The following is a 72,089-nucleotide window of genomic DNA, read 5'->3' on the forward strand; positions in this document are numbered from 1 at the left end:
ATAAAGATAGATGCAGTCAGAAGTAAAACAAATAAGACAGTAGGCTTAAAACCAACATTCTATTTTTAAATTTTAATGTAAATGGTCCATAAATATATAGTGCTAAATATTTGCAGTTTATAAGTAATATACTTTAATTTTAAAGGCAAATACTCAAAAAAAATAAAGGCAAATACTCCTTAAATGTAAAAAGATGGAAAGTATATCGTATGGAAATACTAATCTACTATTCACAATAGAGCAGAAATGTCTATATGAATTAGTTTTCAGTATAAAGGATATTAACAGGGACAAAGAGAGACATTTCATAGTGATAAAGGGGGTAACTCACAAATAAGATATTAAAAACTAAAAAAAGAATGTACTTATTAATAGAGTTGAAAAATGACACAGGATAAGTTGATAGAACTGAAAGGAGAAATGGACAATCCACATTTATATTTAGAGATGTCAATATTACCTTCATGTTAATTGATGGAATAAATGGACAGAAATGCAATTAAGATATAGATGAATTGCATAACACTATTAAACAACATGACCTATTTCATATTTATGGAGCTCCCCACCAATAATATCAAAATCAACATTCTTTCTAAGTGTATATGGAACATTGACCAAGATAGACCAGCTACCCCCAAGACCTAGACTCAATTGCTGTATATAATAGGATTGAAACTAGAGAGCAAATATTCTCTGACTACAATTAAATTTAATTAGAAATTAAGAAAATAAAATATTTGGAATATTCCCAAACATTTGGAAATTATGCAGCATGATTATAAATAACCATGGGTCAATGGAAATATCAAAAGGAAATTAAGAAATATTTTGAAATGAATAATGAAAACAACATACCAACGTTTGTGGGATACAGCTAAAGCAGGGCTTAAAGTATAGCTTTAAATGTTTATATTAGAAAAGAAGTGTTTAAAATCAATGATCTGGTTAATTTCTAACTTAAACTAGAGAATGGATAGTAAATTCAACACAAAGTAAGTAGATGGAAAGAGGCAAAGAAAAATTAGAATAGAACTTAATAAAAGAAAATAAATTATAAAAAAGCACTGATGGAAGCAAAAGCTAATTGTTTGAAAATAGTAAAAATAAAATGTGTGAATCTCTTTCTAGACTGGTCAACAATAAATAGATATAAATAGATTAGATAGATATATGATAAATAAACAGATAGGTAGATAGATTATAGATAGATACATGGTGAGAAAGCACTCAACTTTACCAAGTACCATTATCCAGAATAAAAGAGAGGAAAATGTCTATAAATCCTCCACTCACTAAAAGAATAATGACACCATTATGAACAAATGTAGGACAATATTCTTAATGACTTACATGGAATAAATAAATTATTTGCAGAAACACAATTTATCAAAGTTTGCTTTATATGAAAAAGAAAATATGAGTATCCTTAGGTATTAAAGACATTTAATGTTATTAAAAAGTTTCACACATAGAAAACCCTAGACGCAAATGATCTCACTGGTAAATTCTAGTAGATATTTAAAATTGCCATAATACTAATATTATATAAACTTTTCCAAGAAACAATAGAAGAGTGAGTATTTTATTACAATTGAGAAGATGAAATTATCCTGACACAAAAATCAGACAAATAAGGGAATGAAAATGAACAAATATCCTTCATGAAGATAAGTGCAAATTTTCTTCCTAAATTATTAGCTAATCTAATGCAAATAAAATATTTTTATAAAGATAATATATTACAGACTGTAAGTTTGGCTAAATGTCAAAAGAACAATGCAGTTACCATATTAATAATATAAAGGGGTGAAATGGTATTTTTTTTACTCAAATAATGTTCAAAAAGCATTTAGTAAAACTCCACATCTAATCATAATAAAAACTTCAGCACACAGAACACAAGAGGTTTTCTCAGTTTGCTGATAAGATGAGAAAGTACATCTATGAAAAACCTAGGCAGGATTTCAAACTTAATGGTAAAGATTGAGTGCTTTTCCTCTAAGATCAGGAACAAGACTGTTGGCTCTCACAATTTCTATTCACCATTTTACTGAAGGTCATCTTAACAGCAATAAAGCAAAATAAACAAACAGCATATTGATGTGGAAAAAATTATATTGGTTTAAGAAATGATATATTCATATACATAGAACATCTTAAAAAGTCTACAATAGTTTACAAGAGCTTTAAGTACATTTACCAGGACACAATATAACAAGGCCAGTATCAATTGTTCTTTATATATACTAGGAAAAAATTTAAACAACAGAAAATAGTCATGTACAATTGCATTAAAATTAAAAGAAAATACAAGAATATGTTTTTAAAACATGTTGACTTGTACGACAAAACCATACAACATCGATGAGACAAATTGTTAAACAAACAAAAAATGGTAATTTGAACCATTATCATCAATCAGAAGACTCAATACTGAAAAAAAGACTCAATATTGATAAAATACACTTTTTCCTAATTGATCTGTTGATTTCATGCAATCATCATTAAAACTCATGTAGACTATAGAAATTTACAAGCAGATTCTGAAAGTTGTATAAAAATTAAAAAAAACTGGAATAGAAAATACTTTCTTGAAAATAAAGATTAGTACATGAATCATGTGATTATAAGATTGATTCTAGGGATGCCTGGTTGGCTCAGTGGTTGAGCATCTGCCTTTTGGCTTGGGGTCCTGGGATCGAATCCCACATTGGGCTCCCTGTAGAGGCCCTGCTTCTCCCTCTGCCTGTGGGAGAGGGAGTCCCTCTGTGTCTTTCTGTGTCTCTCATGAATAAATAAATAAAATCTATTTTTTAAAAAGATTTACTCTAAATTACAGGAATCAAAAAGTATGTAACTGCAGTTAGGATAGGCACATGTATAAATGGGACAGAAAGGAGAGGTCAAAAATAGATTTATACATATATTGTCAATTGCTTTTTAGCAACAATATCAAGGTATTTCAATGAAGAAATTATAATATTTTCAACAAGCTGTCAAGGAGCAACTAAATATCTATAAGGGAGAAAAAAAGCCAACTTTTATCCTTTCCTCATATATATACAAATATCGATTCAAAATGAATCATAGAACTAAAAGTAAAATGTAAAGCTATAGTATTTATTACAGAAAACAGGATATAAATATTTACATCCTAAATACGACAATATTTCTTAGATGGGAAATAATGAGCATAACATTTTTAAAAAGAGAAATTAAACTTCATCAAAATTTAAAATTCTTGCTCCTAAAAAGTCACCATTAAATGATTAAAAAACCATGTGAGGGACACCAGGGTGGCTCCTTTGGTTACTCATCTGACTCTTGGTTTGGCTTAGGTCATGATCTCAAGGGTTGTGGGATAGAGCCCTTCATCGGGCTGTACACTCAGTCGAGAGTCTGCTTGAAGATTCTCTCCTCTGTCCCTCACAACTTTCTCTCTCACTCTCTCTAAAATAAATAAATAAATCTTAAAGAAAGAAAAGCCATGTGAAAAATTTCAACATCATTAGATATTAGCAAATGAAAATCTACATAACAAAATACCCACTGGAATGGCTAAAATAGATACGCTTGATAATACAATTTGTCTAGGATGTAAAGGAATAGAATTTTCATTCATTGCACAATGCCTCTAAGCTCTTGAGCTAAGAAGGAGGATGAGACAGGTGGGCTGAAGATGGAACATGCGTGTCCAGTGAAGTTAGGACTCCAACTTCAGCAGGCACATCAGGGAGGCAGTATGGATGGTACGAAAAAGGTGTGGACTACAGGCATGGTTTGACTAAAAATGAAGGAGAAAATCCAAATGCTTTTATATCTATTAAACAAATACATTTAAAATATGTTTGTTATTAATAACGTTCCCACAAAGTAACTCCAGGCCAAGATTATTTTATTCTAAATATCATGAATTATAACGCAAATTGATACAATTACTTTTTGAACATTATTTGACTAAGACATATTATTTATCTCCATTATGTTATTACTATGATAAATCATATTTTTAAACATTAAAGCAACCTTATAATCTGGAATATATTATCTTTTAAAATACTTTTTGCATTCAATTAATAATTAAGAAGGCATTTTGCACTTATCTTCATGAGGGATATATGTCTATAGATTTAATTCTCTTATTTGTCCGATTTTATGTCAAGATGATTTTGTTCTCTCAAAAAGTGTTAGGAAATATTCATTTCTCCACTATTTTCTGAAAGATTGTATGCAATAATTGGTATTATTATTTTAAATGTCTGCTGGAAATTACCAGTGAGATCATTTTGGTCTGGAGTTTTATTTGTGTGACACCATATGACTAGCAGAGTGCTGAGTACATAGTAAAAGGCTGCTGACACAATATGACATTTAATGTTTAACACCTTCTCACAGCCACATGTAAGTCTTGGCATGTATTATTTTTCTTATTTTTTAAGTTCTGAAAAATTTTTATTTAAATTCATTTCAGTTAACACATAGTGTACTGTTAGTTTCAGGAGTAGAATTTAGTGATTCATCAGTTGCATATAACAGCCAGTGCTCATTATATCAAGTGTCCTCCTTAATGCTCATCACCCAGCTAACCCCATGCCCCAGCCTACCTCCCTTCCAGCAATGCTCAGTTTGTTCTCTATGGTTAAGAGTCTCTTATGGTTTGCCTCCCTCTCCATTTTTATCTTATTTTATTTTTCCTTTCTTTTCGCTATGTTCATCTGTTTTGTTTCTTAAATTCCACATTTAAGTGAAATGGTATGTGTATTTGTTTTTGTATAACTAGCTTATTTCACTTAGCATAATGCCCTCTAGTTCTATCCATGTCCTTGCAAAGGGTAGAATTTCATTCTTTTTGATGGCTGAGTGGATTCCATTGTACATATATACCACTTTTTCTTTATCTATTCATCTTCCAATGGATATTTGGGCTCTTTCCATAGTTTGGCTATTGTGGACATTGCTGCTATAAACACTGGGGGGGGTGTGCCACTTTGAATCGGTATTTTTACATCCTTTGGATAAAGGCCTAGTCTTGCAATTGCTGGGTCATAGGGTAGTTCTATTTTTAATTTTTTGAGGAATCTTCATACTGTTTTCCTGAGTGGCTGCACCAGTTTGCATTCCTACCAACAGTGTAAGGGGATTCCTCTTTCTCCATATCCTCACCAACATCTGTTGTTTCCTAACTTGTTAATTTTAGCCACTCTGATCAGTGTGAAGTGGTATCTTATTGTGGTTTTGATTTGTATTTCCTGATGATGAATGATGTTGAGCATTTTTTCATGTCTCTCTTAGTCATTTGTATGTCTTTGGAGAAATGTCTGTTAATGTCTTCTGTCCATTTCTTGATTGTATTTTTTTTTTATTTTGGGGTATTGAATTTGCTTCACAGAATAATTTGAAAAATATTCTTACCTCTCCTTTTTCTGGAAGAGTTTCTGAAGGCTTGATATCATTTTTTTCCTTAAATGTTTGTGGAATTTACCAGTGACACTATTTGGAACTGCAATTTTCTTTGTTGGAGCTTATTTTTTCCACTAATTTAATCTCTCATTTTGTGATAGGTCTTTCCAGACTTGTTATTTCTTTTTGAATACACTTCGGTGCTTTGTGACTTTCTGGGAATTTATATATTTCAACTAAATTGTCTAGTAAATTGGCATACAGTTGTTAATAATATTTCCTTACAATTCTTACTGTTTTTATAAGGTCAGTAGTAATGTTCTCACTTTTATGTCTAATTTTAGTAATTTGAATATTTTATCATTTTTGCTCAGTCAGTTTTGCTAAAAGTGTATCTTTTTTTTTTTCCAAAGGAACAATTTTTGGTTGTGTTGATTTTCTCTACTTGGAGAGTTGAATGCATTATATTTAATGTAAATATTGTCAAGGTAGGCCTTACCTCTGCTTTTTACAATTTGTTTTCATTGTGTCTTACATCATTTTTATTTCTCATTTTCTCCATTATTGCCTTATTTGGTGTTCAATAGATATTGTTTTGGTATATCACTTGAATTCCCTGGACAGTCCTTTAGTTATGTTTACAATTTATTTTCTTAGTAGCTGCCCAGGGGATTATAATTATCATCTAAGTTCATATCAACCTTATTTGAACTTATAGTAACTTAATCTCAATAGTATGCAATACTATTACCATATCAATAGTATTGTGTGTGTATTTTTAAACCTCTCTGCATTTATTACCACAAATTGCCTTCTTATGCATTGTGTGCCCATTTACATACATTTATAAATATTTTTTATGTTTTTTTAAAGCAGGAAAAAATACAAACAAAAACCATATTTATACTTTTTTTGTATATTTATCTTCACTTTGTTATTTACTTTAACTGGTGTTTTGTTTGTTTTGTTTTATGAGTTTGAATTACCATCTTCTCATTTCAGCCTGAAGGACTCCCTACAGGACTTCTTATAGGTCAAATCAGCTAGCAACAAACTCTCAAATTTGTTTATCCACAGTTTTAATTACTTCTTTGTTTTTGAAGTATTATTTTGTTATATATACAATTCTTGTCATTTTTTTCTTTCTTCTTTTATTTTTTATTTTTTAATAAATTTATTTTTTATTGGTGTTCGATTTGTCAACATATAGAATAACACCTAGTGCTCATTCCGTCAAGTGCCCCCCTCAGTGCCCGTCACCCAGTCACCCCCACCCCCTACCCACCTCCCCTTCCACCACCCCTAGTTCGTTTCCCCGAGTTAGGAGTCTTTCATGCTCTGTTTCCCTTTCTGATATTTCCCACACATTTCTTCTCCCTTCCTTTATATTCCCTTTCACTATTATTTATATTCCCCAAATGAATGAGAACATATAATGTTGGTCCTTCTCCGATTGACTTATTTCACTCAGCATAATACCTTCCAGTTCCATCCACGTTGAAGCAAATGGTGGGTATTTGTCGTTTCTAATGGCTGAGTAATATTCCATTGTATACATAAACCACATCTTCTTTATCCATTCATCTTTCGATGGACACCGAGGCTCCTTCCACAGTTTGGCTATTGTAGATATTGCTGCTATAAACATTGGGGTGCAGGTGTCCCAGCGTTTCACTGCATCTGTATCTCTAGAGTAAATCCCCTGAAGTGCAATTGCTGGGTCATAGGGCAGATCTATTTTTAATTCTTTGAGGAACCTCCACACAGTTTTCCAGAGTGGCTGCACCAGTTCACATTCCCACCAACAGTGCAAGAGGGTTCCTCTTTTTCCACATCCTGTCCAACACTTGTGGTTTCCTGCCTTGTTAATTTTCCCCATTCTCACTGGTGTGAGGTGGTATCTCATTGTGGTTTTGATTTGTATTTCCCTGATGGCAAGTGATGCAGAGCATTTTCTCAGGTGCTTGTTGGCCATGTCTATGTCTTCCTCTGTGAGATTTCTGTTCATGTCTTTTGCCCATTTCATGATTGGATTGTTTTTTTTACTTTAAATAGACCACCTACCATATTCTGTCTTCAGTGGTTTCTGGTGAGAAATTAGCTATTTATTTTATTGATGATCCCCTATAGAAGATGAGTTGTTCCTCCCTTGCTTGCTTTCAAGATTCTTTCTCTGTTTTTGATGTTTGACAGATTATAATTTGTCTAAGTATAGATCTTATGTATTTTAAGAGGGGGCCAAACTATTATAGTATTTAAAATTTTGAATACATTCTATGTTGTTGGCATTAAATTTGGGTTTTTTTTAAATTTGAAAGGACAAATCAAAAACCAGAAATTATGTGTAGTAAACATGGGAATAAGATTTTTCCAGTAATTACAGATTAGAAGGCAGAAATCAATTTAGAGAAACACATACAAACCTCATGTTTACAATGACTGTGCCACAGATTTAAACTTCATATTGCATTAGTAACTGTTCACATTTAGATCTTCACTTTGATATTAGATAGCTATTTCTTTAAAAACAATCTTAGCAACCTGTGCAAATAAATTAGTCTTCCATGTGCCTTAGCACACTTAAAATTTCTTCATTGTGTATATACAAAACATGTATCATTTGGTAGGAAAAAATACATACTTCTATAACAAAATTCTAATGTACTTTCAAGTATGAACAATATACACATAAACATGGTATACAGTATTTTAAAAATATAAAATATAATATAAATTGTTTGTAATCTTTAAACTCATCTTTTGCACTTGTATGTTACAAGGCAAATTTCCATTTCTGTATCAATTTTCTTTTCAAGAGTCCAGGGATTTTGAAAAAAGCTGTTTTCCAGATAAACAATCTGAGATCTAAGTTTGAACTTTTAGGAGAGTTTTGTTTTGCTTTGTTTTGTTTTGTTTATAAAGATATATTTAGTTTAGAGAGCAGGGGAGAGGCAGAGGGTGCAGGAGTCTGGAGCAGAGCTGGACTCAGGGCTGATCTCTCAGGTCTGACATGAGGATCTGAGTGGAAACCAAGAGTCAGATGCTTGACTGACTGTCCCCAGCTGCCCCAGGTGAGCCTTTAAGTGCACTGCCATTAACTCCCTGTTGTGGCTGGAACTATCAGTAGTGCTTCCCATACAATGACTAAGAGGTTTTGGAAGAACAGAGAAGGTGTATCCCTAAACTTTGCCCCAGTATAATTTTCCTTTTGGTTCACTTCAGTTAAAAATGCTGATTTCTTCAAATGCATATTTGCAGTGTTTCACTGTTTTTAAAAGGGCTGTGTTCTTGTTTTGTTTTGTTTCTCTGATTCAGATTATATTGGATGAAAGAGAATACTGCCAAAAGTTATTTTCACTTCTTCTTGCAAAGGTAATCATTGTTAGTGGTAAATTATATTTGCTTTTCTGAATATCTTTGGTTGTTCACACGAAAGTATACTATGAACAAGCTGGCCGAGGGGAGTGGCAATTTTCTATGATTTTCCCATCTTTGATTTTAAAACCTCTTTTCTGAACAAGGGTTGGCCAGGGACCATGGCCAGCAGCAGCCCAGGGAAAGGGCTTGCTTCTTTAGTTTGGGTTGTGTCTGAAGGACCCATGGCCAAATTGGTGGCCTGGTCCAGGACTTGCTGCCTCCACTCATGACCGTTGTGGGTCTTTGCCAGCCCTTGAGGCTCTGAGATAAGCTGCTGGGCAGCTGCCCTGCCAGGGTGGCCTACACCTTCTTTTGCTCCTTCTTTGTGGCTCCCTTTCTGAGGGATGCCTCCTGCTGTAGCTAGACAACAGTTGGACAGAGGTGATGAGGCACAAGACTGAGAGGTCATACAGGGACTATATCCCCCAAGGAAGTGAGGGACAAAAAGGGTTGGGGGCAGTTCCCCAGGGGTCTGGGATCCAGGGCAAAGGTGGCGGGACTGCAGTCACTATCCAGAATGTCCTGAAGTAACCATGATCAGAAAAGCCCAGGGATGCAAGATGGCCCACCCAGGACAAGTGACTCCCACTGTGGAACGGAGACGATGGTTATAGGTCTAAGATGAATGTGGCTCAGCAGGAAGAGAAGGATGAAGTGCAGCCAGAGATCACAGGGCAGAGGCAGTGGCTGCTGTTAATATAGCACGAATGGAGCAAGGACCATTGTTTAAATGGTGGTCCTGCAGCAACTAAGTGTAGATCTTTTATTTATTTTTTTAATAAATTAATTTTTATTGGTGTTCAATTTACCAACATACAGAATAACGCCCAGTGCTCATCCCCTCAAGTGCCCCCCTCAGTGCCCATCAACCATTCACCCCCACCCTCCATCCTCCTCCCCTTCCACCACCCCTAGTTCATTTCCCAGAGTTAGGAGTCTTTATGTTCTGTCTCCCTTCCTGATATTTCCCACACATTTCTTCTCCCTTCCTTTATATTCCCTTTCACTATTATTTATATTCCCCAAATGAATGAGAACATACACTGTTTGTCTCTCTGATTGACTTACTTCACTCAGCATAATACCCTCCAGTTCCATCCACATTGAAGCAAATGGTGGGTATTTGTCGTTTCTAATGGCTGAGTAATATTCCGTTGTATACATAAACCAAATCTTCTTTATCCATCATCTTTCGATGGACACCGAGGCTCCTTCCACAGTTTGGCTATTGTGGACATTGCTGCTAGAAACATCGGGGTGCAGGTGTCCCGGCGTTTCATTGTATCTGAATCTTTGGGGTAAATCCCCAACAGTGCAATTGCTGGGTCATAGGGCAGGTCTATTTTTAACTCTTTGAGGAACCTCCACACAGTTTTACAGAGTGGCTGCACCAGTTCACCTTCCCACCAACAGTGTAAGAGGGTTCCCTTTTCTCTGCATCCTCTCCAACATTTGTGGTTTCCTGCCTTGTTAACTTTCCCCATTCTCACTGGTGTGCGGTGGTATCTCATTGTGGTTGTGATTTGTATTTACCTGATGGTAAGTGATGCAGAGCATTTTCTCATGTGTATGTTGGCCATGTCTATGTCTTCCTCTGTGAGATTTCTCTTCATGTCTTTTGCCCATTTCATGATTGGATTGTTTGTTTCTTGGGTGTTGAGTTTAATAAGTTCTTTATAGATTTTGGAAACTAGCCCTTTATCTGATATGTCATTTGCAAATATCTTCTCCCATTCTGTAGGTTGTCTCTTAGTTTTGTTGACTGTATCCTTTGCTGTGCAAAAGCTTCTTATCTTGATGAAGTCCCAATAGTTCATTTTTGCTTTTGTTTCTTTTGCCTTTGTGGATGTGTCTTGCAAGAAGTTACTGTGGCCAAGTTCAAAAAGGGTGTTGCCTGTGTTCTCCTCTAGGATTTTGATGGACTCTTGTCTCACATTTAGATCTCTCATCCATTTTGAGTTTATCTTTGTGTATGGTGAAAGAGAGTGGTCCAGTTTCATTCTCCTGCATGTGGATGTCCAATTTTCCCAACACCATTTATGGAAGAGACTGTCTTTCTTCCAATGGATAGACTTTCCTCCTTTATCAAATATTAGTTGACCATACATTTCAGGGTCCACTTCTGGGTTCTCTATTCTGTTCCATTGATCTATGTGTCTATTTTTGTGCCAGTACCACACAGTCTTGATGACCACAGCTTTGTAGTACAACCTGAAATCTGGCATTGTGATGCCCCCAGCTATGGTTTTCTTTTTTAAAATTCCCCTGGCTATTCGGGGTCTTTTCTGATTCCACACAAATCTTATAATAATTTGTTCCAACTCTCTGAAGAAAGTCCATGGTATTTTGATAGGGATTGCATTAAACGTGTAAATTGCCCTGGGTAACATTGACATTTTCACAATATTAATTCTGCCAATCCATGAGCATGGAATATTTTTCCATCTCTTTGTGTCTTTCTCAATTTCTTTCAGAAGAGTTCTATAGTTTTTAGGGTATAGATCCTTTACCTCTTTGGTTAGGTTTATTCCTAGGTATCTTATGCTTTTGGGTGCAATTGTAAATGGGATTGACTCCTTAATTTCTCTTTCTTCAGTCTCATTGTTAGAGTATAGAAATGAAAACTAGGCATTTTTAATACTGTAATGTAACAACTCAGAAAATTATATTTTTTCTTCTCCCCAGGGTTTGCCTTTGTGGCTGTTTGAGGTTGTGATTTGTTTTGTTTGTTAAGTAACTTTTCTGAATTTCTTCTATGAAGTCTGTATTTTTGTTGTCCATTGAAATCTTTATCAGCTTTATAGTCAGCTAATGATTGGACAGAAATTTCGGTAAGCTTCTGGAAGCAAAATCTTTCTCATATTTCCTGAAGGGGCCATTCATATAAGTTCCGTCACTCCTTCAATACTCAGCTGGGAAGTTTACAGCTCTGCCTTAGTGTTCACTTCCTGCCTATGCAGAGCCTCAAGGTCAACCAGAAGTGGGGGTTGAGAGTCTTCTCTGGTCTTTTCTGAGCATGTACACAGCACTGAGCATGCATATTATCCTCTAAAGTCTCAAAATATGTTCAAAGTTTAAAACCCTTTATGTACATTTTATTCCCCAACATTTCCTCCCAAGCTTTTTGGTTAGTCTCTTGTTTGTCTCAACTATTTATCATTTCTGGCATCAGTGGGTAAAATATATGCCTGCAAATTATTCAACAAATATCCCCATGTAGTGGCCTGGGCAAAACAATACAAATCTTTTGAGATGGTGTCCTAGTGATTTACCATACAGATCAAATAATAGCAATTGTTGCTTTCTCTAGTACTGAGAATGTGTGTTATTTTTAATGTTACTTCTGAGCTAGAGAGTGTAACAACAGACTAGAGTCAGCTAAAGTTCTCCAAAGCTCTCTCTTCTTACTGATTTTCAGGCATTTTTCTCAGAAATGGTTTCCTGCAAGCTTTTGAATTGCTACAAGTTTTGGGTTAACTTCCAGAAAAGTTTATTCTATTTACTTTGTTTTTCCATTCTTTTAAGGCTGGGCAGTGTTTCAGCCTTCCTTCGTCTTCCATTTTATTTGACATCTCCTTATAACATTCTTAAAAATATAATGTTATGGAAATGGAGAACTGACTGCCAGGTGCTAAATTGGGACACAGGGAAGGATGCATGTGTTTGATTATTAAAGGACAACATCAGGGATCCTTGCAAATTTGAACTGTTTTGTATTGATTGTGAGTGGTGTTTATAAGAACAAAACTGCATGAATCTAAACAGGGATGTATGCAAATAAGTAAGAAGAGAAAATCTGAACAAGGTTAGTAAATTGTACTTATGTTAATATACTGGTTGTGGTGTTGTAGTATAGTTTTGCAAGATGTTAACATTGAGGGGAACTGATAAAAGTGTAATTGGTGTCTCTATATTTTATTTCTTACAACTGTGAATATATGATTATCTAAAAAAAATTAAAGTTAGCTAAATAAACTAAGACAATCAAATTATAAGACAGATAAGACAAAAATTTCTAAGGAAATTCGATTCTGTCTGTTTTGTGAATGATTAAGGAAGTACACTGTTCAGATTTATGGTGTCCAATACCTAGACTTTTGCAAAGCTTGTACCATAAGTGGGAAACTAAAAATATACCAATAATTAAATATTGGTATATGTTTATTCATTCACCTCACACAAAACTTTTTTTTTCACATGTAAATTTAATATAAAAATACGTAGAAAGGGACCCCCGGGTGGCTCAGTGGTTTAGCGTCTGCCTTCGGCCAAGGACGTGATCCTGGAGACCCGGGATTGAGTCCCACATTGGGCTCCCTGCATGGAGCCTGCTTCTCCCTCTTTCTGTGTCTCTGCATCTCTCTCTCTCTCTGTGTCTCTCATGAATAAATCAATAAAATCTTTTTAAAAATATGTAGGAAGAAAAGCAAAAAATAAAGGAGAAAAAGATAAAAATTGCTGATAGAAAAATTTTGTGATGCACATATAGTGTTCTAAATTGGTCAACATGAAGAGTAATTTAGTGGTTTACTTTAGTGATGCATTTTAAGTTCCTTAAAGTATCACTTCTTATTGGTCATTTCCAATTCAAATGTGATCTTTAATATTAGGAGTTGTTCTTATGTCTCAAGTGAAGAATCTTAAATACCTTGTTGACAAACAGTGTTCTTAGTCCTATAGTTTTTCTTATACTTCTACTACAGTTCTACTGGATATTTTACTGGATAATTTCCACTGGTCATTACAATTTTTGTTTGTTTGTTTGTTTGTTTGTTTGTTTGTTTTATAAATTAATTTTTATTGGTGTTCAATTTACCAACATACAGAAAAACACCCAGTGCTCATCCCGTCAAGTGTCCGCCTCAGTGCCCGTCACCCATTCCCCCCCATCCCCCGCCCTCCTCCCCTTCCACCACCCCTAGTTTGTTTCCCAGAGTTAGGAGTCTTTATGTTCTGTCTCCCTTCCTGATATTTCCCACACATTACTTTTCCCTTCCTGGTCATTACAATTTTTTAAAAAATATTTGAAAGTATTATTTTTTAGTTTGAAAGTCTCCTATCCCTTACTGTGTGTAAACAATTCTTGCTGTAATTAAATGAAGAGGAAAAAGTCACTCACTGCTGGTTTGGTGGCATTCAGTACCTTTTCATGCAGAGTAAATGAGACTAGTGGGCTTTTTACTGAACATTATTTCTGAGACTCTTCAGAAAGAGGGAAGACTGTCTGAATCCTACACATATGGGCTCTTATAACTTTTCAGACAGGCAGGAATGATAATTATTTTCCCACTGGTTGACTAAGTTGAATAGATCCAGATTATTAAAATTAGTAACTTTTTACAGTTGTCCCAGTTTCCACTGTGTGCTTAAAGCACAGATAATTCTTTCTTAGGTTTTTCCTATTATGCCTTATGTTAAGCCAAGCGCCTGGAAACTTGATAAGATTATTTGCAAGACGATAACAAGACGAAAACTGATAGCGGATTATAAAAACAATAAGATCTCATGGGAATTCTGTTGATATCTATCTCCCTATCTATCTTGCATGCACACATGTTCTCTGTGTATGTCTCTGTGGGGTATGTGTCTGCTAGTGTAGTACTATATGTTTAGAAATACAAGGGAATAGTAATAGAGAAACATGAAAAAAACCCTAATTCACTGTATGACCTAATTTTAATGGATAACTGTAGAATCATATATATCCTCCTAGTCCAAAAATATATATTCTATGTTATGATACCTTCTGTTATAATAGAACCAATGAACAGTTGAGGAATCCCTTATTGTCTTAGATACATTTTAGAAACACAATGAAGTGAAATATTCAAACAACATATTTTTGTAGGGAAAGTACAATTTATCAATGAACTGTTGCTTTAGCTATATTGATATTCATGTTTATTTAATCACTTTTTAACTAGTTTTCCAAGATTACTATATCTGCTGGCTGTTCCAAAGTTGTTTCTAAATATGAAAAAATTGTTTTTCTTGGTAAATTAAAAATAAAAAATAAGAAAATTCAATCAAAACTGTGTGAAATACATTGCTCAAAAGGTTACAGGTTAGAAACTAATAGGCTTAAGAAGGATTAGATACATTTATCAATCATATTTTTGATGGTTAGGATATGAAAATATCTGGTGTTTATTTTTGGTCTTTGAATGTAATGTCACAACGAGAAACCTTTCTGATCTAAAAATACATATTTATTTTCCATGTTAAGGGATAAAAATTAGGAGTAAAGAAATTTATGTTGGTAAATAATGAATCTTTTGTGGTAGGTTGAGCTTCTATTCATGAACATTTGTTCCATTTTTGTCCTTGCTTTGTTTCTCTGCCCTATTGAGTTTGGTCATAGCCGTATGACATTTGCTGCATGTGAACAAAAACTTTAGATGCAATGATGTGGCCTGTGGCTTTTTTACTGTCATTCATTACAATATTTGACCTTTAATCATTAAAAGATTATTCCCCAGATAATGGATACATTTCTTCAGTGTAGATTTCTGAATGGGAAGACATGTGGAGACACTTTCATACAAATCTAGCTGAATCCAGCATAGACATGCTTAATAGAGTCTAGTAGGGTCAACACATGCCAACAAAATCCAAGAGGTCAATAGAGTTACAGAATACATTAAAGTCTAAAATAACATAAGTAAATATATATATATATATACACATATATTATGTTATGATATTTACATATATAAATATATGTATTTTGTTTGTTTTATGTCTTTGAGAATATTGTTGTTTGTTAAACCACACAACTTAAAATAATAGTAGTAATCTATAAAATTGTACCCATATGATCCTGTAACACTATTTAAAATAAATTAAATAGGGATCCCTGGGTGGCGCAGCGGTTTGGCGCCTGCCTTTGGCCCAGGGCGCGATCCTGGAGACCCGGGATCGAATCCCACGTCGGGCTCCCGGTGCATGGAGCCTGCTTCTCCCTCTGCCTGTGTCTCTGCCTCTCTCTCTCTCTCTGTGACTATCATAAATAAATAAAAATTAAAAAAAAAACTAAATAATTAAAAAAATAAATTAAATAGCTATAGCTGGACTGGGGTTAGTAGGATTAATTCAGTCAGATTGACTCACTGTTTGGTATAATCAATTGCTTCATTACTGATTGTTAAAATGTAATAAAACCTATAATTAACATCCTTATAAACAATCTCATCAGATTACACTTAGAGAACTACTAGAACATTAATAAGAGTGAAATAATCCAGTAATGATAGCACTTTGGGCCTTACTTTTAATCAATAAACTTGATTGTAAATACAACTGATAGAAATAATAAGAAAAACAAAATCCATGAGTAAATTCCTTTATTTGTTCTTAATTGTGAGTTGTAAATTTAGGATACGTGTCATCAATACATAAGACATACACTTTTTTAGGAGTTAGAGAACAAATTAACTTAATTTTTAAAAAAGGATTTGATACTTATATTCTGAGAAAGATAATGATTATCATTGGATTTTTAGATACAATTTTTCAAGATTGATACCTTAAATATTCACAATTTATAAAATTGTTTGTTATTACAAATGACACGCAGCTTGTCTGAAAAGGGCATTCTTATTTTAAAAATATAGAACAATTATTAAAATTCCTTTCTCTTTTCTTATGTCTTAATGTCTAGAAACCATTATACATAATTAGCATTAAGAATTATAAACATTAGAGGAAACAAACAAGGAACTACAATGACAATAAAAAGATCAGTGTTTAGAAATGTTGTTAAAGAGTAGCTCAGTGGAAACTTGGCATCTTATTATGCCCAGAATCACAATTTTAATATCTATGAATGTGTAACATTCAGAACTTCTATAGTTAGAGATGAATGTACTCTCAGCAAGCAGTGGAAGGTCTATCAGGTTGCCTAAAATTCACCAGTGTCATGTAACAATAACCTTTATTTTGTTACTCCCTTTTTCAGTCTATCTCATGTTGCTTCCATTGTTGGTTTTGCATTTATTTATTTTTTTAAGAAACTGAATTCAACAGAGATTACATCCAATACCAACTGTTACAGATAATTCTGTTTAAATGCACAGCCATATAGGCTGAGAGATCTCCAACTCTTATTGATGCTGGCCCACATTCTGATATACTTTTTTTTTAAGATTTTATTTATTTATTCATGACAGAGAGAAAGAGAAACAGAGACACAGGCAGAGGGAGAAGCAGGCTTCATGCAAGGAGCCCAACGTGGGACTCGATCCCCGGGTCTCCAGGGTCAAGCCCTGGGCCGAAGGTGGCCCTAAATCACTAAGCCACCCGGGCTCCCTATACTTTTATTACAATTGAATATTTAGAGTGTTACTTACACTGAAGGAAACTGCTCTTATATCTAAGTTGAATAAATAAAAAAATAAAATCATAAAATCAAATGAACACTAAATCAAAAATTTACCCTATATTTCAGGTAATTTTCAGGTGGCTTTCAGGTGGCTCGTACCAACATTAATTTTAAAAATAATTAAGTTAGAACACCTGGGTGCCTCAGTTGATGGGGCATCTGACTCTTGACTTTGGCTCAGGTCATGATCTCATGGTGGTGGGATGGAGCCCCAAATTCTGCTCTGTGCTCAAGGAGGAGTCTGCTTGATATTCTCTCTCTCTCTTCCCCTCCCCCTGCATGTGCATGCTCCCTCTTTCTCTCTGTTGCTCAAATAAATAAATAAATAAAATCTTTAAAAAATATTATAAAATTTAAAATAAATAAGGTGTGCCTCCTGGATATTAGCAATTGTCTTAGGTGAAAGGTATACTATGTTTCACAAGACATAAGTTTATGCTTTCATGGAAGATCCTTCATTTTCTAGTTGAAGAGATAGACACAAAAAGCAAACTAATTAGTTAATTTTTGGTGGTTATAAGATATGTTAAGCAAAACATAGTGACTTAGGAAGTGAGAATGCTATGTGAAGACCAAAGTATTTTCAAATCTGGTTGCAAGTTCATCATGAAGGGAGTTTTAATGTTATCATTCCACCCTAAAAACAAGTAAAAAACTGAAAACATGCAACTCATTTTAGAATCTCTCAAAGAACTGAGATCACAAGGCAAATCACTGGCCCAAAATTGGAGAAACAACCAGTCAGCTATATACAGCACAACTTTTCTGAGCAGAGACCTATGAGCCAAAAATCAGTACAGGATAGGAAAATTTAAACTGTAATTGGCAAACTTCCAAAGGTTCAGTGTGAACAATTCTGAGAATGAAAAATTCTAGGAGTACATACCAGCCTTAGGGAACACACACCTTTGTATTACCTCCAGGAACTCTATTAGGTTCTTACAATTAAGATCAGAGAAAAACCTCCTTATGATTCTGGCAAGAGGAGGGAAAAAACAACCATTTGAAATATACCAAAACATTCTGTTCTTCTTAACACAGACTGCTTTCAAGAAAAACTATTTTGCTAGAGCAAAATATTTTGCTAGAGTTTGGAGTTTACCAAAGCCAAACTAACCTGGAGAGAAAGAAATATCTAACTCTAGCTCCTTCTAGCTCTCCAAATGGGGAAATGGACATACTCAACTCAAGCTAGTCTTCTAGCTAATCCTTCGTCCCACCTAAAGAGGTCGGAGGATAAAAGCACTTTTGAAGTTCACAAGTCAAGGGTACAGGGTCCCTAAAAGACTAAGATCTAATCATAGAACTATAGGATGCTTTCTGTATTCCCATTTAACATATTACTAAAGTCTCACAGTTCCTTTTACCCAGTACATAATGTCCAGTTTTCAATAATAATAAAAAAATACTAAAAGTCATAAAACACAGGTTCAAGAGACAGATCAAATATTAGAATCAGTGTTTAATATAGCAGGAATTTGGAGATTACCAGAGAAACAATTTCAAATAACTATGATTAATATACTAAAATCTCTAATAGAAAAATTAAACAATACAAGAGTAGTTGGATAATATAAACAGTGAGAATGAAGACACTAAGAAATAGTTTAAAAATCCTAACACTGTAACAGAAACGGAGATGCCTTTGATAAACTTTTAATAGACTTGACACAGCTAAAGAAAGAATCCCTGAGTTTGAGGATATGTCAACATAGTCTTCTTAATCAAAAAGCCGAGAAAACCAATGAAAAAAATGGAACAGAATATCCAAGAACAGTGGGAAAACTATGAAGATTAAATGTATGGGTATTAGGAATACCAGAAGGAGAATAGAAAAAAGAACAAAAGAAATATTTGAAGTAATAATGACTGAGCATTCCCCCAAATGAATGTCAGAAACCAAATCAGATCCAGAAATCTCAGAGAAAGTCAAATAGGATAACTGGGGGGGTTGGGGGTGGAGGGGAAGGTCTTGAAAGAATTTGGAGATGTGAGCAGGGGAGAGCCGTTACCTATGGAGGAGAAAAGATAAGAATTGCATACCATTTCTCCCCTGGAATCATACAAGCAAGAAGAGGGCAAAGTGAATATTTAAGACATATTGAGAAAAAAAAATATTGAGAAGACAAAAGCATCAAGTCACAATTATGTATCCTGCAAAATTACCTTTCAAATGTGAAGGAGTAATAATGACTTTGTCAGATAAATAAATATTGTGGGAATTCATTGTAGTAGCCCTGTCTCTCAAGAAATGTTAAAAGAAAATTCCTCAGAAAGAAAGAAAATGATATGGGTCGGAACATGAACATAAAGGAAGAGCAATAGAGAAAGAAAAAGTGAAAGTAAAATAAAAATCTTCCATTTTTCTAATGATTAATCTAGTATATAACATTTTTCAAAATAATAACAATGAATTTAATAATAATAACATATAATTGAAATGAATGGCAACAGTAGCAAAAAGTTTTAGAGGGAGAATTAGGCATACTTTTTATATAAGGTACTTACACAACCTATGAAGTAGTATATTTGAATGTAGAAATGGAATAGTTGTATATGAAAAATTTTAAAAAGAAGTTTAATTGATATGCTGGTAAAGGAGAGAAAAAGGAATAATAAAATGTGTAATTAAAACCACAAAAGGCAGAAAAAGGAACAAAGAAAAAGATCAATAAATAGAAAAAAGTAACACACATAGTAGACATTAATCCAACTATATCACCAAATACTCTTATTTTTTAATTTAAATTTCATTGTAGTTAGCATATAGTATATATTAGTTTCAGGTGTACAATATAGTGATTCAACAATTTCATATATCACCAGTGCTCTGCAAGACAAGTGCATTCCTTAATCCTCATCACCTATTTCACTCATCCCCCAACTCACTTTCCCTCTGGTTACCATCAATTTGTTCTCTATATTTAATAGTCTGTTTCTCGAACTCTCTCTCTCTCTCTGTCTCTCTGTCTCTCTGTGTTTTCCCTTTGTTTTTATTCCTTTATTAAATTCCACATGAAAGAAATCATATGGTATTTATGTTTCTCTGACCTATTCCACTTAAAGTACTCTGTAGCTCCTTTGATGTTGTTGCAAATGGCAATATTTCATTCCTTTTTATGCTGAATAATATTCTAATATATTCTAAGAATATATCTAATATATTCTAATAATCTCATCTTTATCCATTCATCCATTGATGAACACTGAACTGCTTCCATGATTTGGCTACTGTCCATAACGCTGCTATAAACATAGAGAAGCATGTATCCCTTCGAATACTGTTTTCATATATTGGGGGTGAAAACCCAGTAGTGTGATTGTAGGATCTTATGGTGCTTCTATTTTTAATTTTTGAGGAATAGCCATACTTTTTTTTTCCAGAATGGCTGCTCCAGTTTTCATTCCCACCAACAGTGGCAGAGGGTTCCTTTTCTCCACATCCTTGCCAATACTTGTTTCTTGTGTTTTTTTATTTTAGCCATTCACACAAGTGTGAAGTGATATCCCATTGTAGTTTTGATTTGAATTTCCCTGATGATGAATGATGTTGACCATCTTTTCATGTGCTTTTTGGACATCTGGATGTCTCCTTTGGAGAAATGTCTGTTAATGTTTTCTGCCCGTCTTTTAAGATTTGTCTTTTGGGTGTTGAGTTGTATGAGTCCTTTTAAAATTTTGGATACTAACCCTTTATCAGATATGTCATTTGCAAATATCTTCTCCCACTCAGTAGGTTGTCTTTTAGTTTTGTTGATTGTTTCCTTCACTGTACAGAAGCTTTTTTATTTTGATTAAGTTCCAATAGTTTATTTTTGCTTTTATTTCACTTGCCTCAGGAGACATCTACTAAAATGTTGCTATGGCCAATGTCAGAGACATTTCTGCTTATGCTCTCTTCTAGGATTTATGGTTTCAAATCTCACATTTAGGTCCTTGATCCATTGAGTGTTTTTTTTTTTTTTGTATAAGGTATAATATAGTGGTCCAGTTTCATTCTTTTGCATGTAGCTGACAAGTTTTCCCTACACCATTTGTTAAAAATACTACCTTTTGCCCACTAGATATTCTTTCCTGCTTTGTTGAAAATAAATTGACCATATAATTTTGGGTTTCATTCTAGGTTTTCTCTTCTGTTCCATTGATCTATATATCTATTTTTGTGCTGGTACCACACTGTTTTGATTACTACAACATTGTAATACAACTTGATGTCTGGCATCCAACAATTACTAAGCATAAGCATTAAAAAGCCAGAAATTTTCAGAGTAGATAAAAAGCTAAGTCTCAACTGCATGTCTACAAGAAATCCACTTTATTTTTTAAAAAATATTTTATTTATTTATTTGACAGCCAAAAAGAGAGCATAAGTAGGGGGAGTGACAGGCAGAGGGAGAAACAGGTTCCCCACTGAGCAGGTATCCTGATGCGGAGCTCAGTTCCAGGACCCTGGGACCAACCCAAGGTGAAGGAAGACACTTAACTGAGTGAGCCACACAGGCACCCCAATAAATCCACTTTAAATATAGACACATGTACATTAAATATATGATGAAATATATGCTAAGTACACTAATTATAAGAAAGCCAGAGTAGCTATATTAATTTCAGACAGAGCAGACTTCAGAGAAAGAGAATTAAAAGGAATAAAGATGGACGTTACATGATGATAAAGGGGTCAATTAAACAAGAAGACATAATGATCTTTAATGTGTATGTACCTAACAGCACAACATCAAAATACATGAGGTGAAAACTGCTAGAATTGGAAGGAGAAATAGATGAAATCACTATTATAATTGGAAATTCAATACCCCTTATCAGTAATAAACAAATCCATCAGGCAGCAAATCAGTAAGGACAGAGTTAAACTGAACAGCATAATTAGATATAATTGACATATATAGAATAATATATGACAGTAGGATGTGCATACTTTGTAAGCTTACATGGAGCATTTACCATGATATACCTACCACATTCTGGATCATAAAACACACCAAACCATTTTTTTTTTATTTTTTAAATTTATGATAGGCACACAGTGAGAGAGAGAGAGAGAGGCAGAGACATAGGCAGAGGGAGAAGCAGGCCCCATGCACCGGGACCCCAACGTGGGATTCGATCCCGGGTCTCTAGGATCGCGCCCTGGGCCAAAGGCAGGCGCTAAACCGCTGCGCCACCCAGGGATCCCCCACCAAACCAAATTTAAAGAAATAGAAGTCATACAATATATGCTTTTAAACAAGAATGAAATTAAACCAGAACTGAAAAACAGAAAGATGACCGGAAATTCTCAAACAGCATACTTCTAAATAAAACATGGGTCAAAAACTAAATATCAAGTGAAATTTTAAAAAATATTTTAACCTAATAAAAATGAAAGCATAATGTCTCAAAATTTGCGGAATGTAGTGAAAACGGTGCTTGCGGGGAAGTTTATACAATTGACTGCATGTTACAAAACAAGAAACAGCTAAAATCAGTAATATAACTTTCCAGTTTAGGAAATTAAACAAGAACAAATTAATTCCAAAGTAAGCAGAAGAAAAGATTTCAGCAGAATTCGGTGAAATTGGAAATAGGAAATCATTAGGGAAAAAACAAAGAAACACAGAGCTGACTATAAAAAAAAGAATAACATTTACAAAACTTTAGCCAAGGTAACTAAGAAAGGATGGAGAATACTCTAATTACTAATCTCATAAATGAAAGGGGCAGCATCAACAAAAAATTGTGTAACCATTTAAAAGACAATATATACTACTACCTAACAATGCTATGGTCACACATTTAATAATCTTAATAACCTTAATAGGCCAATTCCTTTACAGACAGAATCTACCAAACCTTACACAAGAACTACAAAATCTGAAAATCCCTCTGTCTATTAAAAACTTGAATCAGTAAGTGACAACCTTTCAAAACAAAAAATACCAGGGCCAAATGATTTCACTGTTGAATTCTACCTAAAATTCAAGGTAGAAATTCTATCAATTTTCTATTATCTCTTCCAGATTATAGAATAAGAGGGATTACTTCCTAACCCATTTTTGAAACACACATTACCTTAATAACACCACCAAAGAAAACATTATAAGAACAGAACACTAAAGAGCAATTACTCTGATGAACATAGATGCAAAAATCCTCAATAAAATATCAAATTAAATCCAACAATGTACAAAAGAATTATAAATCAGGACCAAGAGGAATTCATTCCAGGCAAGGGAGATTGGTTCAATATTCAAAATCAATTAATGTAAAGCATCATATCAATAGGCATATGATTGCATCAATGCATATAAAAAATCATTTGGCAAAATCCAATGCCAATTCATGTAAAAAATAACCCTCAATAAATAAATAAAGGAAGGCTTTCTCAACAAAACAAAGAACATCTACAAAAAGTCATCAGTTAGCATCATACTTAAAAGTGAGAAACAGAAGCTTTCTTATTAAGGTCATGAACAAGGCAAAGATGTCCCCATTCATCACCCGATCCCGGTGGCAGGAGCGTCCTTGCTATCCTGTGTCCTCCCGGCCTCTACCTGTCCGGGGGGGAGCGCCGGATGTTGGGCTGTGTCCCTGGGCGCCCTGGGCTCGGGGGCCTGAACCACTGGAATAGCGCTCTCAAGGCCCCACTGGGCGCACGCTGCAGCCCTTTAGGGAGCTCCGCCATGGGGTGTGGTGCGCTCTCCCAGGGGTGCAGGTGCTCTGTTAGTGTCCCTGGGACCCTGAGGGCATCCCTGCCCCTCCTGGGATCCTGCTCCAACTCCCTACAAGCGCCTTTCTGTCTGGAAGATTGGTGAAGCTCCTGCTTCTCTGGGCGGGGCTTTCCTATCCTGGGGGCACTCGAGGCGGGGCCTTAACCCAGCTCCTCCTGGGGCCCTTCCCCCTTGGATGCCTTTTGTTTCTTTATTTTTTTCCTTACCTTGATAGAAGTGGGAACTCTTCTCACTGTAGCATTCCAGCTGTTCTCTCTTTAAATCTCAAGCCGAATTCGTAGGTTTTCAGAATGATTTATCTAGGAAAAAAAAAAGGAAGGTTATCTAGGTAATTTGGTGGGGATAGGTGACTTGGGGACCCTACTCTTCCACCATCTTGCCCCCTCCCCCAAGAAATGACATTAAATGGTAATTTAAATACACAGAAACCAATAAAGAGAATCAGAAATGCTAAATAAAAAGTTAAATAAAACAAATCTTAAAAAATATATAGCAAATCTTATGAATGTATACCTACTCTTTTTTTTTCTTTTATCAGCCTTACAATAAAAGACATTCTTCAAAAGTGGTAATTTTCACAATGTAAATTAGGTCTATACATATGGAGATATAATTTGTATATAAATAATAGCACAACTAGGGGAAAACGGAATGAATCTAACAGTGACATTTGTATATCTTACTAAAATTATTATAAATTGAAAGGTCCCAAGAATTTAAGATACATATGGCATACCCTAAAACAACCACTAAGAAAATGACTCAAAAATATAGTGAAAATTTATTACAGGACTCAAAATCTCAAAATAGAAAATACCTAATTCATGAGAAGAAATAAGAGAGGAATAAAGGAACAGAAAAGATTTGAGACATACTGAAAACAAAAGTAAAATGGTAGACACAAATTCAACTATAACAGGAATTAGACTAAATATGTATGGATTGAGTAATCCAAACAAAAGATGTAGATTGTCAAACTAGACTTAACTATTAAAAAAGACAGACTCTACTATATGATATCTAGAGGAGAAACACTTTAGACATCAATGACTTAAAATAGTCAAAGATAAAAAAATAGGTTGAAAAAAAGATGGAAAATGATGTATTCTGCAGACAGAAACATAAGAAAGCTTCAGTGGCTATACTAATATAAGATAAAATAGATTTGAGAACCAAAAATGCTATTAGAAATAAACTATTTTATACTGATAAAAGTGTCAACACATTAGGAAGTTATGATATATATATGTATACACACACACACACACACATACACTCTGAACAGCAGGTAGAATTTCAGGAAGAAATAGTAAATTCAACAATAGTCAGAGACACAATACTCCACTTCCAATAATGGATAAACACCTAGGCAGAAGGTCAGGAAGGCTATAGAAGACTTGAACAATGAAATAACCCAAGTAGTTTTAATACATATATTTTGAATACTCCATCTGACAACAGCAGAACAGACATTTTCCCAAGGGCAAATAGAACATTATCTTGGATAACTAAACCATGAAACAAGCTTCAATAAATTTTAAAATGCAAAATATGTTCTCCATTCTCAGTGGAGTTAAATTGAAAATTAATATTTAAAAGAAATTTGGGAAATTGACAGAAACTTGGAAACTAAGCAACACTTGAGTCAATTAAAAAAAAAAAAACAAAGAAGAATCAGAAAGGAAATTATATGGTACCGAATAAAAAATTACAACATACCAAAACTTATAGAATGCAGCTAACACAGTGTTCAGAGGTACATTTTGAGCTATAAATGCCTATATTATAAAAAGAAGAAAGATCTCAAATTAACAACCTAATCTTCCACCTTAAACACATGGAAGGATAAGTAAATTACGCTCAAAACAAACAGAAGGTAGAAAATAATAAGGATTAGAGTAAAAATTAAAGAAATAGATACAAGAAAAATAATAGTACAAACCAACAATACCAAATGTTTGCTCTTAGAAAAGATAAAATATATAAACAAACCTGTCGTTTGACTAAGAAACAAAGATAAAGACCCATGACTAAAATCAGAAATGAAAGAGGGGGGTATGACTACTGACTTTCCCAAAATAAAACATTATTATGAATGAATAATACAAATAACTGTATGTAACCAAATTAAATAAACTAGATGAAATGGAAACATTCCTAGAATGATGTAAATCATGTAACTGACCCCAAATCTAGAAAATCTGCATAAAATTGTAACTAACACGATTTAATTAGTAAAAAGCAAAACAAAACAAAAACTATCCACAAAGAAAAGCCCAGATCTAAATGGATTCATTGGTGAATTCTACCAAATATTGGAGAGTTCTTAAACACTTAAATTACATTACTTGTAATAGCCTAACTTTTAAACTGCAATGATATATGACTTCACACATGTCAGAAGGGTAAAACCAACAATATAAGAAACAACAGGTGTTGGCAAAGATGAGGAGAAAGTGGAACCCTCTTGTACTATTCGAGGGAATGTAAACTGGTGCAGCCACTCCGGAAAAAAAAAAAAAAAACAGTATGCAGATTCCTCAAAAAGTTAAAAATAGAACTCCTCTATGATCCAGTGATCACACTACAAGGTATTTACTGAGAGTACAAAAGTACTACTTCAAAGGGATCCATGCACCCCTATGTTTATAGCAGTATTATTTACAATAGCCAAATTAGGGAAACAGCCCAAGTGTCCATTGACTGATGAAGAGATAAAGAGATGGCATATAAATCATAAAATAGAATGAACTTTTGCATTTTCAATTATGTGGATGGAGCTAGAAAGTATGATGCTAAGGGAAAGAAGTCAGTCAGAGAAAGACAAATATCATATGATTTCACTCATATGTGGAATTTAAGAAACCAAACACATGAGCAAGGGGAAAAAGAGAGAGAGATATCAAGAAATAGACACTTAACTATGGATAACAAATTGATGGTTACTAGAGGGGTAGTGAGTGGTTGGCTGAGTGAAATAGGTGATGGGGATTAAGGGGTGCACTTCCTGTGATGAGCATTGGGTGTTGTATGGAAGAGTTGAATTACTATATTGTACACCTGATACTAATATTACACTGTAGGTTAACTAAATGGAATTTAAATGAAAACTTTAAAAACTATTATGCTTAGATTTTCTAAAAAAGAATAATTAATACCAAAACTTTGAAACCTCTTTAAAAATTTAAAAGTAAAAGTACTGTGTGAAAGCAACAAGATTCAAAGACTATATATGATCATTTCATTTACATGGCATTATGAAAAAGGCAAAACAAAGGGACAGAGAACAAACATACCAGTGATTGCCAGGGGTTAACTGTGTGAGGAGGGGTTTTCCAATAAATATGTAGCATGAGGGAAGATTACTTGGGGTAATAGAATTCTGTGATATCTTGATTATAGTGTAGTTGTAGGATTTTATATATTTGCTACACTGCAAAAAATCTATACTCAGAAAGAAGTAAATTTTAGTGTTTGTAAATTTTTAAAAAATTAGAAAACGTCAACTAAAATAAAATAAAAAATAAAAAGTTGAAGGTTTCAACAATTTCAAATAAATAGACTATAAAACAAAAGTTAGCCTATTACAAGTAATGTAATTTAAGTGTTTAAGAACACTGCAATATATCTGCATATATATTTTTGTTCAGAAAACAGCAGTGGTATAGTATTAGAAGCCAATATAACTAAAAATACTAATTAAAGATTATGAATATGTCCAATATAATTCTTCTGATTATTCAATTTTTATATTGAGATAATTAATGTAGTCTATAAAATATTTTGCTTTTATGTACACACATAGTTTCTATTTTATTAAATTTTTTTATGAAAATATTTTGATTAGATTGTATTCTGGGTTCAAAATAAAACAAGCTATAATCTAGGTTCAACATTTTTAAAAATGTCATTAATCACCAAATCAGTATTTCAAAAAAATTTATAAACTTAATTTTTCATGAACATTTTCTCATGTGCATGTTGGCCATGTCCAGGTCTTCCTCTGTGAGGTTTCTCTTAATGTCTTTTGCCCATTTCATGATTGAATTGTTTGTTTCTTTGCTGTTGAGTTTAATAAGTTCTTTATAGATTTTGGAAACTATCCCTTTATCTGATACGTCATTTGCAAATATTCTCCCATTCTATAGGTTGTCTTTAGTTTTGTTGACTGTAGCCTTTGCTATGCAAAAGCTTCTTATCTTGATAAAGTCCCAATAGTTCATTTATGCTTTTGTTTCTTTTGCCTTTGTGGATGTATCTTGCAAGAAGTTACCATGGCCAAGTTCAAGAAGGGTGTTGCCTGTGTTCTCCTCTAGGATTTTGATGGACTCTTGTCTCACATTTAGATCTCTCATCCATTTTGAGTTTATCTTTGTGTATGGTGAAAGAGAGTGGTCCAGTTTCAATCTTCTGCATGTGGATGTCCAATTTTCCCAGCACCATTTATTGAAGAGACTGTCTTTCTTCCAGTGGATAGTCTTTCCTCCTTTATCGAATATTAGTTGATTATATTAGATCAGGGTCCACTTCTGGGTTCTGTATTCTGTTCCACTGATCTATGTGTCTGTTTTTGTGCCAGTACCACACTGTCTTGATGACCACAGCTTTGTAGTACAACCTGAAATCTGGCATTGTGATGCCCCCAGCTATGGTTTTCGTTTTTAAAATTCCCCTGGCTATTCGGGGTCTTTTTCTGATTCCACACAAATCTTAAAATAATTTGTTCTAACTCTCTGAAGAAAGTCCATGGTATTTTGATAGGGATTGCATTAAATGTGTAAATTGCCCTGGGTAACATTGACATTTTCACAATATTAATTCTGCCAGTCCATGAGCATGGAATATTTTTCCAACTATTTGTGTCTTCCTCAATTTCTTTCAGAAGTGTTCTATACTTTTTAGGGTATAGATCCTTTACCTCTTTGGTTAGGTTTATTCCTAGGTATCTTATGCTTTTGGGTGCAATTGTAAATGGGATTGACTCCTTAATTTCTCTTTCTTCAGTCTCATTGTTAGTGTATAGAAATGCCATTGATTTCTGGGCATTGATTTTGTATCCTGCCAGACTGCCAAATTGCTGTATGAGTTCAAGCAATCTTGGGGTGGAGGCTTTTGGGTTTTCTATGTAGATTATCATGTCATTGGCGAAGAGGGAGAGTTTGACTTCTTCTTTGCCAATTTGAATGCCTTTAATGTCTTTTTTGTTGTCTGATTGCTGAGGCGAGGACTTCCAGTACTATGTTGAATAGCAGTGGTGAGAGTGGACATCCCTGTCTTGTTCCTGATCTTAGGGGAAAGTCTCCCAGTGCTTCCCCATTGAGAATGATATTTGCTGTGGGCTTTTCGTAGATGGCTTTTAAGATGTCAAGGAAAGTTCCCTCTATCCCAACACTCTGAAGTGTTTTGATCAGGAATGGATGCTTTATTTTGTCAAAAGCTTTCTCTGCATCTAATGAGAGTATCATATGGTTCTTGGTTTTTCTCTTGCTGATATGATGAATCACATTGATTGTTTTACGAGTGTTGAACCAGCCTTGTGTCCCCAGGATAAATCCTACTTGGGTCATGGTGAATAATTTTCTTAATGTGTTGTTGGATCCTATTGGCTAGTATCTTGTTGAGAATTTTTGCATCCATGTTCATAAGGGATATTGGTCTGTAATTCTCCTTTTTGGTGGGGTCTTTGTCTGCTTTTTTAAAAATATTTTTTTAAATTTTGTTATTTATTTATGATAGTCACACAGAGAGAGATAGTCAGAGACATAGGCAGAGGGAGAAGCAGGCTCCATGCACCGGGATCCCGACGGGGGATTCGATCCCGGGTCTCCAGGGTCATGCCCTGGGCCAAAGGCAGGCGCCAAACCGCTGTGCCACCCAGGGATCCCTCTGCTTTTGGAGTTAAGGTGTGGCTGGCCTCATAGAACGAGTTTGGAATACTCCATCTCTTTCTATCTTTCCAAACATCTTTAGTAGAATAAGTATGGTTTCTTCTTTAAACTTTTGATAGAATTCCCCTGGGAAGCCATCTGGCCCTGGACTCTTGTGTCTTGGGAGGTTTTTGATGACTGCTTCAATTTCCTCCCTGGTTATTGGCCTGTTTAGGTTTTCTATTTCTTCCTGCTCCAGTTTTGGTAGTTTGTGGCTTTCCAGGAATGCGTCCATTTCTTCTAGATTGTCTAATTTATTGGCAATCCTTGGTGTTGGTAGTGATCTCTCCTTTCTCATTCATGATTTTATTAATTTGAGTGTTCTCTCTCTTCTTTTTAATAAGGTTGGCTAATGGTTTATCTATCTTATTAATTCTTTCAAAGAACCAACTCCTGGTTCTGTTGATCTGTTCCACAGTTCTTTTGGTCTCGATTTCATTGAGTTCTGCTCGAATTTTAATTAACTCTCTTCTTCTGCTGGGCGTGGGGTCGATTTGCTGTTTTTTCTCCAGCTCCTTTATGTGTAAGATGAGCTTTTGTATTTGAGTTCTTTCCAGTTTTTGAATGGATGCTTGTATTGCAATCTGTTTCCCCCTTAGGACTGCTTTTGCTGCATCCCAAAGATTTTGAACGGTTGTATCTTCATTCTCATTAGCCCATGAATCTTTTTAATTCTTCCTTAATTTCTTGGGTGACCCTTTCATCTTTTAGTAGGATGGTCCTTAAACTCCACGTGTTTGAAGTCCTTCCAAACATCTTGTTTTGATTTTGTTCTAATTTCAAGGCATTAAGGTCTGAGAATACACAGGGGACAATCCCAATCTTTTGGTATTGGTTCCTACCTGATTTGTGACCCAGTATGTGGTCTATTCTGGAGAAAGTTCCATGTGCACTTGAGAAGAATATGTATTCAGTTGAGTTTGGATGTAAAGTTCTGTAGATATCTGTGAAATCCATCTGGTCCAGTGTATCATTTAAAGCTCTCGTTTCTTTGAAGATGTTATGTTTAGAAGACCTATCGAGTGTAGAAAGTGCTAGATTGAAGTCACCAAGTATAAGTGTGTTATAATATAAGTATGCCTTAACTTTGGTTATTAATTGATTGATATATTTGGCAGCTCCCACATTCGGGGAATATATATTGATGATTGTTAAGCCCTCTTGTTGTATAGATCCTTTAAGTATGATATAGTGTCCCTCTTCATCTCTCACTACAGTCTTTGGGGTAAATGTTAGTTTATTTGATATAAGAATGGCTACCCCTCTTTTCTTTTGAGGATCATTTGAAAGGTAAATGGTTCTCCAACCCTTTATTTTCAGGCTGTAGGTGTCCTTCTGTCTAAAATGAGTCTCTTGTAGACAGCAAATAGATGGGTCCTACTTTTTTATCCAGTCTGAAACCCTGCGCCTTTTAATGGGGTCATTAAGCCTGTTCACTTTCAGAGTTACTATTGAAAGATATGAGTTTAGTGTCATCATGATATCTATTCAGTCCCTGTTTTTGTGGATTGTTCCATTGGATTTCTTCTTAAAGGCAAATTTTGAGAGTTCCCCCCCTTACACTTTCTTGCAGGGCTGGTTTGGAGAGCACATAATTCTTTCAGTTCCTGCCCGGCTTGGAAGCTCTTTATCTCTCCTTCCATTCTGAATGTGAGCCTTGCTGGATAAAGTATTATTGGTTGCATGTTCTTCTCATTTAGGACCCTGAATATATCCTGCTAGCCCTTTCTGGCCTGCCAGGTCTCTGTGGAGAGGTCTGCTGTTTACCTAATACTCCTCCCCATAAAATTCAGGGATTTCTTGTCTCTTGCTGCTTTAAGGTTCTTCTCTTTATCTTTGGCATTTGCAAGCTTAACTATTAAATGTCAAGGTGTTGAACGGTTTTTATTGATTTTACGGCGGGCGGGGGGGGGGGGAATCTCTCTATTTCCTGGATCTGAATGCCTGTTTCCCTTCCCAGATTAGGAAAGCTTTCAGCTATGATTTGTTCAAGTAGATATTCTGGCCCTCTGTCCCTTTTGGCACCCTCAGGAACCCCAATTAAACGTAGATTTTTCTTCCTCAGGCTGTCACTTATTTCCCTTAATCTATGCTCATGATCTTTTAATTGTTTTTCTTTTTTCCTCAGTTTCCCTCTTTGCCATCAACTTGTCTTCTATGTCACTCACTCGTTCTTCCACCTCATTAACCCTCGTCGTTAGGACTTCTAGTTTGGATTGCATCTCATTCAATTGTTTTTTAATTTCTGCCTTATTAGATCTAAATTCTGCAGTCATGAAGTCTCTGGAGTCCTTTATGCTTTTTTCTAGAGCCACCAGTAGCTGTTTCATAGTGCTTCTGAATTGGCTTTCTGACATTGAATGGTAATCCAGATTTTGTAACTCTGTGGGAGAGAGGACTGTTTCGGATTCTTTCTTTTGAGGTGAGGTTTTCCTTCTAGTCATTTTGCTCAGTGAAGAGTGGCCAAAAACAAGTTGTATTGGGAAAAGGAGAAAAAGAGAGGAGAGAAAGAAGGAAGGAAAAGAGAAAAAGAAAAAAGGAAGATAAAAGGACAAAAAGAGAAGAAAAAGAGAAAGAAAAAGAAAGAAAGGGAAAAAAGGGTGGGGGAAGCAAACAGAAATCAAAAAGCAAAAAACAAAAACAAAAAACAAAAAACAAAACAAAACAAAACAAAACACGGGGATGTATCTTCTGTTTCTGTATACTTTAAGTCCCTTGACTTCCCCTGGAACTTGTCTGTCTACCTGGTCTTCTGGGGGAGGGGCCTGCTGTGCTGATTTTCAGGTGTTAGCACTTGGGGTAGCTGCTCTGCCCCCTGCCTGGTGCAGGGCTCAGTGGGGGTTGTTTACCCCGTGAGGCCCCAGGAGGAACAACCGCAGTGGCGGGGCCAGCTCTGGAAACCTGGAGTCAGCTCCCGCAGTAACTCCGGGGCTCTCAGTCTGCAGGGGCCTGGATGCTCCGGGGGCTGGGCCACTGATCTGCTGAGCTCGGGGCAGGAGCGTCCTCGCTGTCCTGGGCCCTCGTGGCCTCTGCCTGTCCCTGAGGGAGGTCGGATCATGGCCTGTGTCCCCGCGCCCTGTGCTCCGGAGCCTGCGCTGTTGGATTCGCGCTCCCGGCCCCGCAGCCCACTCCACGGAGCCACCGCCCGAGCCTCTCCGAGCTGTTCCCGGAGCCGCGCCGCCCCCTCCGCGCGGAGCTTCTTCCTCCGCCCGAGCCGCCGCCGCCGCTGAGCTGCTTCCGGAGCCCCGCAGCCCCCTCCGCGGAGCCGCCGCCCGAGCCCCTCAGAGCTGCTCCGGGTCCCGCCGTGCGCGCTACAGCCCTTAGGGAGCTCGGCGCACTCTCCCGGGGCGCAGGTGCCTGTTAGTGTCCCAGGGAGCCCGAGGGCATCCCCGCCCTCCTGGGGTCCTGCTCTAACTCCCTGCGAGCCCCTTTCCGCGGGGAAGGTTGGTGCAGCTCCTGCTCCTCCGGGACGGGGCTCTCCTGTCCTGGGGACACTCGCCCCGGCCTCAGCCCGGCTCCTCGCGGGGCCCCTCCCCCTTGGAGGCCTTTTATTTCTTTATTTCTTTTTCCCCGTCTTCCTACCTTGATAGAAGCACGAACTCTTCTCACTGTAGCAATCCAGCTGTTCTCTCTTTAAATCTCAGGCTGAATTCGTAGATTGTCAGGATGGTTTGAAAGTTATCTAGGTAATTTGGGGACCCTACTCTTCTGCCATCTTGCCCGTCCCTCTGTAATGCTCATCCTCTTAATACTACACATGCTTATAATTTCTAAATACCTATGTAAATGTAGTAGACAAAATGAATTTTAAAAATCTATTAATAGTAATCATAGTTAATTCATCTGCCTTTAGGTGATGTCTAAAACTCATAGTGATTGAAAGATTCATATTTTTCAATTGTATTTTCTTCGGAACTTTGTTAATCCTAGATGCTTCTCCTTGTACCTTATATTTACTAGTAACACTTTAGTTATGTTTCTTTTTATATTATGCAATTCATTTCCACACCAATAACTTCAGGAACTAAAGGTATTATTATATATTTTGCAAGCAGTCTGTAGAAACACAAACAATTGTGAAACGTAATTAGGTATATACTTTTGAAAGTAATGTTTTACTATAAAATTATTTTCTAATACAAATACTGTGGTACATACCTCTTATCTGAGTTAAGTTGAAAGCAGTAGGGCCTAAAGAACAATATTCTCTTTATATTTTAATTTTTCATGTTGTGCTTTTGCTCATTCAATTTGTTGGAATTTTTATGTATCTATAGTAACTAAAATAAACATAGCTTAAAAAGTAGGTGATATGGGACACCTGGGTGGCTCAGCAGTTGGGCGCCTCTCTTCAGCCCAGGGCATGATCCTGGAGTCCTGGGATCAAGATCAAGTCGCACATGGAGCTCCCTGCATGGAGCTTGCTTCTCCCTCTGCCTATGTCTCTGCCTCTCTGTCTCTCTCTCTGTGTGTCTCTCATGAATAAATAAAATCTTTTTTAAAAAGTAGGGGATAGATATAAATCATTTTTAAAAATATTTTATTTATGTATTCACAGAGACACGAGAGAGAGAGAGGCAGAGACACAGGCAGAGGGAGAAGCAGTCTCCACGCAGGGAGCCCAAAGTGGGACTCGATCCCGGGTCTCCAGGATCACACCCCGGGCTGGAGTTGGCACTAAACCACTGCGCCACTGGGGCTGCCCATACAAATCATTTTGATATCTAGCAAAACATCAACATAAAAATCCATAAAGGCTTTATTTACTACAATGCATGCAATGGAAAATTCTTTTTTTTCTTAGCGTAAACTATGAATTCAAGCTTATGTACAGTCATTTTCATGTAGAGACTGGTTTCACTGTTCAATTGCAAGCAACACAGGTGCATTCATCTCTTTCATCTTGATATTACTCATTTTTGTTTCTCAAATGGTCAACTGCCAATAAAGACATTAAAAAAATTAATTGTTTGGACTTATCTGTTTATTGTGTATCTATATTACAATGAAAGCATGTCAAAAATAAATTTTTCAATTATAATTCTCAGGCATTGTGGATTCTGTGTATCTAAAAAGACTCACAAGTAGTGGTGAATGTTACACATCTAATCAGATAGCTCAAGGGAGGGAATCTAATACCATTGTCCAGTTGTATAATGGCTTTTTACCTTTTAAAACTACATAAGTGAGTCAATTATAATTCATTCATATTAACTGAAGATATTTTCACATTATAATAATTGTGAAACTTTTGTGATCTGGTAATAATCAACATATATTTTGAATATCTGAAAGAAAGCAGTTGTCCAAATCAAATTATGCCTATGTCAAAGTCTGTTAAAATATCTTTTAGTCATTTCAGGGTTAGAGCCTCAATATCATCAGATCTGTTCTCTATATGCACTCTAAGCACTCAGGCAAATCATGAGATCTTCATATATTTTGCAAAGAAATTTCAAGCAGCATAGTACTTTAGTGATTTCAACTTTCTGAGATCTAGTAATATTTAAGTGACTGAAAATATACAGACAAGGGAAAAGCTAAACTGTCCCATTATTGATGTGTTTTTTTTCACATTTAGCAAACCATTACAAATGGTACATTGATAAAACAACATAATCTTTATTCAAATAGCACTTATATAGGCAATATGTTTGTCAATTCAGTGACCTTCAAAGGATGTAAACATAATATAATTATATTTGGATAGCATAATAGTGCAACATGGGGTAAAACTTTATTCTATATCATTTTAGATGTGATTTAGGTTTATCTAAATGAACCAATAACCAAATTTATTTTATAGTTAAAATGATCACTGCATCCCCTTAAAAGTATTTTTAAGCGCTTTTTTAAATGGCAACATGCAAATTACCTTTTTTTTTTTTTTTTGTATTTAGCCTGCCAAACAAAATCTGGCATTTATGTCTCATCCCAATATTTTCTCAGTCTTTGGAATAAAGACTGAACCTATGTTCAATGTTTATTTCTAAGCTACATTCTTTTTTGAAGGCCTTTATAACAAAGAAACTGACAATTTAGGGGCACCTAGGTGGCTCAATGGTTGAGCATCTGCCTTTGGCTCAGGTCGTGATCCCTGGGTCCTAGGATTGAGTCCCACATCAGGCTTTCTCCTGGGAGCCTGCTTCTCCCTCTGCCTATGTTCCTGCCTCTCTCTCTGTGTCTCTCATGAATAAATAAATTAAAATATTTTTATTTAAAAAAAGAAACTGACAGTTTACAAAGATAACAGATGCAGCTAAGCATCTTTTGTCCTTACTTGCTAAAGTTTGTCTTCTGATGGTCTAGATGCTAGATTTCAATAGAAATAAAAACTGTTTTCATTTTATTTTGATTATAAATGTGTGAACAGCATATTATTCTATTAATTTCTCATTTCTGATGAACAGTAAATTATTCTAACATTACAATTCTACTTACTTTTCATTTAAGAATGATTAGACATGAGTGGCTATTAAATAACCTTTGGCAGGTGTGAAAAAAGGAACTTACATAATGTTATGTTTTTTTCATCAGCAATTCCCTTAGGCATATCTTCTCACTTAAAACACACACACACACACACACACACAAGGGTGTATATATATATATATATATATATATATATATATATATATATATATGTTTACAAATGCCAGGGGTGCTCACTTAAATATATATTGGCCCATTGGTCCACATGTAACAATAAAAAATATCTTCTTATATGCAATCAATTTTAGGCTATTATTTAACTCAACACCAATAACCTCCTGTGGCAAGGATGAATATCTGTCCTTCTCAATCTACTTTCTTATTTTTCAGTATCAATTGTACCAGGATACCCAGCCAGCAAGTTGTGAGTGGCATGTTAATGGAAGTGATCTGTGTCACTTCCAAGCCAAAGCTCTTAAGCTAGTGTACTTTCTCCATGTTCTTTTACCTTTCAGGCCACCTGGATGGCATTATTTTGGTTAGCATGTAAATAATGTTTTGGAAAAGCAGAACACAAGATCCGTGGACTCTTAGGTGAGCAAGAAATAAACTATATTTATTGATCCATTTCATATTTTAATCATTACTGCAGTCTAGCCTACTCTAATTAACACATTCCACAATAGTTTTTCTTCTATAACCAAAATGGGGCTATATAGGCCACTATTCTCTCATCACTATCCATCTCATATTATGGTTTTCAGGTCTATAGTATTTTTCATTTGATAGCTTCAATTTGTATTTGGTATAATGTATTAGAAAGTACATATTTTTAGGTGTCAGGAGACATCAGTTTGAATCTCACTTTGTCTTTTTTCTAGGTATGTTACTTGGTGTAATTTACAACCTTTGTGCCTCAATTTCCTCATCTGAAAATTATTTAATAATACATAATTGACAATTTTGAGTGTGTGTGTTTATGAATAAGCTAGAAGATAGTATTTATTAAAATTCTAAACATAATTAAAATATTAATTCTGAATTAATATTCACTAATATTAAGTTGATTTGAATAATAAGAAAGTGGTGATAGAAATAATCAGGCATTACCTCAGGATTTAAATGGAGAAAATTAAATCCAGGGAATTTAACTCAGTAGCATTGATGAGATTATAGGGAAACTATCACTTTTACTTTACTTATGTTTTGATAGTCCTTTTTCTATAAAAATGAATGATTATTAGAAATAAAGAGTTAATATAAACAATCCTGAGGGATTAAAACATTGGACTATTCATCAATTAATGACATTTGGTCAACTTAGAAAGCTATTAAAAAAATAACAGCAGCTCCACCTCACACCATAAACCCTAATTCCCAGCCCTTCTTCCTTGGTGCCCATACCTGAATCATCCAACCTAGGAGATTCTCAAAGAGGAGCACAAGGTGCTGTACTCAGGGCACTCCAAAACTGGGCTCCTTGGATAACTACCATGGTCAATATCCACAGTGAGATGGCTGTGCCCAACCACATTATCTGGTCCCTGTTCAACACAATCCTCATAAACTTGTGTTGCCTGGGCTTTGTGGCATGGGCCTACTCCATGACATCTAGGGACTGGAAGATGGTGGGTGACATGATTGGAGCCCAGGCCTATGCCTCCACCACCAAGTGTCTGAGCATCTGGGCCCTGGTTTTAGGCCTCTTTCTGATCATCATGCTCATCATTATTCTCACCACTGGCCCACTGATCATTTTCCAAGCAATTTCAGAGACCATACAAGGTTATAGAGGCTACTAGTAGCCCCACATGACCTGAAGCTGTCAATCCTTTCATTTTATGTACAGTTCAGTCTACAATTGAAATAAACAAAGCACTTGTGTATGGGAAAAAAAAAAGAAAAAAATACAATAGGATTTGGTAATGATATAGGTCATCAATGAAGAATAAAAGTTCTAAAACAAGGGAAGCCCTGTTGGCTCAGTGGTTTAGTGCCACCTTCAGCCCAGGGTGTGATCCTGGAGACCCAGGATCAAGTCCCATGTCGGACTGCCTGACTGGAGCCTGCTTCTCCCTCTGCCTGTGTCTGTGCCTCTGTGTGTGTGTGTGTCTCTCATGAATAAAAACAAAAACAAACACACACATACAAAAAGTTCTGAAACAAGATCACTTATATAGATAACCATTTTACCACTTACTATCTGTGTAACTTTGGGTAAGTTAGTTAGCTCTCTAGGTCTCAATTTAATCATCTGTAAAAAGTAGGTAACAATAGTACTGATTCATTCGGCTGTTGTGATGACTAAGGGAGATAATACATAAAAGCTCTCAGAACCATACTTGATACATAGTAAGCTCTCAAATGCCGGTTATTTTTACTGAGAAATATTTGATAAATGTGAGAAATTGTGGATGTTGAATATTGAAAGAGAGATAATACGTTGACTTAATTAGCATTGGTCTGCCTAACTTCTCATTCAGGTGGCTGAAAAATACCCAATTACCTGGAAAGACATCATGTTTTTAAAGATTTTTATTGATTTATTTGAGAAAGAGTGAATGAGAGAGAGAGTACAAGTGGGGGAAGAGGCAGAGGGAAAAGGAGAAGCGGCCTGTCCACCAAGCAGGGAGCCCAAAGCAGGGCTTGATCCCAGGACCAAGATCATGATTCCAGCTGAAGGCAGACACTTAACTGACTGGTTCACCCAGGTACTCCTGTTATGATATCATTTCAATCACACTTAAATCTTCAAGTCCAAATTCATTCATCCACTTATAGTTAACCTAAATGTAGGGAAGTGCCATAGAGATAAATGTAGCCATAAGATGATGCTGAACTGTGACTGAGATGTCCAGTATAATCAGATGATCAGAAGAAGCTAAAACAATAGAATAATTATAGACCTTCACTTCTGTTAAAAGTTCTTCCTCCTTTATGACAAAACTAAATTATTATCTATTTTTTTACAGCAAGAAGTTGCTGTGTCCAAGTTCAAAAGGTGTTGCCTGTGTTCTCCTCTAGGATTTTGATGGATTCTTGTCTCACATTTAGATCTTTCATCCATTTTGAGTTTATGTTTGGGTATGGTGTAAAAAAAATGGTCTACTTTCATCCTTCTGCATGTAGCTGTCCAATTTTCTCAGCACCATTTATTGAAGACACTGTTCTTTTTCCAGTGGATAGTCTTTCCTGCGTTGTCAAATATTAATTGACCATAAAGTTGAGGGCCCATTTCTGGGTTCTCTATTTTGTTCCATTGATCTATCTGTTTTTGTGCCAGTACCACACTGTCTAGATAATCACAGTTTTGTAGTACACCTTGAAATCTGGCATTGTGATGCCTTCAGCTCAGGTTTTCTTTTTCAGTATTCCCCTGGCTATTCGGAGTCTTTTCTGATTCTACACAAATCTTAAGATGATTTGTTCCAATTCTCTGAAGAAAGTCCATGGTATTTTAATAGGGATTGCATTAAATGGGTAAATTGCCCTGGGTAGCATGGACATTTTCACAATATTAATTCTTCCAATCCATGAGCATGGAATATTTTTCCATCTCTTTGTGTCTTCCTCCATTTCTTTCAGAAGTGTTCTGTAGTTTTTAGGGTATAGATCCTTTACCTCTTTGGTTAGGTTTATTCCTAGGTATCTTATGCTTTTGGGTGAGATTGTAAATGGGATTCACTCCTTAATTTCTCTTTCTTCAGTCTCCTTATTAATGTGTAGAAATTCCACTGATTTATGGATTATTGATTTTGCATCCTGCCACACTGCCGAATTGATGTATGAGTTATAGAAATGTTGGGGTGGAGTCTTTTGGGTTTTCTATGTACTGTATCATGTCATCTGCAAAGAGAGAGAGTTTGATTTCTTCCTTGCCAATTTGAATGCCTTTTATTTCTTTTTGTTGCCTGATTTCTGAGGCTAGGACTTCTAGTACTGTGTTGAATAGCAGTGGTGAGAGTGAACATTCCTGTTGTGTTCCTGATCTTAGGGGAGAGGCTCTCAGTGTTTCCACATTGAGAATTATATTTGCTCTGGGATTTTTGTAGATGGCTTTTAAGATGCTGAGGAATTTTCCCTCTATCCCTGTGCTCTGAAGAGTTTTGATCAGAAATGGATGCTGCATTTTTTCAAATGCTTTCTCTTCATCTATTGACAGGATCATATGGTTCTTTTTTTTCTCTGGTTGATATGATCTATCACTTTGATTTTTATGAGTGTTGAACCAGGCTTGCATCCCAGGGATAAATCCCACTTGGTCATGGTGAATAATCTTCTTAATGTACTGTTGGATTCTATTGGCTAGTATCATGTTGAGAATTTTCACATCTGTGTTCATCAGGGATATTTGTCTATGGTTCTCCTTTTTGGTGGGGTCTTTGTCTGGTTTTGGAATTAAAGTGATGCTGGGCTCATAAAATGAGTTTGGAAGTCTTCCATCGCTTTCTACCTTTTGGAACAACTTTAGTAGAATAGGTATTGTTTCTTCTTTAACGTCTGATAGAATTCCCATGGGAAGCCATCTGGACCTGGACTTTTGTGTCCTAGGAGGTTTTGAATGACTGTTTCTATTTCCTCCCTGGTTATCAGCCTGTTCAGGTTTTCTATTTCTTCCTGTTCCAATTTTGGTAGTTTGTGGTTTTCTAGAAATGCGTCCATTTCTCCTAGATTGCCTAATTTATTGGCATATAGCTGCTCATAATACATTTTTAAAATCGTTTGTATTTCCTTGGTATTGGTTGTCATCTCCCTTTTTCATTCATGAAATTATTAATTAGAGTCTTTTCTCTTTTGTTTTTAATAAGGCTGGCTAATGATTTATCTGTCTCCTTAATTCTTTAAAGAACCAACTCCTGGTTTTGTTGATCTGTTCTACAGTTCTTCTGGTCTCTATTTCATTGAGTTCTGCTTGAATCTTTATTAACTCTCTTTTTCTGCTTGGTGTAGGTTTTATTTGCTGTTATTTCTCTGGTTCCTTTAGGTGTGAGGTTAGGTTGTGTATTTGTGTTTTTTCCATGTTTTTGAGGGATGCTTGTATTGTGATGTATTGCCCTCCTAGGAATGCTTTTGCTGTATCCCAAAGATTTTGAGTGGTTATATCTTCATTTTCATTAATTTCCATGAATATTTTTAATTCTTCTCTAGTTTCGTGGTTGACCCTTTCATCTTTTAACAGGATGCTCTTTAACCTCCACGTGTTTGAGTTTCTTCCAAATTTCTTCTTGTGATTGAGTTCAAGTTTCAAAGCATTGTGGTCTGAAAATATGCAGGGGACAATTCCAGTCTTTTGCTATTGGTTAAGACCTGATTTATGACCCAGTATGTGGTCTATTCTGGAGAAAGTTCCATGTGCACTTGAGAAGAATGTGTATTCAGTTGCATTTGGATGTAAAGTTCTGTATACATCTGTGAAATCCATCTTGTCCAGTGCATCATTTAAAGCTCTTTTTTATTTGGTGATGTTATGCTTTGATTATGTCATTTGCAGAAAGTGCCATGTTGAAATTTCCAACTATTAGTGTATTATTATATAAGTACGTCTTTACTTTGGTTATTAATTGAATGATATACTTGGCAGCTCCCACATTAGGAGCATAAATATTCATGATTGGTAGGTCTTATTGTTGGATAGACCCTTTAAATATGATACAGTGTCTCTCTTCATCTCTTACTACAGTCTTTGGTATATACTTTAATTTTTCTGATATGAAGATTGCTACCCCAGCTTTCTTTTGAGGACCATTTGAATGGTAAATGATTCTCCAACCTTTCATTTTCAGGCTAGAGGTGTCCTGAGTTCCAAATTGTGTCTCTTGTAGACATCAAATACTTGGGTATTGCTTTTTTATCCTGTCTGAAATCCTGTGCCTTTTGATGGGATCATTAGGCCATTCACATTCAGCATTACTATAGAAAGATATGATTTTAGTCTCATTATAATACCTATTGAGTCCCTATTTTTGTGGATTATTTCTTTGGGTTTCCTCTTCTTTCTCAGGGTCCCCCTTAATCTTTCTTGCAGAGCTGGTTTAGTGGTCACATTTTCTTTTACTTTTTGCCTATCTTGGAAGCTCTTTATCTCTCCTCCTATTCTGAATGAGAGCTTTGCTAGATAAAGTATTCTTGGCTGCATGTTCTCATTTAGTACTCTCAATATATCTTGCCAGACCTTTCTGTCCTGCCATATCTCTGTGGAGAGGTCTGCTGTTAATCTAATATTTCTCCCCATGTAAGTTAGGGATCTTTTGTCTCTCGCTGCTTTAAGGATTTTCTCTTTATCTTTGGAATTTGCAAGTTTTACTATTAAATGTCGAGGTGTTGAATGGTTTTTATTGATTTTAGGGTAGGACCTTTCTCCTGGATTTGAATTCCTGTGTCCTTCCCCAAATTAGGGAAGTTCTCAGCTATGATTTGTTGAAATATGCTCTCTGTTTCTCTGTCCCTCTCGGAGTTCTTTGGAGCCCCAATTATACATAGATTTTTCCTTTTCGGAGGGTGTCATTTATTTCCCTTAACTTTTCCTCATGGTCTTTTAATTTTTTTTCTCTTGTTTCCTCAGCTTCCCTCCTTTGCCATCAACTTGTGTTCTATGTCACTCACTCTTTCTTCTACCTCATTAACCTTCACTGTTAAGACCTCCAGTTTGGATTGCATCTCATTTAGTTGATTTTTAATTTTGGCCTATTAGATCTAAATTCTGCTGTCATGACGTCTCTTGATTCCTTTGCGCTTTTTTCTTTTCTTTTTTTTTTAATTTTTTTTTAATTTTTATTTATTATTTATGTATTATAGTCACAGAGAGAGAGAGAGAGGCAGAGGCACAGGCAGAGGGAGAAGCAGGCTCCATGCACCAGGAACCCGATGTGGGATTCGATCCCGAGTCTCCAGGATCCCGCCCTGGGCCAAAGGCAGGCGCCAAACCGCTGCGCCACCCAGGGATCCCGCTTTGCGCTTTTTTCAATAGCCACCAGTAGCTTTATAATTGTGCTTCTGAATTGGCTTTCTGACATTGAATTGTAATAAAAATTCTGTAACTCTGTAGCAGAGAGTATTGTTTCTGATTCTTTGTTTTGTGATGAATTCTTCCTTATAATCATTTTGCTCAGTTCAGAGTGGCTGTATGAGCAGGCTGTGTGAAGAATATCAACCGCAACCTAACGTAATTTCACCCTAGTTGAGTCTTGTTAGAAGCAAAATTCTTTCTCTCTGTAGCATCTGGAGGTTCTCTCTTTAAATCCCAGGTCTAATTCGTTGGTTTTCAGGATGGTTTGAAAGTTATCTAGGTAAGTTTTTTGGGCCAGGTGAGTTGAGAACCTGACTTCTCTGTCATCTTGCCCCGCCTCTTAAATTTAAGTTTACATTAAATTTTATTCTATGGAAATAGACCTATATGGAGACAATCTTAAGGACATTTTAGCCTGGAAAAAAATATCTACTGCCACACTTCTCAACATTCTTTTTTTAAAAGTCAAATTTCTAGTACAACCATTATGGAAAATAGTATGTAGCTTTATCAAGAAAATTAAAAACAAAACAGAACCTCCATATGATCAAGCAATCCCAATTTTGAGTATATATCTCCATCCCCCTACTCATTTCAGCATTATTCACAATAGAGAACACCTAGAAAGAACCTAAGTGTCTATAAGTGGATGACTAGATAAAGAAAAGTGATAAATATAAATATGTAAGTATAAATGTGTATATATATTAATATATGTATATGTGTGTATATATAAATATATGTATATATAATTGAATATTATTCAGTCATAAGAAAGAGGAAAATGTTGCTATTTGTAACAACATGAATGGACATTGAGTATATTATGCTATGTAAAATAAACCATACAGAAAAAGATAAATATTGTATGATTTCCCTTATATTTGGAATTAAAAAAAATCCAAACTCCAAAACAAAATAGAATGGTGATTTCCTCTTTGAGGAACCTCCACACAGTTTTCCAGAGTGGCTGCACCAGTTCACGGGATGAGCACTGGGTGTTTTTCTGTATGTTGGTAAATTGAACACCAATAAAAATTAATTTAAATAAAAAAATAAAATAAAAAAGAATGGTCATTTCCAGGGGCTGGGGGTAACAGAAATGGGATGATGTTGGCCAAAGTATACAAACTTGCCGTTATGAATTGAATAAATTTTGGGGATCTAGTATACAGCATAGTGACTATAGTTAACAATACTGTACTGTATTCATGAAATTTGCAAAGAGAATAGGTCTTAAATGTTAATACCATAAAATATATATAGATAATCATGTTGGGTGATGGATGTGATAATTAACCTTATTGTGATGCTTATTTGTAATGTATATCAGATCATCACATGGTACACCTTCAACTTGTACAATGTTATATGTCAATTATATCTCAATAAAACTGGAAAAAAGTAAATTTTCTACCTTATCTATAGCACATATGTTTAGTTTTAGCTTCCATAAGATTAGTTGAACTAGCAATTCTATTCATGTGGGCAACTGAATATTTTTCATTTGCTTGTGTACATTTATAAAGCCATTCTCAAAAAGAAGGACTATGTGATCAATATCAATTTTAAAAAACTCAGGTTTACAAACTTACTAATGAGTGAATGAATATTCATTCACACCTTTTCAAATTTGTGTCTGCAAATATCATTTCTTTTTAAAAATTATTTGTAACTATTAGAATGTGTCTTTTGCTTTTGTGCAAAATAAATGGCACATGGGAAGAAAAATATTCTTTATCAAATTACTAATACAATTATTGAAAGTAACTTGTAACCAGAGTCATATTTTCCTCCTACCTATTTGATGTGAATAAGAATGATGAACTCTTCAAAATTACTATTAAGTAGCTAGACACTGAGCTCCTAAACTTTGAATTCTCTTCTTTGTCAGAGGAATAGGACTTCTCAACCACAATGAGAGTGGTGTCCCCACCATAATCTAAGGGGATTAGCCCTGCATTGCTTGAGAAAATTGTAATGGCACCCCTAAGGCAGTTGTCTTGCAAGACAGTGCTAATTCTTCCCAGTCCCATCCCTACTACTTATCTTTGTTTCTAGACCTCTAACTTGACTCAAGTCCCAGAAGGTTCCTAAAGGTGAAGTACAAATTATGACCCACAAAACTGTGTGTCACACACCAAAAGAAATACTTGAGTTTTCTAATTTATATAGACAGATCTCAGGGACATGTATGAGAATGGATAGGAGAATTGAAGTTGTGGAATAATAATAGAACAAACAATGTTGGATCAGAAAAACAAATATTGAGATGCGCTCACCAAGCAGAAATTCTACATTTAATGTTGTAGCTCAGGGAGTTAGAAAGGGATATAACAGTTTGTTTGATTGGCTGAAACATAGATAAAAAGTGGCCTACAGTGGCACCTGGGATGCTCAGTCAGTTAAACATCTGCCTTTAGCTCAGGTCATGATCACATGGTCTTAGCATCGAGCCTGGTGTCAGGCTCCCTGCTCAATGGAGAGTCTGCCTCTCCTTCTCTCTCTATCCTTCCCCCTGCTTGCACTCTCTCTGTCTCTCTTAAATAAATAAATAAAATCTTTTTTTTAAGTGGCCCATAATGAGTGAATTAGAAAAGGCAAACTTGCCCTGTTTTAATGCAGAGGAAAAGATTTTAAGGCTTAGGGAGATTGAGATGGTAGAATGTGTATGTCATTTAAGACCTACTCACAACACAGGGAAAATTCAGAAGATATACCTTTTACCTTTCACCACAACTTTGAGAAATAAATTTCTGAGGGGAGCCCCAGCATCCTTGAAGAGTTTTATAATTGTTCTTCTATGTAAGCAAGACTTTTTCATGGAACCACAGTCACTAAGTTACCAAATATAAAAACAATAAGTAACTGGATGCCAGGTGGCAAGATCTAGGCAGCAGGAATCAGCTACCAAAAGCAAGTTGAGTGTGGTTGCTATAATAAACAGTATAATCAAAGCAGTAATCAGAATAGTCTGACTCATGCAGACCTGTGCTGTTGGATAATTTATCATGGTGAATGTGGAAGTGAAATAGATAAAAATTTTACTAAATCCCTTTTTTTTTTACTTTTTAAAAATTAAATTATTTATTTTTTAAATTTTTTATTTAAATTCAGTTTAGTTAACATATAATGTATTATTAGTTTTAGGGGTGGAATTTCGTGATTCATCAGTGTTTATTACATCAAGTGCCCTCCATAATGCCTATCATCCAGTTATCCTATCCCTCACCCTACCTCCCCTCCAGCAATCCTCAGTTTGTTCCCTATAGTTAAGAGTCTCTTAAATTCTTATTTCATCTGAATAAGAAGAAAACTTCTAGGTGAAGTGAAAAAAGTCTAAATTGGATCATAAAAGGTGTCATGGATCCTTAATCATTCTCCAGTCTTTTTTTTTTTTAAGATTTTATTATTTATTTATTTGTGAGAGACACAGAGAGAGGCAGGGAAAGAAGCAGACTCCTTGCAGATAGCCCCATGCAGAACTCAATTCCAGGACCCCAGGATCACTACTTGAGCCAAAGGCAGATGCTCAACCACTGAGCCACCCAGGCACCCCAATCACTTTCCAGTCTTGAGCCAGTTTACTTATCCAGAACTCTTTTAATGAAGGACATACCAGGCCCTCTTGAGGAACAACTCTAGTACACTGTCAAAATTTTACAGTTACTCTTTTTCCCTGCCTTTTCCAAAGGCACCAATGGTCTTGTACCAGGGTAACTATATTGTGGGAAAAGAAATAACAGACCATTTAGAAACTACCAGACCCTGACTGTCAAAGGACACTAATGTGAGGATACCCAAAATATCACTATAATTAATCAGAGTAGGGACTTATTAAGGTTAAATGATTAGTGAAATTTTAGCTCAGATCTCCCAGTGGACTCAGTGGGTCCCCAACCCCATTCTGTGGTTATAGTCACACAGGATGCATGTTTGGAATAGATATACTCAACAGCTGACAGAATCCTCACATTGGCTCCCTGATCTGTGGAATGAAGGCTATTATTCTGGATTAAGCCAAATGGAAGCCAATAGAGCTGCCTCTACCTAGAAAAATTGCAAACCCTAAACAATACCACATTCTTGAAAAAAATGCAGAAGTTAGTGCCAAGACTTGAAAAACTTGAAAATATGAAAGATGTAGGGGTGGAAGTTCCCACCACATCCCCATTCAATTATCCTATTTGGCTTGTGCAGAACTCAGATGGATTTTGGTGAATGTTAGTTGATTATTGCAAGCTTTACCAGGTGGCGACTCCAATTGCAGCTGTTGTACCAGATGTGTTTTTATTGCTTGAGGAAATCAATGCATCCCCTGATACCTGGTTTTCAGCTACTGATTTGTCAAATAGTTTTTTATACATCCCTGTCCTTATAATCTACCAGAAGCAGTTTGCTTTCAGCTGGAAAGACCAGAAATATACCTTTATGTCCTATTTGGAGAGATAGAGCAATTCTCTATCCTTATGTCATAATTTAGTTTACAGGGATCTTGATCACCTTTTCCAATAGGCTGTTACATTCACCCATTGCATTGATCACATTATGCTTATTGGACATAGTTATCAAGAATTAGCAGCTATTATCGACCTAATGATATTTGCATGTCAGAAGGTGGAAAATAAATCTGACAATATTTTATTCATTCTGCCTCAGTAAATAACTATGGTGGTGGTGTATGGAGCATGTTAAGATATTCTTTTTAGATATTCTTTTTAAGGTGAATGCTATTTACAATGTTTTGCACACGCACTCCTATTCAAATGTTGAAACCTAATCTTCAATGTGATGGTATTGGAGATGAGGAAGTGATTATATCATAAGGGTGGATCCTCATAAATGGGATCCACATCCTTATAAAAGAGATCCAAGATAACCCCCTTATATTTTTCACTGTGTGTGGACATGGAGAGAAAATGACTGACTGTGAACCAGAATGCAGGTCTCAATAGACACTGAATCTGCTAGCACCTTTATCTTGGACTCCCCAGCCTCAAGAACTGTGGGAAATAAATTTATGTTCTTTAGAAGACACTCAGTCCATTGTATTCTATTATAGTTGCCCAGATTATGACAGTGAAGGATAATTTGTTGTATATGTACCCTCCAACAACCAAAAAGGAGGTACAATGTCTTGTGTGCCTCTTTGGATTTGGGGGGCAACATGTTTCCTAATTAGGTGTCTTACTCTGGCTCATTGGCCAAGGTACTTGAAAAGTTGCTAGATATGGGTGGAGCTTAGAAAAGAAAAGTCTGCAACAGATCCATGCTTCTGTGCAAGCTGCTCTGCCATTTGGGTCATATGATCCAATATACCCAGTGGGGTTTGAAGTATCAGTGGTGATTAGGGATGCTGTTAGGAACCTTTAGCTGACTCCTATAGGTGAATCGTGGCACAGGTCTTCATGATTTCAAAACAAGGCTTTCCATACTCTGTGGATAACTAGTCTCCTTTTGGAAAAAAGCTCTTGAGCTGCTACTAGGCCTGATTGCTTAAATATAGCTCAATAAATTACTACTCAAACTTAGCTTCCCATGATGAACTGGGTGTTATCTGACCTACCAAGACATAAATTTGGATATGCACAGCAGCATTCCATCATCAAATGGAAATCATTCAAATGACTGTCCTGAGCAGGCCCTGAAGGCACACATAAGTAACATGAAATAGCCCAAATGATAATGATTCCATTCCTGCTACACTGTCTTTTCTCTCCCAACTCACGTGCATAGCTTAATGAAGAGTTCCCTACAATCAGCTGCTAGAAGATATAAAAACAGAGGCTGATTTACAAATGGTCCTGCATGATATACAAGTACCCCCTTAAAGTGGATAGTTTTGGCATCATATCCCTTTTCTGATATATCGCCAAATGACAGTGGCAAAAGGAAATTCTCCAATAAGGCAGAACTTTGAGCAGTGCACCCGATTATTCACTTTGCATATAAGGAGAAATTTCCAGATGTGTGTTTATATGCTGATTCATGGGCTGTAGACAATGGTTTGGCAGGATGGTGAGTTATGTGAAAGGAATATAACTGAAAAGTTTGGTGATAAGGGATTTTGGTGAGAAAGTATGTGGGTATACCTCTTTGAATGGGCAAAGGCATAAACATATGTGTGCTGTACATGAATGTCCACCAAAAAGTGACCTGAGCAAAGGAGAATTTTAATAATCCTTTGAATAGTGTCTATGAATACCAGGCAGCCTCTTTCTCCAGTCACCCCTGTTATGACCCAATGGACTCAATTGTAAAGTGGATATGATCGCAAGCTTAGGAGGATATTCATCAGCTCATCAGCATGGAGTTTCACACACCAGGTCAATCTGGCTATGGCCACTGCTGAGTGTCCAAACTACAAGCAACAGAAACCAACACTGAGTTCCAAATATATGGCATCATTGCCCCAGGGTAATAGCCTGCTACCTGCTGGCAGATTGATAACATTGATTTGCTCTCATCATGGAAGGAGCTGGGTTTTGTCTTTACTGAAATATACACTTACTCTGGATATGGATTTGCCTTCCCTGCATGCAGTCCTTTTGCTTAAACTACCATCCATAGACTTATATAATGCCTTGTACACCATTATAATGTTCTAAATAGCATTGCTTGTGATCATGGAACTCATTCCACAGCAAAAGGAGTATGACAAAGACCTATGCTCATGAAGTGCATTGGTCTACCATGGTAATTACCATCTTGAAGCAGCTGCCAATAGAATGGTGGAACAGCCATCTGAAGAGTCAGTAACAGCACCAGCAAAGTGCTAATACCTTGCAGGGCTGAGGCAATGTTCTCCAGAATGGTGTATATCCTCTGAATCAGCATCCTCTGAATCAGATCTGGGAATCAAGGGATGGAAATAGTAGTGATATCACTCATTATTACTCCTAGTGACCCACTGGAAAAATTTTTGTTTTTTGATCCCATGATAATATGCCTTGCTGGTCTCGATGTCTTAACTCCACAGGGAGGAATTCTTCCACCAATAAACACAACAACAATTCCATTGACCTGAAAGTTAAAACTGCTACCTGGTCCCCATGTTTCTAGATCAATAGGCAAAGAAAGGAGTAACTGTTGTGTGGAGTGATTGATCCTGAATATTAAGGGGGAATTGGACTACTATTCTACAATGGAAGTAAGGAAGACTATGTCTGGAATAGATATCCCTTAAAGTGCCTTTTAGTGTTACCATGCTCTGTAATTAAGGTGGATAGAAAACTACTGTCAGTGAAGATTTGGTTTATCTCGATAAATTAAGAACTGTAGCCAGGTGAGGTGCTTGCTGTGATATAGGATAAAAGATAAAAGAATACAAGATGGATAGTGGAAGAAAGTAGTTCTTCCAGCTAAAGGCACATGATCAGTTACAGAAATGAGGACTGTAATCATCATGTGTATCTCTTCCTTATTTTGTTATGAATATGTTTGTATGCCTATGTTTCTGTGTATGTATTTTGCAAATTTCTCTCCTCTCTTATTCCCTCATTCTGTAACATAAAATGTACTGACTTCATACTATGGTATTTAAATATTAACTTCATATGATTGTATTTAAGTTGCAGGGTATGAAGAAAATGAGTAGACATGACTCAAGATATTTATCTCCTTTTCTGGGGAATGGGTGATTCTATTTTTAGTTGTACATAGAATTGTTATATCATGTTAAAGTGTTATCTTTTTGTTATCTTTATTTGGAGATTAAATATGGTCTAAGGCAATGAATATGAATGCCAAGTTGACAAGGGATGGATTGGTAAGGCTTAATTTTATGTGTCAACTTGATAGGCTATGAGGTGCCCAGATATTTGTCTAAACATTATTATGGACATGCCTGTAAGAGTGTTTCTGTAAGGGTGGATGAGATTAGCATTGGAATCAGTAGACTGAGGAAAGCAGATTGTTCATTCTAATGTGGGTAGGCCACATCCAATCCATTGAAGGCCTGAATATAACAAAAAGGTTGAACAGTGGAAAGTTTGCTCTCTGCTTGAATGTCTTTGAGCTGAAATGTCAGTCTTCTCCTGCCTTTGCTCTCAGACTATAACTGTAACGTTGCTTCTCTTGAGTCTCCAGTTTGCCAAGTGCAGATTGGGTTTTCTCAGACTCCATAATGGAATGAGATAGTTTTTTGAAGTCTCTCTCTCAATTCATTTTATGTGTAAGGTAACTTATTCAGAGATTTTAGGGATTAGGAAATAGACATTTGAGGGACCATTATTCAGCCCACCACAATAATTTTTGTTTTAGAAAATATAATCATCTTTGAATTCATATAAAGTATACTTCAAACATAATGAGCATGGGTGACATGGTCAGATTGTGAAGGGTTCCAATGTTAATTCATTGGCTAAGGGCAGAATTTTACCAGAATATAAAGAGATAATAAGAGCTTAAGGGAATTACATAAGTAGCAGTTACTGCATATTATAGAGATGGATAATATCAGACATTAGAACCAAGCAGGTAGTTTAGAAGTTCTTGAAATAGAAAAACCTTGACATGACAAAGACTTGAATTCATGTAACATTTGGAGTAAAAAAAAAAAAAAAGAGATATGAGAAAAATAGGAAAGACCTAACTGAATTTGACAACTGATTAAGCCCAGACAGCAATGGTAGATTTTATGATGAGAAGCTCCTGGAAGATTTGGGCATATAAGATGATGAATTCAGATTTAAGTAAGTATTGGTAGAATATAAACATAGAAATGTTTGCCATAACACTGATAATAAAGATCTGGACCTCAGTGAATATTGCCACTAAACAAATAAAGATTTTATATGTAGAGATGATCATTGAAGTCATATGTGTGTATGAAATGACTGAGGGATTGAGAGTGATATATATATATATATATATATATATATATACATACACATATATATATAAGTATATATATAGTATATTAAATTAAAAGGGAAATCAGAATATATATATATACTCACATACATACATTATACACACATATATATACACATATCTATATAAGCACATATATAATATTGCATATATCACATTATATATTTGCTAGCATATATGTATACATAATATAATGTATATATAATATGCATATAACATGTGCATATATGTGTGTTATATGCATCATATGTATAATGCATGTATAGATACATAAGTACATGTAATAAGCACATGTACAATATATACATATATAAAGGTGTGATTTACCTACAGTAGGTAAGAATATATAGAAAATAAAACAAAAATTTGAGGGACCTGGCTGGTTCAGTCAGTAAAGCATGCCACTCTCAATCTCAGGGTTGTGAGTTCAAGCCATATGTTAGGCATAAAACTTACTAAATAGATAAATAAAACTTTTAAAAGTTAAAAATAAGCAAAAGTTATGTTCTTAAAAATAAATGCAAATAAATATCATTCTCAAAACAATTATTAATAAGCACAATTAATATATTTGTTAATTGTGATTCACATCTGCAGGAATCAGCCACTGTTCATCTAGGACAAATATAAATATCCATGGAGACTACAGTTACACAAATATGCTTTCAGATCCTACAGTGGCATATGTTTCTGTCAATCAGCTTGCTGACAAGTGCATGGTTACACTTTACCCAGAATGCCCCATTGTTTAAAAGAAGGATATTTAAATAAATAAACGTTATTTTTGCCACTTCAAGGCATACTCTGAGCTGGGTGCAAAACTATGTTGGCACATTATTTTATGAAACTTGTCACTGGAGAGTATTCACCCAATCATCCTGTTCTTTTCAGAGAGTCTAGAAAAAAATTAGATGCTTTTTAGAGAACAAAGAATCTCAGCGTCCTGAGATTGAGCCCTGAGACACTGTTTAAGATTCTCTCCATCTAGGAAAACTGAATTGGAAGTAATCAGAAGGGGGAAAAATATGAGAGACTCAACTATAGGAAACAAACTGACAGTTTCTGGAAGGAAGGTAGGTGGAAGAATGGGATAATTTGGTGATGAGCACTAAGGGGGGCATGTATTGTGATGAGCACTGGGTCTTACAGGCAACTGATAGATTATTGAATACTATATCTGAAACTAAGTATGTACTATATGTTGGGTAATTGAATTTATTTTTTTTCTTTAAGGTGTGCACTTTATTGAACTGGTCTCAAGTCAGTGTACAGGTAAGCCCTGGCTGCCTCAATGCTTTAGCCCCACTCCCAGGGAGACCAAAAGCTTTCAAGGCTAATTGAATTTAAATTAAAAAAATAAATAAGGATTCTCTCCATCTAGCTCTCCCTCTGCTCCCCTCCTTTGCTTGTATGTGTGCTCTCTCTCTCTCTCTCTCTGAAGAAAAAAAAATGACCTTTATTATTTTTCTTTTGCAAAAGACATATATTTACCTACAACAAAAAGTATTTTTGTTTTTACTGAACAAAATACTTGAATTGGGTGGGTTGTGCCATTTAATATAATTTTTAATTGTGCTGAATATATTTTGCATTACAGATGTTTCTCAAGCACAAATTTGTAGTACAAGCACACATGTATATAAATACATAGCTTATTTCTGTATTATTTTTATATTTCTGACTCATAATTGTTAATGAAATTCAGGTCAGTGAAATAGTTATGGAGAGAAAGTATGTTATGTTTTTCTAAGCTTTCATACTTAGACACTGTTTCTTCTTGAAAACTGCTCACTTCCTCAGTATCATAGCATTGAATTATTACATAACAAATTGAAAACATTTGTTGAAATGCATACCTCACATCAATCTGCTTTTGCCTTGTGTTGTAATTTTCCTGCTTGACACTTAACATAATTCATAACTGTCAACTTTATTCAAGCTTGTGACTTAAGGAAATTCAGGTATTATTACTCTCATTAATAAAAAACAGCCATTTTTTTTTCAAAAAAAAATTGAAGGTAAAAAAATAGAAAAATATACATCATGGAAATGGCAACCATAAAAAATCTGGATTGGCTATTTTAATATCAAACAAAATAACCTTTAAAGGTTATTACTAGAGATAAAAGGGGATATTTTATGATAAGAAATGGAACAATTCATCAAGAATATTAAAAAAACACATGCACCTATTAAGAAATTAACAAAATACATGAAGCAAAAAATGACAGAAATGTAGAGAGAAGTAGACAACTCTACAATATTAATAGGAGACTTTAACACCTATCTTTCAATAATGAATAGGACAACAAGGCAGGATGTCAACAAAGAAGGAAATAGAAGGGGTGCCTAGGTGGCTCAGTTAAGTGACTGACTCCTGATTTCGGCTCAAGTCATGATCTCAAGGTCATGAGATCAAGCCTCACATAAGACTCCATTCAGTGGAGTCTGCTTCCCTCTTTCTCCCTCTGCCCCATCCATCATGCTCTCTCTCTCTCTTTCACTCCCTCAAATAAATATTTTTTTAAAAGAAGGAAATAGAAGACTTGACCAAAACTAAATCAACTAAACCTAAAGGATATTGACAGAACACCTTCACTCAACAGAAGAAGAGTATGCATTTTTCTCAAACACATGAAGCATTCACCAGGATAGACCATATATGTGCTGGGCAATAAGAGAAGAATATATTTTAAGGGATTTAAATAATACAAAATATGTTCTCTGATCACAATGGAATAAAATTAGAACCAATAAAAAATGGTGAACTTACAAATAAATGAAAATTAAATAACGTTCCTAACTAGTGATCAAAGAAAAAATTAAAAGGGAAATCAGAATATATACAGAACATTTTATAATTAAGAATGAGTTGTGTATAAATACTTGTACAGATATTTTATAAAAGAAGATATTCAGATATAAAAAATTGCAAGATAATGTGTTGAACATCACTAGTCATTAGAGAAATGTAAATTAAAAGTTCAAGATACCACTATACAACATTAGAATGGCTAAAATTAAGATGACTGATATTATCAAGTGTAGATGACAATTTAGAACAACTGGGGATTTCATACATTGCTGATGGGTATGAAAAATGATATAGCCACTTAGAAAAACAATATCACAGTATATTAAGCCAATAAACATATGCTCTACACATATACACTATATGTTAATGTATGTTACCCATATACATTATATTGAACCATAAATCTTATTCTTAGTACTGTTCTCAAGATGATGAAAGCATAATTCCATACAAATATTTATACACAAATATTTATAACAGCAATGGTTATAACAGCTCCCTGAATAGAAATAATCTGAAGGTCCATCACATTTAAATGGATAAGTAAACCATAATATACCCATATTAGAGAATATTACTTATTAGTCAAAAGAAAGAAAATATATTTAATATATGAAAAAGCATGGTTGGATATCAAAAACATTATGCTACATCAAACAAGTGAAACTAAAAATGTGTTATATTAAATTATATTAATTAATATAATATCTCAAAAGACAAATATACAATGCCAGGAAGCAGATCAGTGATTGCAAGAGACAGGTTTCCTTATATGAGATCAACAGCAGAGGGCCAATGATAGTTTTTACGAATATGGACAGTCTTATATTTTATATGAACTTGTAGCCAGGTCTCTATCTTTTTAAAAATTAGATTTTAATGTATACAATTAATACTTAGAAAAGCATGAAGTGATTAAAATGGACATTTTATTTATGTGCCATTGAAAATGAATATGGAGCAATTTATGTGTGTCTCAGTCTACGAAGTACTTCTTCACATGAGATGATAAACTGTATATGCTTTATATGGACTCCATCACAGATTATATATATAAAATGTGATTATAACTTAATAAATGCAGAGATAACCAATATTCAGCTAAGAAATATAATATTGCTAGTTTTTATTGTTTCTTTGTTTACTTTTTTTTAGTTTGTATTTAAAACCTAGTTAGTTAACATACAATGTAATATTAGTTTCAAGCAAGGAATTTAGTGATTCAATACTTACATGTAACATCCAGTGCTCATTGCAAGTGCCCTCCTTAATCTCCATCACCTATTTAACCCATGCCCTCACCCCTTTCCCCTCTAGTAACCATCAGTTTGTTCTCTATGGTTAAGACTAGGCTTCTTGGATTTCCTTTAATTTTTATTCACACTGTACTCATTTGTTTTTTTTTCTTAAATACCACATATGAGTGAAATCATATGGCATTTGTCTTTATCTGACTGACTTATTTCCCTTAGCATCATACTCTCTAGCTCCAACCATGTTGCATATGTCAAGATTTCATCCTTTTTATACCTGGGTAATATTCCATTTTTTATATATATCACCTCTTCTTTATCCATTCATTTTTATGGATATTTAGGCTCTTTTCACAATTTAGCTATTGTTGATAATGCTGCTATAAGCATCGGGGTGCATTTATTCCTTTGAATTAGTTTTTTTGCATTCATTGGATGTGCATAGAAGTGCAATTACTGGGTCATAAGGTAGTTCAACTTTTAACTTTTGAGGAACTTCCATGCTGTTTTCCACAGTGGCTGCACCGGTTTGCATTCCCACCAAGAGTGTGAGAGGGTTCCCCTTTTTCCACATCCTCACCAACAACTGTTATTTATTTTAGCCACTCTCATGTCAGATATCTCATTGTAGTTTTTATTTGTATTTCCCTTGTAATCAGTTATGTTGAGCATATTTTCATGCATTTGTTGGCTACCTGTATATCTTCTTTGGAAAAATGTCTATTCATGTCTTTTTCCATTTTTTAAAAATTAGATCATTCATTTTCTGGGTGTTGAGTTTTTTAAAGTTGTTTATAGATATTGGATACTAACCCATTATCAGATCTGTCCTTTGCAAATAGTTTATCCTATTGCAAACGTAGCCTTTTAGTTTTCTTGATTATTTCCTTTACTGTGCAGAAGCTTCTTATTTTTTTCTTTTTTTAATTTATTTTTTATTGGTGTTTAATTTACCAACATACAGAATAACCCCCAGTGCCCGTCACCCATTCACTCCCACCCCCCACCCGCCCTCCTCCCAGAAGCTTCTTATTTTGATGAAACTCCAATAGCATATTTTTGCTTTTCTTTCCCTTGATTCAGGAGATAAATCTAGGAACAAGTCGCTAAGGCCAATATCAAAGAGGTTACTACCAATACTTTTGGCTAGGATTTTTATGGTTTCAGTTCTCACGTTAAGGTTTTCAATCCATTTTTGAATTTGTTTTCATGTATGGTGTAAGAATGTGGTCCAGTTTCATTCTTTAGCATGTAGCTAGCCAGTTTTTCCAACACAATTTGTTGAAGAGACTGTCCTTTTTCCAGTGGATATTCTTTCCTACTTTGTCGAAGATTAGTTGACCACAGAATTGAGGGTCCATTTCTGGTTTTCCTATTCTGTTCCATTGATCAATGTATTTTTGCACCTGTGCCATACAGTCTTGATGATCACAGCTTTGTAATACAGCTTGAAGTCTGGAATTGTGATGCCTCCAGCTTTCTTTTTTTCTTTTTTATTTTTTTCTCTCAAGGTTGCTTTGGTTATATGGGGTCTTCTGTGGTTCCAAACCAATTTTAGGATTCTTTGTTCTAGTTCTGTGAAGAAATGATGGTGCTATTTTGAAAGGGATTGCATTAAATGTGTACATTTATTTGGATGAGAGACATCTAAAAAATGTTCTTCTAATCCATAAGCATGGAATGTGTTCCCATTTCTTTGCATCGTCTTCAATTTCTTTCTTTCATCAGTGTTTAGTAGTTTTCAGATTGTAGGTCTTTTACCTATTCCTTGGTATCTTGTGGGTTTGATGCAATTGTCAATGGGATTGATTCCTTGATTTCTATTATTGCTGCCTCATTATTAGTGTATAGAAATGCGACAGATTTCTGTACATTGATTTTGAATACTGTCACTTTACTAAATTAATTTATCAGTTCTAGCAATTTTTGATGGAGTCTTTTGGGTATTCTACATTATGTCACCTGTAAATAGTGAAAGTTTGCCTTCTTCTTGGCCATTTTGTTTTTTGTTTTTTTTTTTTGTTTTTTTGTTTTTTTTTTTTAAATTAATTTTTATTGGTGTTCAATTTACCAACATACAGAAAAACACCCAGTGCTCATCCCATCAAGTGTCCACCTCAGTGCCCATCACCCATTCCCCTCCAACACCCGCCCTCCTCCCCCCTTCCACCACCCCTAGTTCGTTTCCCAGAGTTAGGAGTCTTTATGTTCTGTCTCCCTTCCTGATATTTCCCAACATTTCTTCTCCCTTCCTTTATATTCCCTTTCACTATTATTTATATTCCCCAAATGAATGAGAACATACACTGCTTGTCCTTTTCCGATTGACTTATTTCACTCAGCATAATACCCTCCAGTTCCATCCACGTTGAAGCAAATGGTGGGTATTTGTCGTTTCTAATCGCTGAGTAATATTCCATTGTATACATAAACCACATCTTCTTTATCCATTCATCTTTCGATGGACACCGAGGCTCCTTCCACAGTTTGGCTATTGTGGCCATTGCTGATAGAAACATCGGGGTGCAGGTGTCCCGACGTTTCGTTGCATCTGAATCTTTGGGGTAAATCCCCAACAGTGCAATTGCTGGGTCGTAGGGCAGGTTTATTTTTAGCTCTTTGAGGAACCTCCACACAGTTTTACAGAGTGGCTGCACCAGTTCACCTTCCCACCAACAGTGTAAGAGGGTTCCCTTTTCTCCGCATCCTCTCCAACATTTGTTGTTTCCTGCCTTGTTAATTTTCCCCATTCTCACTGGTGTGAGGTGGTATCTCATTGTGGTTTTGATTTGTATTTCCCTGATGGCAAGTGATGCAGAGCATTTTCTCATGTGCATGTTGGCCATGTCCATGTCTTCCTCTGTGAGATTTCTCTTCATGTCTTTTGCCCATTTCATGATTGGATTGTTTGTTTCTTTGGTGTTGAGTTTAATAAGTTCTTTATAGATTTTGGAAACTAGCCCTTTATCTGATATGTCGTTTGCAAATATCCTCTCCCATTCTGTAGGTTGTCTTTTAGTTTTTTTGACTGTATCCTTTGCTGTGCAAAAGCTTCTTATCTTGATGAAGTCCCAATAGTTCATTTTTGCTTTTGTTTCTTTTGCCTTTGTGGATGTATCTTGCAAGAAGTTAGTGTGGCCGAGTTCAAAAAGGGTGTTGCCTGTGTTCTCCTCTAGGATTTTGATGGACTCTTGTCTCACATTTAGATCTCTCATCCATTTTGAGTTTATCTTTGTGTATGGTGAAAGAGAGTGGTCCAGTTTCATTCTTCTGCATGTGGATGTCCAATTTTCCCAACACCATTTATTGAAGAGACTGTCTTTCTTCCAATGGATAGTCTTTCCTCCTTTATCGAATATTAGATGACCATACATTTCAGGGTCCACTTCTGGGTTCTCTATTCTGTTCCATTGATCTATGTGTCTATTTTTGTGCCAGTACCACACTGTCTTGATGACCACAGCTTTGTAGTACAACCTGAAATCTGGCATTGTGATGCCCCCAGCTATGGTTTTCTTTTTTAAAATTCCCCTGGCTATTCGGGGTCTTTTCTGATTCCACACAAATCTTAAAATAATTTGTTCTAACTCTCTGAAGAAAGTCCATGGTATTTTGATAGGGATTGCATTAAACGTGTAAATTGCCCTGGGTAACATTGACATTTTCACAATATTAATTCTGCCAATCCATGAGCATGGAATATTTTTCCATCTCTTTGTGTCTTCCTCAATTTCTTTCAGAAGTGTTCTATAGTTTTTAGGGTATAGATCCTTCACCTCCTTGGTAAGGTTTATTCCTAGGTATCTTATGCTTTTGGGTGCAATTGTAAATGGGATTGACTCCTTAATTTCTCTTTCTTCAGTCTCATTGTTAGTGTATAGAAATGCCATTGATTTCTGGGCATTGATTTTGTATCCTGCCACGCTACCAAATTGCTGTATGAGTTCTAGCAATCTTGGGGTGGAGGCTTTTGGGTTTTCTATGTAGAGTATCATGTCATCGGCGAAGAGGGAGAGTTTGACTTCTTCTTTGCCAATTTGAATGCCTTTAATGTCTTTTTGTTGTCTGATTGCTGAGGCGAGGACTTCCAGAACTATGTTGAACAGCAGTGGTGAGAGTGGACATCCCTGTCTTGTTCCTGATCTTAGGGGAAAGGCTCCCAGTGCTTCCCCATTGAGAATGATATTTGCTGTGGGCTTTTCGTAAATGGCTTTTAAGATGTCAAGGAAAGTTCCCTCTATCCCAACACTCTGAAGTGTTTTGATCAGGAATGGATGCTGTATTTTGTCAAATGCTTTCTCTGCATCCAATGAGAGGATCATATGGTTCTTGGTTTTTCTCTTGCTGATATGATGAATCACATTGATGGTTTTACGAGTGTTGAACCAGCCTTGTGTCCCAGGGATAAATCCTACTTGGTCATGGTGAATAATTTTCTTAATGTGTTGTTGGATCCTATTGGCTAGTATCTTGTTGAGAATTTTTGCATCCATGTTCATCAGGGATATTGGTCTGTAATTCTCCTTTTTGGTGGGGTCTTTGTCTGGTTTCGGAATTAAGGTGATGCTGGCCTCATAGAACGAATTTGGCAGTACTCCATCTCTTTCTATCTTTCCAAACAGCTTTAGTAGAATAGGTATGATTTCTTCTTTAAACGTTTGATAGAATTCCCCTGGGAAGCCATCTGGCCCTGGAGTCTTGTGTCTCGGGAGGTTTTTGATGACTGCTTCAATTTCCTCCCTGGTTATTGGCCTGTTCAGGTTTTCTATTTCTTCCTGCTCCAGTTTTGGTAGTTTGTGGCTTTCCAGGAATGCATCCATTTCTTCTAGATTTCCTAATTTATTGGCATACAGCTGTTCATAATATGTTTTTAGAATCGTTTGTATTTCCTTGGTGTTGGTAGTGATCTCTCCTTTCTCATTCATGATTTTATTAATTTGAGTCTTCTCTCTCTTCTTTTTAATAAGGTTCGCTAATGGTTTATCTATCTTATTAATTCTTTCAAAGAACCAACTCCTGGTTCTGTTGATCTGTTCCACAGTTCTTTTGGTCTCGATATCATTTAGTTCTGCTCGAATTTTAATTAACTGTCTTCTTCTGCTGGGGGTGGGGTCCATTTGTTGCTTTTTCTCTAGTTCCTTTATGTGTAAGGTGAGCTTTTGAATTTGAGTTCTTTCCAGTTTTTGAATGGATGCTTGTATTGCGATGTATTTCCCCCTCAGGACTGCTTTTGCTGCGTCCCAAAGATTTTGAACGGTTGTATCTTCATTCTCATTAGTTTCCATGAATCTTCTCAATTCTTCCTTAATTTCCTGGTTGACCTTTTCATCTTTTAGCAGGATGGTCCTTAACCTCCATGTGTTTGTGGTCCTTCCAAACTTCTTGTTGTGATTAAGTTCTAATTTCAAGGCATTATGGTCTGAGAATATACAGGGGACTATCCCGATCTTTTGGTATCGGTTCAGACCCGATTTGTGACCCAGTATGTGGTCTATTCTGGAGAAAGTTCCATGTGCACTTGAGAAGAATGTGTATTCAGTTGAGTTTGGATGTAAAGTTCTGTAGATATCCGTGAAATCCATCTGGTCCAGTGTATCATTTAAAGCTCTCGTTTCTTTGGATATGTTGTGCTTAGAAGACCTATCTAGTATAGAAAGAGCTAGATTGAAATCACCAAGTATAAGTGTATTATTATCAAAGTATTTCTTCAGTTTGGTTATTAATTGGCTTAAATATTTGGCAGCTCCCACATTTGGGGCATATATATTGAGAATTGTTAAGTCTTCTTGTTGGATAGATCCTTTGAGTATGAGATAGTGTCCCTCTTCATCTCTCACTATAGTCTTCAGGGTAAATTTTAATTTATCTGATATAAGGATGGCTACCCCTGCTTTCTTTTGAGGACCATTTGAATGGTAAATGGTTCTCCAACCTTTTATTTTCAGGTTGTAGGTGTCCTTCTGTCTAAAATGAGTCTCTTGTAGACAGCAAATAGATGGGTCCTGCTTTTTAATCCAGTCTGAAACCCTGCGCCTTTTGATGGGGTCATTAAGCCCATTCACGTTCAGAGTTACTATTGATAGATATGAGTTTAGTGTCATCATATCTATTCAGTCCTTGTTTTTGTGGATTGTTCCACTGAACTTCTTCTTAAAGGGGAGTTTTAAGAGTCCCCCTTAAAATTTCTTGCAGAGCTGGTTTGGAGGTTACATATTCTTTCAGTTCCTGCCTGTCTTGGAAGCTCTTTATCTCTCCTTCCATTTTGAATGAAAGCCTTGCTGGATAGAGTATTCTTGGTTGCATGTTCTTCTCATTTAGGACCCTGAATATATCCTGCCAGCCCTTTCTGGCCTGCCAGGTCTCTGTGGAGAGGTCTGCTGTTACCCTAATATTCCTCCCCATAAAAGTCAGGGACTTTTTTTCTCTTGCTGCTTTAAGGATCTTCTCCTTATCTTTGGAATTTGCAAGCTTCACTATTAAATGTGGAGGTGTTGATCGGGTTTTGTTGATTTTAGGGGGGGATCTCTCTATTTCCTGGATCTGAATGCCTCTTTCCCTTCCCAGATTCGGAAAGTTTTCAGCTAGGATTTGTTCAAATACATATTCTGGCCCTCTGTCCCTTTCGGCGCCCTCGGGAACCCCAATTAAACGTAGATTTTTCTTCCTCAGGCTGTCATTTATTTCCCTTAATCTATCCTCATGGTCTTTTAATTGCCTGTCTCTTTTTTCCTCAGTTTCCCTCTTTGCCATCAGCTTGTCTTCTATGTCACTCACTCGTTCTTCCACCTCGTCAAGCCTCGTCGTTAGGACTTCTAGCTTGGATTGTATCTCATTTAATTGATTTTTAATTTCTGCCTGATTGGATCTCAATTCTGCAGTCATGAAGTCTCTTGAGTCCTTTATGGTTTTTTCTAGAGCCACCAGTAGCTGTATAATAGTGCTTCTGAATTGGCTTTCTGACATTGAATTGTAATCCATATTTTGTAACTCTGTGGGAGAGAGGGCTGTTTCTGATTCTTTTTTTTGAGGTGAGGTTTTCCTTCTAGTCATTTTGCTCAGTGCAGAGTGGCCAAAACCAAGTTGTATTGGGAAAAGGAGAAAAAGAGAGAGAAGGAAAGAAAAGAGAAAAAGAAAAAAGAGAAAGAAGAAAAAAAAAGGGGGGGGGAAGAGAAGAAAAAGAAAGAAAGGAGAAAAAAGAAAAAAAGGGGGGGTGGGGTGGGGGACGCAATCAGAAATCAAGAAGAAAGAGAGAAAAGAAAAAAAAAAAGCACAAAACAAAACAAAACAAAAAAAAAAAACAAAACAAAAAAAAAACACGGGGGAGTATCTTCCGATTCTGTGTTCTTTAAGTCCCTTGATTTCCCTTGGAACTTGTCCCTCTAGCTGGTCTTCTGGGGGAGGGGCCTGCTGTGCTGATTCTCAGGTGTTAGCACTTGGGGGAGCTGCTCTGCCCCTGCCTGGTGCAGGGCTCAGTGGGGGTTGTTCACCCCGTGAGGCCCCGGGAGGAAGCCACAGTGGCGGGGGCAGCTCTGGGACCCTGAAGTCAGCCCCCGCAGTAGCTCCGGGGCTCTCCGTCTGCAGGGCCTGGAGGCTCCCAGGCGGGGCCGCTGATCTGCTCAGTTCCAGGCAGGAGCGTCCTCGCTGTCCTGGGCCCTCCCGGCCTCTGCCTGTCCCGGGGGGAGGCCGGATCCTGGGCTGTGTCCCGGCGCCCTGTGCTCCGGGGCCTGCGCTGTTGGATTCGCGCTCCCGGCGGTGCAGCCTCCTCCGCGGAGCCGCCACCCGAGCCCCTCCGAGCTGTTCCCGGAGTCGCGCCGCCCCCTCCGGGCTGAGGTTCTTCCTCCGTCCGAGCCGCCGCTGCCGAGCTGTTCCCGGAGCCGCGCAGCCCCCTCCGCGGAGCTTCTTCCTCCGCCCGAGCCGCCGCCGCTGAGCTGTTCCCGGAGCCGCGCAGCCCCCTCCGCGGAGCCGCCGCCCGAGCCCCTCCGAGCTGCTCCGGGTCCCGCCGAGCGCTGCAGCTCTTAGGGAGCTCGGTGCACTCTCGGGGGCGCAGTTCCTCTGTTACTGTCCCCGGGAGCCCGAGGGCATCCCCGCCTTTCTGGGGATCCTGCTCCAATTCCCCGGGAGGCCTTTCCCCCGGGAAGGTCGGTGCAGCTCCTGCTCCTCCGGGACGGGGCTCTCCTGTCCTGGGGACACTCGCCCCGGCCTCAGCCCGGCTCCTCGCGGGGCCCCTCCCCCTTGGAGGCCTTTTGTGTCTTTATTTCTTTTTCCCCGTCTTCCTACCTTGATAGAAGCGCGAACTGTTCTCACTGTAGCGTTCCAGCTGGTCTCTCTTTAAATCTCAGGCTGAATTCGTAGATTTTCAGGATGATTTGAATGTTTTCTAGGTAATTTGTTGAGGACAAGTGACTTGGAGACCCTACTCTGCCACCATCTTGCCCCTCCTCCTCTTCTTGGCCATTTTGGATTCCTTTTATTTCTTTTTGTTGTCTGATTGCTGTGGCTAGGACTTCCAGCACTATGTTAAATAATAGTGGTGAGAGTGGGCATCCCTGTCTTATCCCTACCATAGAGGAAAAGCTCTCAGATTTTCCCCATTGAACATGATTTTAGCTGTGATAAAGTCATATATGGTCATTATGCTGAGGTGTGTTCCTTCAAACCCTACTTTATTGAGGGTTTTTTTAAAAATATGTTGCTATAATTTTTTCTTTTCTTTTTTTATTAAATTAATTTTTATTGGTGTTCAATTTACCAACATACAGAATAACACCCAGTGCTCATCCCGTCAAGTGCCCCCCTCAGTGCCCGTCACCCATTAATCCCCATCCCCCGCCCTCCTCCCTTTCCACCACCCCTAGTTCGTTTCCCAGAGTTAGGAGTCTTTATGTTCTGTTTCCCTTTCTGATATTTCCCACACATTTCTTCTCCCTTCCTTTATATTCCCTTTCACTATTATTTGTATTCTCCAAATGAATGAGAACATACACTGTTTGTCTTTCTCCGATTGACTTATTTCACTCAGCATAATAGCCTCCAGTTCCATCCACGTTGAAGCAAATGGTGGGTATTTGTCGTTTCTAATGGCTGAGTAATATTCCATTGTATACATAAACCACATCTTCTTTATCATTCATCTTTCGATGGACACCGAGGCTCCTTCCACAGTTTGGCTATTGTGGACATTGCTGCTAGAAACATCGGGGTGCAGGTGTCCCGGCGTTTCATTGCATCTGAATCTTTGGGGTAAATCCCCAACAGTGCAATTGTTGGGTCGTAGGGCAGGTGTATTTTTAACTCTTTGAGGAACCTCCACACAGTTTTCCAGAGTGGCTGCACCAGTTCACATTCCCACCAACGGTGTAAGAGGGTTCCCTTTTCTCCACATCCTCTCCAACATTTGTGGTTTCCTGCCTTGTTAATTTTCCCCATTCTCACTAGTGTGAGGTGGTATCTCATTGTGGTTTTAATTTGTATTTCCCTGATGGCAAGTGATGCAGAGCATTTTCTCATGTGCATGTTGGCCATGTCTATGTCTTCCTCTGTGAGATTTCTCTTCCTGTCTTTTGCCCATTTCATGATTGGATTGTTTGTTTCTTTGCTGCTGAGTTTAAGAAGTTCTTTATAGATCTTGGAAACTAGCCCTTTATCTGATACGTCATTTGCAAATATCTTCTCCCATTCTGTAGGTTGTCTTTTATTTTTTTTTTTTAAATTTTTTTATTTATTTATGATAGTCATACAGAGAGAGAGAGAGAGAGGCAGAGACACAGGCAGAGGGAGAAGCAGGCTCCATGCACCGGGAGCCCGACGCGGGACCCGATCCCGGGTCCCCAGGATCGCGCCCTGGGCCAAAGGCAGGCGCCAAACCGCTGCGCCACCCAGGGATCCCCTGTAGGTTGTCTTTTAGTTTTGTTGACTGTATCCTTGGCTGTGCAAATGCTTCTTATCTTGATGAAGTCCCAATAGTTCATTTTTGCTTTTGTTTCTTTTGCCTTTGTGGATGTATCTCGCAAGAAGTTACTGTGGCCAAGTTCAAAAAGGGTGTTGCCTGTGTTCTCCTCTAGGATTTTGATGGACTCTTGTCTCACATTTAGATCTTTCATCCATTTTGAGTTTATCTTTGTGTATGGTGCAAGAGAGTGGTCTAGTTTCATTCTTCTGAATGTGGATGTCCAATTTTCCCAGCACCATTATTGAAGAGACTGTCTTTCATCTAATGTCTTTCCTCCTTTATCAAATATTAGTTGACCATATATTTCAGGGTCCACTTCTGGGTTCTGTATTCTGTTCCACTGATCTATGTGTCTGTTTTTGTGCCAGTACCACACTGTCTTGATGACCACAGCTTTGTAGTACAACCTGAAATCTGGCATTGTGATGACCCCAGCTATAGTTTTCTTTTTTAAAATTCCCCTGGCTATTCGGGGTCTTTTCTGATTCCACACAAATCTTAAAATAATTTGTTCCAACTCTCTGAAGAAAGTCCATGGTATTTTGATAGGGATTGCATTAAATGTGTAAATTGCCCTGGGTAACACTGACATATTCACAATATTAATTCTGCCAATCCATGAGCATTGAATATTTTTCCATCTCTTTGTGTCTTCCTCAATTTCTTTCAGAAGTGTTCTATAGTTTTTAGGGTATAGATCCTTTACCTCTTTGGTTAGGTTTATTGAGGATTTTTATCATAGATGTCATACTTTCTCAAATGCTTTCTCTACATCTATTCAGAGAATCATATGGGTCCTATGCTTTCTTTTATTTATGTAGTATATCACATTGATTGATTTGTGAATATTCAAGCACACTTGTATCCCAGAAATAAATCTCAATTGATTATGGTGAATGAATATTAATGTACCATTGGATTCAGTCTCCTAATATTTTATTGAGAATTTTTGCATTCATGTTCATCAGGGATCTTGGCCATAAGTTTTCTTTTTTGGTGGAGTCCTTATCTGGTTTTGGTAACAGGGTAAGGTTGGATTCATAGAATGAATTTAGATGTTTTCCTTCCTTTTTCATTTTTGGGAATAGTTTGAGATGAATAGGAATTAACTCTTCTTTAAATATCTGGTAGAATTCCCCTGAAAAGCAATTTGGCACTGGACTTTTGTTTGTTGGGACATTTTTATTACAGATTCAATTTATTTGTTGGTTATGTGTCTTTTCAAGTTTTTTATTTCTTCCTGTTTCAATTTTGGTAGTTTATATGTTTCTAGAAATTTATCCATTTCTTCCAGGTTTTGTAATTCATTGGCATATAGTTGTTCATAATATTTTCATATAATTGTATTTCTCTGGTGTTGATTGTTATTTCTCCTTTCTAAAGTGTGATTTTAATTATTTGGATTTTTTTTTGTTAGGTTTGGCTAGGGGTTTATCAATTATATTGATTTTTTCAAAGAACCAGCTCCTGGTTTCATTAATCTGTTTTATTGTTTATTCAGGTTTTTTTTTTTTCATTTATTTCTTCTTTAAACTTCATTATTTTGCTTCTTCTGGCATTACACTTTGTCTTTTGTACTTTTTCTAGGTACTTTAGGTGTAAAGTTAGATTGTTTATTTGAAAATTTTCTTGCTTTGAGGTAGGTATACATTGCTATATACTTCCCTCCTAGAACTGCTTTTGTTGCATCTCAAAGGTTTTGGACCACTGTGTTTTCATTTTCATTTGGGTCCTTCCTCATTTCCATGTATTTTTAAAAATTTTTTCTTTGATTTTCTGGTCAATCCATTCATTATTTAGTAGCATGTTGTTTAGCCTTCATGTTTTTGTGGTCTTCCCCATTTTTTTTTTTTGTTTGACTTCAAGTTTCACAGTGTTGTGGTAAGAAAATAGGTATGGTATGTTCTCAGTCTTTTTGTACTTGTTGAGGCCTGATTTGTGACCTAGTATGTGAACTTTTCTGGAGAATATCCCCTGTACACTTGAAAAGAATGTGTATTCTGTTCTTTTAGGATAGAATATTCTCAATATATCTGTTAAGGCCATATGGTCCAATGTGTCATTCAAAGTCATTGTTTCCTTTCTTATTTTCTACTTGGATGATCTGTTCATTGGTGTAAGTGAGTTGATAAAGTCCTCTACTATTATTGTATTACTATCAGTTAACTTCTTTAAGTTTGTTATTGTTTTCTATTTTTGGGTCCTCTCATGTTGAGGGCATAAATATTTACAATTGTGAGATCATCTTGTTGGATAGTCTTCTTTATTATGATATAGTGCCCTTCCTCATTTCTTGTTACAGACTGGTTTAAAATCTAGTTTGTCTGAAATAAGTACTACTACTCCAGCTTTCTTTTGACATCTATTTGCATGATAAATATTTCTCCATCCCCTCACTTTCAATTTTCAGGTGTCTTTAGGTCTAAAATATGTCTCTTATAGGTAGCATATTGATAGGTCTTCTTTGTGTGTGTGTTTTTTAAGCCATTCTGAAATGCCACATCTTTTGATTAGAGCATTTAGTACATTTATATTGAGAGTAATTATTGTTTTGTGTTTATTGCCATTTTCTTGCATGTTTTGTTTTTGTCTCTAGAGATTTTCTCTGTTCCCTTCTTGTCTTTTTCACTACAGGTCTTTCCTTTCAACTCAAAAAGTCCCCTTTAATATTTCTTGCCAGGTTGTTTTAATGATTACAAATTCCTTTAGATTTGTTTGTCTGGGAAACTCTTTATCTCTCCTTCTATTCTGAATGATTTTCTTACTGGATAGATGATTATTCCTGGCTGCATATTTTTCCATTTAGCACATTGAATATATCATGCCACTTTCTTCTGGCTTGCCACGTTTATGTAGAGAGATCTGCAGCTAGCCATATGGGTCTTCTTTTATAAGTTAGTGACTTCTTTTGTCTTGCTGCCTTTAAGATTGTTTCTTTATCTCTATATTTTAAATTTTTAATTACAATATGTCTTGGCATTGGCTTGGTTTTGGTGATTTTGAGGGGAGGTCTCTGTGCCTCCTAGATCTGGATGTCTGCTTCTTTCCCCAGATTAGGTAAGTCTTATTTATTTCCTAAAATAAATTTTCTGCCCTCTTTTCCCCCTTCTTCTTCTGGGACTCCTATAATATGGATATTACATTTGATGGAGACACTGAGATCTCTAAGTCTATTCTCATGTTCCATAATTGTTCTTTCTCTCCTTTGTTCTGCTTCATTTATTCCATTACTTTGTCTTCCATATCACTTATGCATCCCTCTGCATCCTAGTACTTGTTGAATCAAGCCTATTTCAAATCTCAGTTATTCCATTTTTCATTTCTGATTGATTCTTTGTAACACATTTACCTCTGTAGTAGGAGCCTCCCCAAAGTCTTCCATTCTTTTCTCAAGTCCAATGAGTATCCTCTGATTTTTGCTTTAAATTATCCATCAGGCATGTTACTTATATCTCTTTCATTTAGATCTCTGGCTATGATTTTATCCTTTTCCTACATGTGGATTGAATTCCTCCCTCTTGGTATTTTGTCAAAGTCTCTGTCTTCTTCTGTATGTTAGAAAATCCTATTATGTTTCCTGCTTCTATGATTAATGGCTTTGTGAAGAAGTTCATATAGCATCCAGTGCTTGGCACTTCAGGGAATATCTCTGGTTTGTGTTGTGTGCACTATGCTGTTGTGTTTTGGCTGTTCTACCCTTCAGGCCAGTCATCTACAGAGGGTCTCCTTGTCTGCAGTGGGTAATGTTTGGTCTGTGGCCAGAATGTGGTGAGCTTTAAATAGGTGTGCTCTGATCTGTTTGTGAAGTGAGACCTGATACTGTTTCCAGTAGAACTGAAGACTATAAAGAACTATCTGATCAGAAGTGGTGTAGTAGAAACCAGAAGTGGTTTTTGTTCGTCCTCTGGGGAAAGGCCCTGCCATGCTGACTGAGACTGAGGCAAGCTTGACTTGAAGGGGTAGTTCTACCAGAGCACAGGGATGTGGGACTTGGTGTAAGCATGTTAGGCAGGATGTGTAGGCCCTGTGCTGTTAACCACAGGTGACTCTGTATTTATGCTGAGGGGTGGGGGACAGAAATGGCAGCAACCAGCTCCTTTGTTCCAGAAGAAGCATCTCCATGAATGCTATCTCTGAGAAATGTGCTCCAAGAAGAGAGAATAATCTCCCTCCTGTCTACCCCAGGTATTTCTCAGATCTGTATTTTCATACTGTCTGATTTATTTGCCTGCCTTCTCTCCAGGAGTAGCTCAGTGCCCTAAACATTCTATTCTTGGAAAGCCTGGCCACCTTTTAAACTACAGTCTTCAAGCCCCACTGGTTGCAAGGACTCAGGAAAATTATCCCCTCTCATTTTCCCAGCCAATGACTTAGGGGTGGTGTTTTCCTCATGTGATCCCTTGTGACCTCCTCTCTCTTTCTCTCTCAGTAACTTTCTCTCTCCTCTCTCAAAGACCATAGTTCCCTCTACTCCACAGTACCTACAATCCATTTCTCTGCACTTCCTACCATCCTTGATGTCTCCTCTCAAATTGTGGAGTTTTCTCTGTCAGTCCTCAGGTTGATTTATGAGGTATTCAGAATGATTTAATAGTTATCTGTTGTGTTTCAGGGATAATACTAGACTAGGGTCTTCCTACTATGTCACCGTCTTAGCTCCCTTCCAATGTTTCTAGTGCTTTTAAGATCCTTTTGTATCTGTGTCTGAAGTGCTCTTCATCCACCAAAGTAATCACTGTCCAGAATTTTTTGTAATCTATTTTCCTTTCTTTATAGTTTTATCACAGCTATGTATACCTAAAATATATGTTATTTAAGTATATACTATTATTATGCTTTAAGTGGTGATCATAGAAATTTTAATATTTAATGTCTAAATTAATCAATGTCTTTAATTTTTTCTTACAAAATATATTATAATAATTTAATTCCAACAATCTCTATTCCCAAATATATGTTACTGGCAAATGTTTGATTTGATTTTATACATATTAAGCTTTTATTACATAGTGTTATATTAGTTTCAGGTGCACAATATAGTGATTCAACAATTCCATACATTACCTACTGCTCATCATGGCAATGGCACTCTTTAATTGCCATCAACTATTTCACCCATCCCCCAACGTACTTCCCCTCTGGTAGATATCTATTCTCTATAGTTAAGAGTCTGTTTTTTTGGGCAGCCCTGGTGGCTCATCGGTTTAGCGCCACCTTCAGTCCAGGTTGTGATCCTGGAGACCCAGGATGGAGTCCCATGTCCGGCTTCCTGCATGAAGCCTGCTTCTTTCTCCTATGACTCTGCCTCTCTCTCTCTCTCTCTGTGTGTGTCTCAAATGAATGAATAAATAAAATCTTAAAAAAAAGAGTCTGTTTCTTGGTTTGTCTTTCTCTCCCTTTCTTATTTTGTTTTGTTTCTTTTTTTTAAAGACTATAAAGAATATATTACATAATATATAATATATATTCCATTATATATATTATACATAATCTTTTTTCTCCAAATATTATTTAAATTCCAGTTAGTTAACATAGTGTAATATAAGTTTCATATGTAGAATTACGTGATTCATCAATTACATACAATACCCAGTGCTCATCGTAAGTGCCCTCCTTAATCCCCATCACCTATTTAACCCATTCTGCTTCCTACCTCCGCTCCAGTAACCATCAGTTTGTGCTTTATAGTTAAGAGTGTTTCTTGGTTTTCTTCTCTTCTACACTTCATGTTCATTTGTTTTGTTTCTTAAATTTCACATGAGTGAAATCTTATTATGTTTTTTTCTTTCTTTGACTGACTTATTTCCCTTAGCATCAAACTCTCTAGCTCCATCCATATTGTTGCATATGGCAAGATTTCATTCTTTTTATAGCTGGGTAGTCCATTGTATATATGACACCTCTT

The 72,089-nt window shown here is 36.3% G+C and overlaps 2 pseudogenes; one reads left to right on the top strand and one right to left on the bottom strand.

Moving 5' to 3' along the window:
* Positions 1-8,402: 8,402 nt before the first annotated feature.
* Positions 8,403-23,882, bottom strand: LOC112934654 (proline-rich nuclear receptor coactivator 1 pseudogene; annotated as a pseudogene).
* A 13,898-nt stretch (positions 23,883-37,780) lies between these two features.
* LOC112934655 (interferon-induced transmembrane protein 1 pseudogene) lies at positions 37,781-38,089 on the top strand (annotated as a pseudogene).
* The last annotated feature ends 34,000 nt before the right edge of the window (positions 38,090-72,089 follow it).

Source organism: Vulpes vulpes, chromosome X (assembly GCF_048418805.1).
Source record: "Vulpes vulpes isolate BD-2025 chromosome X, VulVul3, whole genome shotgun sequence".
Classification (NCBI taxonomy): domain Eukaryota; kingdom Metazoa; phylum Chordata; class Mammalia; order Carnivora; family Canidae; genus Vulpes; species Vulpes vulpes.